This window comes from Grus americana, chromosome 37, assembly GCF_028858705.1.
Source record: "Grus americana isolate bGruAme1 chromosome 37, bGruAme1.mat, whole genome shotgun sequence".
Lineage (NCBI taxonomy): Eukaryota > Metazoa > Chordata > Aves > Gruiformes > Gruidae > Grus > Grus americana.
This window is the reverse complement of record NC_072888.1, coordinates 78,891-149,311: the sequence shown is the minus strand read 5'-3', so window position 1 is coordinate 149,311 and position 70,421 is coordinate 78,891. Positions and strand designations below refer to the sequence as shown.

At 59.0% G+C, this 70,421-nt stretch overlaps 1 protein-coding gene across 1 annotated transcript; it reads left to right on the top strand.

Annotated features, from left to right (window-relative positions):
• The first annotated feature begins 34,187 nt into the window (after nt 1-34,187).
• LOC129198874 (ubiquitin carboxyl-terminal hydrolase 42-like) lies at nt 34,188-48,133 on the top strand. The gene is made up of 11 exons (XM_054808512.1): nt 34,188-34,203; nt 35,168-35,368; nt 35,662-35,772; nt 35,848-35,950; nt 36,099-36,166; nt 36,314-36,384; nt 36,640-36,722; nt 36,981-37,092; nt 37,433-37,573; nt 37,766-37,866; nt 48,033-48,133. Exons 1-11 carry the CDS (start codon nt 34,188-34,190, stop codon nt 48,067-48,069), a joined length of 1,044 nt encoding a protein of 347 aa, XP_054664487.1. The 3' UTR covers nt 48,070-48,133.
• The last annotated feature ends 22,288 nt before the right edge of the window (nt 48,134-70,421 follow it).

The window sequence follows — 70,421 nt, the reverse complement described above, 5'->3', positions numbered from 1 at the left end:
GCCGTGCTGTGGTGCACCCCCCCTGTACTTCCACCGCCTCACAATGGAGGCAAGGGCCGTGGCGTTGCGCCGCACCACTTGGAACTTGTGACGCATCAGAATGGAGGCAAGACCTGCGGAGCTACACTGCGTCCCGCTGCACTTGCACCGCCTCACTATCCAGACTGGGGCCGCTGTGCTGCGCCGTGCCCCACTGCACTTGCACCGCCTTCCATTGGAGGTCAGGGCTGCCACCTTCTGCCCTTCCCAGATGTTTTTCCACAGCATTACAATGCAGGCTGGGGCTGCAGCGCTGCGCTGCTCACCACTCTACTTAACAACACCGCAGAAAGGAGGCCTGGCCTACTGCTCAGCGCTGCGCCCCGCTGCACTTGCACCGCCTCAAAATGTAGGACGTGGCATGCCGCACTGCGCCGCGCCTCTCTGGACTTGCAGCGCCTCGCAGTGGAGGCCAGGGCCGCTGTGCTGCACTGTGCCTCGGTGTACTTGCAGCGCCTCACAGTGGAGGCCCGGGATGCCGTGCTGCGGCACACAACCCTGTACCTGCACCGCCTCACAATGGAGGCCCGGGATGCCGTGCTGCGGCGCACCCCCCCTGTACTTCCACCACCTCACAAGGGAGGCAAGGGCCGTGGCATTGCACCGCACCCCTTGGAACTTGTGACGCATCAGAATGGAGGCAAGGCCAGCGGAGCTACACTGCATCCCGCTGCACTTGTACTGCCTCACTATCCTGGCTGGGGTCGCTGTGCTGCGCCGTGCCCCGCTGCACTTGCACCGCCTTCCATTGGTGGTCAGGGCTGCCAGGTTCTGCCCTTCCCAGATGTATTTCCACACCATCAGAAAGCGGGCTGGGGCTGCAGCGCTGCACTGCTCTCCACTCTACTTACACCACCGCAGAATGGAGGCCTGGCCTACCGCTCCACGCTGCGCCCCGCTGCACTTGCACGGCCTCACAATGGTGGCCGGAGCTGCCGCGCTGCGCTGCGCCCCGCTGCACTTGCACCGCCTCAAAATGTAGGACGTGGCATGCCGCACTGCGCCGCGCCTCTCTGGACTTGCAGCGCCTCGCAGTGGAGGCCAGGGCCGCTGTGCTGTGCTGTGTCCCACTGAAATTGCACCACCTCACAGTGGAGGCCCGGGATGCCGTGCTGTGGTGCACCCCCCCTGTACTTCCACCGCCTCACAATGGAGGCAAGGGCCGTGGCATTGCGCCGCACCACTTGGAACTTGTGACGCATCAGAATGGAGGCAAGGCCAGCGGAGCTACACTGCGTCCCGCTGCACTTGCACCGCCTCACTATCCAGGCTGGGGCCGCTGTGCTGCGCCGTGCCCCGCTGCACTTGCACCGCCTTCCAGTGGAGGTCAGGGCTGCCAACTTCTGCCCTTCCCAGACGTATTTCCACAGCATTACAATGCAGGCTGGGGCTGCAGCGCTGCGCTGCTCACCACTCTACTTACACCGCCTCAGAATGGAGGCCTGGCCTACCGCTCCGTGTTGCGCCCCGCTGCACTTGCACGGCCTCACAATGGTGGCGGAGCTGCCGCGCTGCGCTGCACGCCGCTGCACTTGCACCGCCTCAAAATGTAGGACGTGGCCTGCCGCACTGCGCCGCGCCTCTCTGGACTTGCAGCGCCTCGCAGTGGAGGCCAGGGCCGCTGTGCTGCACTGTGCCCCGGTGTACTTGCAGCGCCTCACAGTGGAGGCCCGGGATGCCGTGCTGCGGCACACAACCCTGTACTTGCACCGCCTCACAATGGAGGCCCGGGATTCCGTGCTGCAGCGCACCCCCCTGTACTTGCACCGCCTCACAATGGAGACAAGGGCCGTGGCGTTGCGCCGCACCCCTTGGAACTTGTGATGTATCAGAATGGAGGCAAGGCCTGCGGCGCTACACTGTGTCCTGCTGCACTTGCAGCGCCTCACTATCCAGGCTGGGGCCGCTGTGCTGCGCCGTGCCCCGCTGCACTTGCACCGCCTTCCATTGGAGGTCAGGGCTGCCAGGTTCTGCCCTTGCCAGACATATTTACACAGCTTTACAATGCAGGCTGGGGCTGCAGCGCTGCGCTGCTCACCACTCTACTTACACCGCTGCAGAATGGAGGCCTGGCCTACCGCTCCGCGCTGCGCCACGCTGCACTTGCAAGGCCTCACAATGGTGGCCGGAGCTGCTGCGCTGCGCCCCGCTGCACTTGCTCCGCCTCAAAATGGAGGCCCGGCATGCCGTGCTGCAGTGCACAACCCCTGTACTTGCACCGCCTCACAATGGAGACAAGGGCCGTGGCGTTGCGCCGCACCCCTTGGAACTTGTGATGCATCACAATGGAGGCAAGGCCTACGGCGCTACACTGCGTCCCGCTGCACTTGCACCGCCTTACTATCCTGGCTGGGGCCGCTCTGCTGCGCCGTGCCCCGCTGCACTTGCACCGCCTTCCATTGGAGGTCAGGGCTGCCACCTTCTGCCCTTCCCACTTGTATTTCCACAGCTTTACAATGCGGGCTGGGGCTGGAGCGCTGCGCTGCTCACCACTCTACTTACACCGCCTCAGAATGGAGGCCTGGCCTACCGTTCCGCGCTGCGCCCCGCTGCACTTGCACGGCCTCACAATGGTGGCCGGAGCTGCCGCGCTGCGCTGCGCCCCGCTGCACTTGCACCGCCTTCCATTGGAGGTCAGGGCTGCCACCTTCTGCCCTTCCGAGACGTATTTCCACAGCATTACAATGCAGGCTGGTGCTAGAGCGCTGCGCTGCTCACCACTCTACTTACACCACCTCAGAATGGAGGCCTGGCCTACCGCTCCGTGCTGCGCCCCACTGCACTTGCACGGTCTCACAATGGTGGCCGGAGCTGCTGCGCTGCGCCCCGCTGCACTTGCACCACCTCAAAATGGAGGCCCGGGATTCTGTGCTGTGGCGCACCCCCCTGTACTTGCACCGCCTCACAATGGAGGCCCGGCATGCCGTGCTGCAGTGCACACCCCCTGTACTTGCACCGCCTCACAATGGAGGCAAGGGCCGTGGCGTTGCGCCGCACCCCTTGGAACTTGTGATGCATCACAATGGAGGCAAGTCCTACGGCGCTACACTGCGTCCCGCTGCACTTGCACCGCCTCACTCTCCAGCCTGGGGCTGCTTTGCTGCGCCGTGCCCCGCTGCACTTGCACCGCCTTCCATTGGAGGTCAGGGCTGCCAGGTTCTGCCCTTCCCACATGTGTTTCCACAGCATTACAATGCGGTCTGGGGCTGCAGCGCTGCGCTGCTCACCACTCTACTTACACCGCCGCAGAATGGAGGCCTGGCCTACCGCTCCGCGCTGTGCCCCGCTGCACTTGCACGGCCTCAAAATGGTGGCCGGAGCTGCTGCGCTGCGCCCCGCTGCACTTGCACCGCCGCAAAATGGAGGCCCGGCATGCCGTGCTGCAGTGCACACCCCCTGTACTTGCACCGCCTCACAATGGAGGCAAGGGCCGTGGCGTTGCGCTGCACCCCTTGGAACTTGTGCCACATCACAATGGAGGTAAAGGCCGTGGCGCTACACTGTGTCCCGCTGCACTTGCACCGCCTCACTATCCAGGCTGGGGCCGCTGTGCTGCGCCTTGCCCGCTGCACTTGCACCGCCTTCCATTGGAGGTCAGGGCTGCCACCTTCTGCCCTTCCCACATGTATTTCCACAGCTTTACAATGCGGGCTGGTGCTGCAGCGCTGCGCTGCTCACCACTCTACTTACAGCGCCTCAGAATGGAGGCCTGGCCTACCGCTCCGCGCTGCGCCCCGCTGCACTTGCACAGCCTCACAATGGTGGCCGGAGCTGCTGCGCTGCGCCCCGCTGCACTTGCACCACCTCAAAATGGAGGCCCGGGATGCCGTGCTGCGGCGCACCCCCCTGTACTTGCACCGCCTCACAATGGAGGCAAGGGCCGTGGCGTTGCGCCGCACCCCTTGGAACTTGTGATGCATCACAATGGAGGCAAGGCCTACGGCGCTACACTGCGTCCCTCTGCACTTGCACCGCCTTACTATCCAGGCTGGGGCCGCTGTGCTGCGCCGTGCCCCGCTGCACTTGCACCGCCTTCCATTGGAGGTCAGGGCTGCCAGAAACTGCCCTTCCCAGACGTATTTCCACAGCATTACAATGCAGGCTGGGGCTGCAGCGCTGCGCTGCTCACCACTCTACTTACAGCGCCTCAGAATGGAGGCCTGGCCTACCGCTCCGCGCTGCGCCCTGCTGCACTTGCACAGCCTCAAAATGGAGGCCCGGGATGCCGTGCTGCACCGCACCACCCTGTACTTGCACCACCTCACAATGGAGGCCCGGCATGCCGTGCTGCAGCGCACCCCCCTGTACTTGCACCGCCTCACAATGGAGGCAAGGGCCGTGGCGTTGCGCCGCACCCCTTGGAACTTGTGATGCATCACAATGGAGGCAAGGCCTGTGGCCCTACACTGTGTCCCGCTGCACTTGCACCGCCTCACTATCCAGGCTGGGGCCGCTGTGCTGCGCCGTGCCCCGCTGCACTTGCACCGCCTTCCATTGGAGGTCAGGGCTGCCAGAAAGTGCCCTTCCCACATGTATTTCCACAGCATTACAATGCAGGCTGGGGCTGCAGCGCTGCGCTGCTCACCACTCTACTTACACCGCCTCAGAATGGAGGCCTGGCCTACCGCTCCGCGCTGCGCCCCGCTGCACTTGCACGGCCTCACAATGGTGGCCGGAGCTGCTGCGCTGCGCCCCGCTGCACTTGCACCGCCTCAAAATGGAGGCCCGGCATGCCGTGCTGCAGCGCACACCCCCTGTACTTGCACCGCCTCACAATGGAGGCAAGGGCCGTGGCGTTGCGCCGCACCCCTTGGAACTTGTGATGCATCACAATGGAGGCAAGGCCTGCGGCGCTACACTGCGTCCCACTGCACTTGCACTGCCTCACTATCCAGGCTGGGGCCGCTGTGCTGCGCCGTGCCCCGCTGCACTTGCACCGCCTTCCATTGGAGGTCAGGGCTGCCAGGTTCTGCCCTTCCCAGATGTAATTCCACAGCATTACAATGCAGGCTGGGGCTGCAGCGCTGCGCTGCTCACCACTCTACTTACACTGCCTCAGAATGGAGGCCTGGCCTACCGCTCCGCGCTGCGCCCCGCTGCACTTGCACGGCCTCACAATGGTGGCCGGAGCTGCTGCGCTGCGCCCCGCTGCACTTGCTCCGCCTCAAAATGGAGGCCCGGCATGCCGTGCTGCAGTGCACACCCCCTGTACTTGCACCGCCTCACAATGGAGGCAAGGGCCGTGGCGTTGCGCCGCACCCCTTGGAACTTGTGATGCATCACAATGGAGGCAAGGCCTGCGGCGCTACACTGCGTCCCGCTGCACTTGCACCGCCTCACTATCCTGGCTGGGGCCGCTGTGCTGCGCCGTGCCCCGCTGCACTTGCACCGCCTTCCATTGGAGGTCAGGGCTGCCAGGTTCTGCCCTTCCCACATGTATTTCCACAGCATTACAATGCAGGCTGGGGCTGCAGCGCTGCGCTGCTCACCACTCTACTTACACTGCCTCAGAATGGAGGCCTGGCCTACCGCTCCGCGCTGCGCCCTGCTGCACTTGCACGGCCTCACAATGGTGGCCGGAGCTGCTGTGCTGCGCCCCGCTGCACTTGCTCCGCCTCAAAATGGAGGCCCGGGATGCCGTGCTGCACCGCACCCCCCTGTACTTCCACCACCTCACAATGGAGGCCCGGCATGCCGTGCTGCGGCGCACCCCCCTGTACTTGCACCGCCTCACAATGGAGGCCCGGCATGCCGTGCTGCACCGCACCCCCCCTGTACTTGCACCGCCTCACAATGGAGGCAAGGGCCGTGGCGTTGCGCCGCGGCGTTGCGCCGCACCCCTTGGAACTTGTGATGCATCACAATGGAGGCAAGGCCTGCGGCACTACACTGCGTCCCACTGCACTTGCACTGCCTCACTATCCAGGCTGGGGCCGCTGTGCTGCGCCGTGCCCCGCTGCACTTGCACCGCCTTCCATTGGAGGTCAGGGCTGCCAGGTTCTGCCCTTCCCAGATGTAATTCCACAGCATTACAATGCAGGCTGGGGCTGCAGCGCTGCGCTGCTCACCACTCTACTTACACCGCCTCAGAATGGAGGCCTGGCCTACCGCTCCGCGCTGCGCCCCGCTGCACTTGCACGGCCTCACAATGGTGGCCGGAGCTGCTGCGCTGCGCCCCGCTGCACTTGCTCCGCCTCAAAATGGAGGCCCGGCATGCCGTGCTGCAGTGCACACCCCCTGTACTTGCACCGCCTCATAATGGAGGCAAGGGCCGTGGCGTTGCGCCGCACCCCTTGGAACTTGTGATGCATCACAATGGAGGCAAGGCCTGCGGCGCTACACTGCGTCCTGCTGCACTTGCACCGCCTCACTATCCTGGCTGGGGCCGCTGTGCTGCGCCGTGCCCCGCTGCACTTGCACCGCCTTCCATTGGAGGTCAGGGCTGCCAGGTTCTGCCCTTCCCAGATGTATTTCCACAGCATTACAATGCAGGCTGGGGCTGCAGCGCTGCGCTGCTCACCACTCTACTTACACCGCCTCAGAATGGAGGCCTGGCCTACCGCTCCGCGCTGCGCCCTGCTGCACTTGCACGGCCTCACAATGGTGGCCGGAGCTGCTGTGCTGCGCCCCGCTGCACTTGCACCGCCTCAAAATGGAGGCCCGGGATGCCGTGCTGCACCGCACCCCCCTGTACTTCCACCACCTCACAATGGAGGCCCGGGATGCCGTGCTGCGGCGCACCCCCCTGTACTTGCACCGCCTCACAATGGAGGCCCGGCATGCCGTGCTGCACCGCACCCCCCTGTACTTGCACCGCCTCACAATGGAGGCAAGGGCCGTGGCGTTGCGCCGCGGCGTTGCGCCGCACCCCTTGGAACTTGTGATGCATCACAATGGAGGCAAGGCCTGCGGCGCTACACTGCGTCCCGCTGCACTTGCACCGCCTCACTATCCAGGCTGGGGCCGCTGTGCTGCGCCGTGCCCCGCTGCACTTGCACCGCCTTCCATTGGAGGTCAGGGCTGCCAGGTTCTGCCCTTCCCAGATGTAATTCCACAGCATTACAATGCGGGCTGGGGCTGCAGCGCTGCGCTGCTCACCACTCTACTTACACCGCCTCAGAATGGAGGCCTGGCCTACCGCTCCGCGCTGCGCCCCGCTGCACTTGCACGGCCTCACAATGGTGGCCGGAGCTGCTGCGCTGCGCCCCGCTGCACTTGCTCCGCCTCAAAATGGAGGCCCGGGATGCCGTGCTGCAGTGCACACCCCCTGTACTTGCACCGCCTCATAATGGAGGCAAGGGCCGTGGCGTTGCGCCGCACCCCTTGGAACTTGTGATGCATCACAATGGAGGCAAGGCCTGCGGCGCTACACTGCGTCCCGCTGCACTTGCACCGCCTCACTATCCTGGCTGGGGCCGCTGTGCTGCGCCGTGCCCCGCTGCACTTGCACCGCCTTCCATTGGAGGTCAGGGCTGCCAGGTTCTGCCCTTCCCAGATGTAATTCCACAGCATTACAATGCAGGCTGGGGCTGCAGCGCTGCGCTGCTCACCACTCTACTTACACCGCCTCAGAATGGAGGCCTGGCCTACCGCTCCGCGCTGCGCCCCGCTGCACTTGCACAGCCTCACAATGGTGGCCGGAGCTGCTGCGCTGCGCCCCGCTGCACTTGCACCGCCTCAAAATGGAGGCCCGGCATGCCGTGCTGCGGCGCACCCCCCTGTACTTGCACCGCCTCACAATGGAGGCCCGGCATGCTGTGCTGCACCGCACCCCCCTGTACTTGCACCGCCTCACAATGGAGGCAAGGGCCGCGGCCTTGCGCCGCACCCCTTGGAACTTGTGATGCATCACAATGGAGGCAAGGCCTGCGGCGCTACACTGCGTCCCGCTGCACTTGCACTGCCTCACTATCCAGGCTGGGGCCGCTGTGCTGCGCCGTGCCCCGCTGCACTTGCACCGCCTTCCATTGGAGGTCAGGGCTGCCAGGTTCTGCCCTTCCCAGGTGTAATTCCACAGCATTACAATGCAGGCTGGGGCTGCAGCGCTGCGCTGCTCACCACTCTACTTACACCGCCTCAGAATGGAGGCCTGGCCTACCGCTCCGCGCTGCGCCCCGCTGCACTTGCACGGCCTCACAATGGTGGCCGGAGCTGCTGCGCTGCGCCCCGCTGCACTTGCTCCGCCTCAAAATGGAGGCCCGGGATGCCGTGCTGCGGCGCACCCCCCTGTACTTGCACCACCTCACAATGGAGGCCCGGCATGCCGTGCTGCACCGCACCCCCCTGTACTTGCACCGCCTCACAATGGAGGCAAGGGCCGTGGCGTTGCGCCGCGGCGTTGCGCCGCACCCCTTGGAACTTGTGATGCATCACAATGGAGGCAAGGCCTGCGGCGCTACACTGCGTCCCACTGCACTTGCACCGCCTCACTATCCTGGCTGGGGCCGCTGTGCTGCGCCGTGCCCCGCTGCACTTGCACCGCCTTCCATTGGAGGTCAGGGCTGCCAGGTTCTGCCCTTCCCAGATGTAATTCCACAGCATTACAATGCAGGCTGGGGCTGCAGCGCTGCGCTGCTCACCACTCTACTTACACCGCCTCAGAATGGAGGCCTGGCCTACCGCTCCGCGCTGCGCCCCGCTGCACTTGCACGGCCTCACAATGGTGGCCGGAGCTGCTGCGCTGCGCCCCGCTGCACTTGCACCGCCTCAAAATGGAGGCCCGGCATGCCGTGCTGCGGCGCACCCCCCTGTACTTGCACCGCCTCACAATGGAGGCCCGGCATGCCGTGCTGCACCGCACCCCCCTGTACTTGCACCGCCTCACAATGGAGGCAAGGGCCGCGGCCTTGCGCCGCACCCCTTGGAACTTGTGATGCATCACAATGGAGGCAAGGCCTGCGGCGCTACACTGCGTCCTGCTGCACTTGCACCGCCTCACTATCCTGGCTGGGGCCGCTGTGCTGCGCCGTGCCCCGCTGCACTTGCACCGCCTTCCATTGGAGGTCAGGGCTGCCAGGTTCTGCCCTTCCCACATGTATTTCCACAGCATTACAATGCAGGCTGGGGCTGCAGCGCTGCGCTGCTCACCACTCTACTTACACCGCCTCAGAATGGAGGCCTGGCCTACCGCTCCGCGCTGCGCCCCGCTGCACTTGCACGGCCTCAAAATGGTGGCCGGAGCTGCTGCGCTGCGCCCCGCTGCACTTGCACCGCCTCAAAATGGAGGCCCGGCATGCCGTGCTGCAGTGCACACCCCCTGTACTTGCACCGCCTCATAATGGAGGCAAGGGCCGTGGCGTTGCGCCGCACCCCTTGGAACTTGTGATGCATCACAATGGAGGCAAGGCCTGCGGCGCTACACTGCGTCCCACTGCACTTGCACTGCCTCACTATCCTGGCTGGGGCCGCTGTGCTGCGCCGTGCCCCGCTGCACTTGCACCGCCTTCCATTGGAGGTCAGGGCTGCCAGGTTCTGCCCTTGCCAGATGTATTTCCACAGCATTACAATGCAGGCTGGGGCTGCAGCGCTGCGCTGCTCACCACTCTACTTACACCGCCTCAGAATGGAGGCCTGGCCTACCGCTCCGCGCTGTGCCCTGCTGCACTTGCACGGCCTCACAATGGTGGCCGGAGCTGCTGCGCTGCGCCCCGCTGCACTTGCACCGCCTCAAAATGGAGGCCCGGGATGCCGTGCTGCAGTGCACACCCCCTGCACTTGCACCGCCTCAAAATGGAGGCCCGGCATGCCGTGCTGCGGCGCACCCCCTGTACTTCCACCACCTCACAATGGAGGCCCGGCATGCCGTGCTGCACCGCACCCCCCTGTACTTGCACCGCCTCACAATGGAGGCAAGGGCCGTGGCGTTGCACCGCACCCCTTGGAACTTGTGATGCATCACAATGGAGGCAAGGCCTGCGGCGCTACACTGCGTCCCGCTGCACTTGCACTGCCTCACTATCCAGGCTGGGGCCGCTGTGCTGCGCCGTGCCCCGCTGCACTTGCACCGCCTTCCATTGGAGGTCAGGGCTGCCAGGTTCTGCCCTTCCCAGATGTAATTCCACAGCATTACAATGCAGGCTGGGGCTGCAGCGCTGCGCTGCTCACCACTCTACTTACACCGCCTCAGAATGGAGGCCTGGCCTACCGCTCCGCGCTGCGCCCCGCTGCACTTGCACGGCCTCACAATGGTGGCCGGAGCTGCTGCGCTGCGCCCCGCTGCACTTGCTCCGCCTCAAAATGGAGGCCCGGGATGCCGTGCTGCAGTGCACACCCCCTGTACTTGCACCGCCTCATAATGGAGGCAAGGGCCGTGGCGTTGCGCCGCACCCCTTGGAACTTGTGATGCATCACAATGGAGGCAAGGCCTGCGGCGCTACACTGCGTCCCGCTGCACTTGCACCGCCTCACTATCCTGGCTGGGGCCGCTGTGCTGCGCCGTGCCCCGCTGCACTTGCACCGCCTTCCATTGGAGGTCAGGGCTGCCAGGTTCTGCCCTTCCCACATGTAATTCCACAGCATTACAATGCAGGCTGGGGCTGCAGCGCTGCGCTGCTCACCACTCTACTTACACCGCCTCAGAATGGAGGCCTGGCCTACCGCTCCGCGCTGCGCCCCGCTGCACTTGCACGGCCTCAAAATGGTGGCCGGAGCTGCTGCGCTGCGCCCCGCTGCACTTGCACCGCCTCAAAATGGAGGCCCGGCATGCCGTGCTGCAGCGCACCCCCCTGTACTTGCACCGCCTCACAATGGAGGCAAGGGCCGTGGCGTTGCGCCGCACCCCTTGGAACTTGTGATGCATCACAATGGAGGCAAGGCCTGCGGCGCTACACTGCGTCCCACTGCACTTGCACTGCCTCACTATCCTGGCTGGGGCCGCTGTGCTGCGCCGTGCCCCGCTGCACTTGCACCGCCTTCCATTGGAGGTCAGGGCTGCCAGGTTCTGCCCTTCCCAGATGTAATTCCACAGCATTACAATGCAGGCTGGGGCTGCAGCGCTGCGCTGCTCACCACTCTACTTACACTGCCTCAGAATGGAGGCCTGGCCTACCGCTCCGCGCTGCGCCCCGCTGCACTTGCACGGCCTCAAAATGGTGGCCGGAGCTGCTGCGCTGCGCCCCGCTGCACTTGCTCCGCCTCAAAATGGAGGCCCGGGATGCCGTGCTGCAGTGCACACCCCCTGTACTTGCACCGCCTCATAATGGAGGCCCGGGATGCCGTGCTGCATTGCACACCCCTGTACTTGCACCGCCTCATAATGGAGGCAAGGGCTGTGGCGTTGCGCCGCACCCCTTGGAACTTGTGATGCATCACAATGGAGGCAAGGCCTGCGGCGCTACACTGCGTCCCGCTGCACTTGCACCGCCTCACTATCCTGGCTGGGGCCGCTGTGCTGCGCCGTGCCCCGCTGCACTTGCACCGCCTTCCATTGGAGGTCAGGGCTGCCACCTTCTGCCCTTCCCAGATGTAATTCCACAGCATTACAATGCAGGCTGGGGCTGCAGCGCTGCGCTGCTCACCACTCTACTTACACCGCCTCAGAATGGAGGCCTGGCCTACCGCTCCGCGCTGCGCCCCGCTGCACTTCCACGGCCTCAAAATGGTGGCCGGAGCTGCTGCGCTGCGCCCCGCTGCACTTGCTCCGCCTCAAAATGGAGGCCCGGGATGCCGTGCTGCAGTGCACACCCCCTGTACTTGCACCGCCTCATAATGGAGGCAAGGGCCGTGGCGTTGCGCCGCACCCCTTGGAACTTGTGATGCATCACAATGGAGGCAAGGCCTGCGGCGCTACACTGCGTCCCGCTGCACTTGCACCGCCTCACTATCCTGGCTGGGGCCGCTGTGCTGCGCCGTGCCCCGCTGCACTTGCACCGCCTTCCATTGGAGGTCAGGGCTGCCAGGTTCTGCCCTTCCCAGATGTAATTCCACAGCATTACAATGCAGGCTGGGGCTGCAGCGCTGCGCTGCTCACCACTCTACTTACACCGCCTCAGAATGGAGGCCTGGCCTACCGCTCCGCGCTGCGCCCCGCTGCACTTGCACGGCCTCACAATGGTGGCCGGAGCTGCTGCGCTGCGCCCCGCTGCACTTGCACCGCCTCAAAATGGAGGCCCGGCATGCCGTGCTGCGGCGCACCCCCCTGTACTTGCACCACCTCACAATGGAGGCCCGGCATGCCGTGCTGCACCGCACCCCCCTGTACTTGCACCGCCTCACAATGGAGGCAAGGGCCGTGGCGTTGCGCCGCGGCGTTGCGCCGCACCCCTTGGAACTTGTGATGCATCACAATGGAGGCAAGGCCTGCGGCGCTACACTGCGTCCCGCTGCACTTGCACCGCCTCACTATCCTGGCTGGGGCCGCTGTGCTGCGCCGTGCCCCGCTGCACTTGCACCGCCTTCCATTGGAGGTCAGGGCTGCCAGGTTCTGCCCTTCCCAGATGTAATTCCACAGCATTACAATGCAGGCTGGGGCTGCAGCGCTGCGCTGCTCACCACTCTACTTACACCGCCTCAGAATGGAGGCCTGGCCTACCGCTCCGCGCTGCGCCCCGCTGCACTTCCACGGCCTCAAAATGGTGGCCGGAGCTGCTGCGCTGCGCCCCGCTGCACTTGCTCCGCCTCAAAATGGAGGCCCGGGATGCCGTGCTGCAGTGCACACCCCCTGTACTTGCACCGCCTCATAATGGAGGCAAGGGCCGTGGCGTTGCGCCGCACCCCTTGGAACTTGTGATGCATCACAATGGAGGCAAGGCCTGCGGCGCTACACTGCGTCCTGCTGCACTTGCACCGCCTCACTATCCTGGCTGGGGCCGCTGTGCTGCGCCGTGCCCCGCTGCACTTGCACCGCCTTCCATTGGAGGTCAGGGCTGCCAGGTTCTGCCCTTCCCACATGTATTTCCACAGCATTACAATGCAGGCTGGGGCTGCAGCGCTGCGCTGCTCACCACTCTACTTACACCGCCTCAGAATGGAGGCCTGGCCTACCGCTCCGCGCTGCGCCCCGCTGCACTTGCACGGCCTCACAATGGTGGCCGGAGCTGCTGCGCTGCGCCCCGCTGCACTTGCTCCGCCTCAAAATGGAGGCCCGGGATGCCGTGCTGCAGTGCACACCCCCTGTACTTGCACCGCCTCATAATGGAGGCAAGGGCCGTGGCGTTGCGCCGCGGCGTTGCGCCGCACCCCTTGGAACTTGTGATGCATCACAATGGAGGCAAGGCCTGCGGCGCTACACTGCGTCCCGCTGCACTTGCACCGCCTCACTATCCTGGCTGGGGCCGCTGTGCTGCGCCGTGCCCCGCTGCACTTGCACCGCCTTCCATTGGAGGTCAGGGCTGCCAGGTTCTGCCCTTCCCAGATGTAATTCCACAGCATTACAATGCAGGCTGGGGCTGCAGCGCTGCGCTGCTCACCACTCTACTTACACCGCCGCAGAATGGAGGCCTGGCCTACCGCTCCGCGCTGCGCCCCGCTGCACTTGCACGGCCTCACAATGGTGGCCGGAGCTGCCGTGCTGCGCTGCACCCCGCTGCGCTGCACCCTGCTGCACTTGCACCGCCTCACTATCCAGGCTGGGGCCGCTGTGCTGTGCCGTGCCCCGCCGCACTTGCACCGCCTTCCATTGGAGGTCAGGTCTGCCACGTTCTGCCCTTCCCACATGTATTTCCACAGCATTACAATGCATGATGTTGCTGCAGCGCTGCACTGCTCACCACTCTACTTACACCACCACAGAATGGAGGCCTGGCCTACTAATCCACTCTGCACACCGCTGCACTTGCACGTCCTCACAATGGTGGCCGGAGCTGCCGCGCTGTCCTGCGCCCCGCTGCACTTGCACCGCCTCAAAATGTAGGACGTGGCCTGCCGCACTGCGCCGCGCCTCTCTGGACTTGCAGCGCCTCGCAGTGGAGGCCAGGGCCGCTGTGCTGTGCTGTGCCCCATTGTACTTGCAGCATCTCAGAGTGGAGCCCGGGCCTGCCGCACTGCGCCGCGCCTCTCTGGACTTACAGTGCCTCGCAGTGGAGGCCAGGGCCGCTGTGCTGCGCCGTGCCCCGCTGCACTTGCACCGCCTTCCATTGGAGGTCAGGGCTGCCAGGTTCTGCACTTCCCAGACGTATTTCCACAGCATTACAATGCAGGCTGGTGCTAGAGCGCTGCGCTGCTCACCACTCTACTTACACCGCCTCAAAATGGAGGCCTGGCCTACCGCTCCGCGCTGCGCCCCGCTGCACTTGCACGGCCTCACAATGGTGGCCGGAGCTGCCGCACTGCGCTGCGCCGCGCCCCGCTGCACTTGCACCGCCTCAAAATGTAGGACGTGGCCTGCCGCACTGCGCCGCGCCTCTCTGGACTTACAGTGCCTTGCAGTGGAGGCCAGGGCCGCTGTGCTGCGCTGTGCCCCGTTGTACTTGCAGCGCCTCACAGTGGAGGCCCGGGATGCCGTGCTGCGGCACACCCCCCTGTACTTCCACTGCCTTACAAGGGAGGCAAGGGCCATGGCATTGCGCCGCACCCCTTGGAACTTGTGACGCATCACAATGGAGGCAAGGCCAGCGGAGCTACACTGCGTTCCGCTGCACTTGCACCGCCTCACTATCCAGGCTGGGGCCGCTGTGCTGCGCCGTGCCCCGCTGCACTTGCACCGCCTTCCATTGGAGGTCAGGGCTGCCACATTCTGCCCTTCCCAGGTGTAATTCCACAGCATTACAATGCAGGCTGGTGCTAGAGCGCTGCGCTGCTCACCACTCTACTTACACCGCCGCAGAATGGAGGCCTGGCCTACCGCTCCGCGCTGCGCACCACTGCACTTGCATGGCCTCACAATGGTGGCCGGAGCTGCTGTGCTGCGCTGCGCCCCGCTGCACTTGCACCGCCTCAAAATGTAGGACGTGGCCTGCCGCAGTGCGCCGTGCCTCTCTGGACTTGCAGCGCCTCGCAGTGGAGGCCAGGGCCGCTGTGCTGCGCTGTGCCCCGTTGTACTTGCAGCGCCTCACAGTGGAGGCCCGGGATGCCGTGCTGCGATACACCCCCCTGTACTTGCAGGGCATCACAATGGAGGCCCGGGATGCCGTGCTGCGGCGCACCCCCCTGTACTTGCACCGCCTCACAATGGAGGCAAGGGCCGTGGCGTTGCGCCGCACCCCTTGGAACTTGTGACGCATCACAATGGAGGCAAGGCCAGCGGAGCTAGACTGCGTCCCGCTGCACTTGCACCGCCTCACTATCCAGGCTGGGGCCGCTGTGCTGTGCCGTGCCCCGCTGCACTTGCACCGCCTTCCTTTGGAGGTCAGGGCTGCCACCTTCTGCCCTTCCCAGACGTATTTCCACAGCATTACAATGCAGGCTGTTGCTGCAGCGCTGCGCTGCTCACCACTCTACTTACACCGCCGCAGAATGTCGGCATGGCCTAGCGCTCTGTGCTGCGCCCCGCTGCACTTGCACGGCCTCACAACGGTGGCCGGAGCTGCCGCGCTGCGCTGCAGCCCACTGCACTTGCACCCCCTCACTATCCAGGCTGGGGCCTCTGTGCTGTGCCGTGCCCCGCTGCACTTGCACCGCCTTCCATTGGAGGTCAGGGCTGCCACCGTCTGCCCTTCCGAGATGCTTTTCCACAGCATTACAATGCAGGCTGGGGCTGCAGCGCTGCGCTGCTCACCACTCTACTTACACCGCCTCAGAATGGAGGCCTGGCTTACTGCTCCGCGCTGCGCCCCGTTGCACATGCACTGCCTCACTATCCAGGCTGGGGCCGCTGTGCTGTGCCGTGCCCCGCTGCACTTGCACCGCCTTCCATTGGACGTCAGGGCTGCCACCTTCTGCCCTTCCCACATGTATTTCCACACCATCACAAAGCGGGCTGGGGCTGCAGCGCTGCGCTGCTCACCACTCTACTTAAACCACCGCAGAATGGAGGCCTGGCCTACCGCTCCGCGCTGCGCCCCGCTGCACTTGCACAGCCTCACTATCCAGGCTGGGGCCGCTGTGCTGTGCCGTGCCCCGCTGCACTTGCACCGCCTTCCATTGGAGGTCAGGGCTGCCAGGTTCTGCCCTTCCCAGATGTAATTCCAAAGCTTTACAATACGGGCTGGGGCTGCAGCGCTGCGCTGCTCACCACTCTACTTGCACCGCCGCAGAATGTCGGCCTGTCCTACCGCTCCGCGCTGCGCCCCGCTGCACTTGCACGGCCTCACAATGGTGGCCGGAGCTGCCGCGCTGCCCTGCGCCCCGCTGCACTTGCACCGCCTCACTATCCAGGCTGGGGCCGCTGTGCTGCGCCGTGCCCCGCTGCACTTGCACCGCCTTCCATTGGAGGTCAGGGCTGCCAGGTTCTGCCCTTCCCAGATGTTTTTCCACAGCATTACAATGCAGGCTGTTGCTGCAGCGCTGCGCTGCTCACCACTCTACTTACACCACCGCAGAATGGGGGCCTGGCCTACCGCTCCGTGCTGTGCCCCGCTGCACTTGCACGGCCTCACAATGGTGGCCGGAGCTGCCGCGCTGCGCCCCGCTGCACTTGCACCGCCTCAAAATGTAGGACGTGGCCTGCCGCACTCTGCCGCACCTCTCTGGACTTGCAGCGCCTCGCAGTGGAGGCCAGGGCCCATGTGCTGCGCTGTGCACCGTTGTACTTGCAGCGCCTCACAGTGGAGGCCCGGGATGCCGTGCAGCGGCACACAACCTTGTACTTGCAGGGCCTCACAATGGAGGCCCGGGATGCCGTGCTGCGGCACACCCCCCTTTACTTGCACCGCCTCACAAGGGAGGCAAGGGCCGTGGCGTGCGCCGCACCCCTTGGAACTTGTGACGCATCACAATGGAGGCAAGGCCAGCGGAGCTACACTGCGTCGCGCTGCACTTGCACCGCCTCACTATCCAGGCTGGGGCCGCTGTGCTGCGCCGTGCCCCGCTGCACTTGCACCGCCTTCCATTGGAGGTCAGGGCTGCCACCTTCTGCCCTTCCCAGACGTATTTCCACAGCATTACAATGCAGGCTGGGGCTGCAGCGCTGCGCTGCTCACCTCTCTACTTACACCGCCGCAGAATGGAGGCCTGGCCTACCGCTCCGTGTTGCGCCCCTCTGCACTTGCACGGCCTCACAATGGTGGCCAGAGCTGCCGCGCTGCGCTGCGCTCCGCTGCACTTGCACCGCCTCAAAATGTAGGACGTGGCCTGCCGCACTGCGCCGCGCCTCTCTGGACTTGAGGCGCCTCGCAGTGGAGGCCAGGGCCGCTGTGCTGCGCTGTGCCCCGTTGTACTTGCAGCGCCTCACAGTGGAGGCCCGGGATGCCATTCTGCGATACAAACCCCTGTACTTGCAGGGCCTCACAATGGAGGCCCGGGATGCCGTGCTGCGGCGCACCCCCCTGTACTTGCACTGCCTCACAATGGAGGCAAGGGCCGTGGCGTTGCGCCGCAACCCTTGGAACTTGTGACGCATCACAATGGAGGCAAGACCTGCAGCGCTACACTGCGTCTCGCTGCACTTGCACCGCCTCACTATCCAGGCTGGGGCCGCTGTGCTGCGCCGTGCCCCGCTGCACTTGCACCGCCTTCCATTGGAGGTCAGGGCTGCCACCTTCTGCCCTTCCCAGACGTATTTCCACAGCATTACAATGCAGGCTGGGGCTGCAGCGCTGCGCTGCTCACCACTCTACTTACACTGCCTCAGAATGGAGGCCTGGCCTACCACTCCGCGCTGCGCCGTGCAGCACTTGCACGGCCTCACAATGGTGGCCGGAGCTGCTGCGCTGCGCCCCGCTGCACTTGCACCGCCACAAAATGGAGGCCCGGCATGCCGTGCTGCGGCGCACCCCCCTGTACTTCCACCACCTCACAATGGAGGCCTGGCATGCCGTGCTGCGGCGCACCCCCCTGTACTTGCACCGCCTCACAATGGAGGCCCGGCATGCCGTGCTGCACCGCACCCCCCTGTACTTGCACCGCCTCACAATGGAGGCAAGGGCCGTGGCATTGCGCCGCACCACTTGGAACTTGTGACGCATCACAATGGAGGCAAGGCCTGCGGAGCTACACTGCGTCCCGCTGCACTTGCACCGCCTCACTATCCAGGCTGGGGCCGCTGTGCTGTGCCGTGCCCCGCTGCACTTGCACCGCCTTCCTTTGGAGGTCAGGGCTGCCATGTTCTGCCCTTCCCACATGTATTTCCACAGCATTACAATGCAGGCTGGGGCTGCAGCGCTGCGCTGCTCACCACTCTACTTACACTGCCTCAGAATGGAGGCCTGGCCTACCGCTCCGCTCTGCGCACCGCTGCATGTGCATCGCCTCAAAATGTAGGACGTGGCCTTCCGCAGTGCGCCGCACCTCTCTGGACTTGCAGCGCCTCGCAGTGGAGGCCAGGTCCGCTATGCTGCACTGTGTGGCATTGTACTTGCACCAACTCACAGTGGAGGCCCGGGATGCCCTGCTGCACCGCACCCCCCTGTACTTGCACCGCCTCACAATGGAGGCCCGGCATGCCGTGCTGCAGTGTACAGGCCCTGTACTTGCCCCGCCTCACAATGGAGGCAAGGGCCGTGGCGTTGCGCCGCACCCCTTGGAACTTGTGACGCATCACAATGGAGGCAAGGCCAGCGGAGCTACACTGTGTCCCGCTGCACTTGCACCGCCTTACTATCCAGGCTGGGGCCGCTGTGCTGCGCCGTGCCCCGCTGCACTTGCACCGCCTTCCATTGGAGGTCAAGGCTGCCACCTTCTGCCCTTCCCAGACGTATTTCCACAGCATTACAATGCACGCTGGTGCTAGAGCGCTGCGCTGCTCACCACTCTTCTTACACTGCCGCAGAATGTCGGCCTGGCCTACCGCTCCGCGCTGTGCCTCGCCACAATGGTGGCCGGAGCTGCTGCGCTGCGCCCCACTGCACTTGCACCGCCTCAAAATGGAGGCCCGGCATGCCGTGCTGCAGCGCACACCCCCTGTACTTGCACCGCCTCAAAATGTAGGCCCGGCATGCTGTGCTGCGGCGCACCCCCCTGTACTTGCACTGCCTCAAAATGGAGGCCCGGGATGCCATGCTGCGGCGCACCCCCCTGTACTTGCACCACCTCACAATGGAGGCCCGGCATGCCGTGGTGCAGTGCACACCCCCTGTACTTGCACCGCCTCACAATGGAGGCAAGGGCCGTGGCGTTGCGCCGCACCCCTTGGAACTTGTGACGCATCACAATGGAGGCAAAGACCTGTGGCACTACACTGTGTCCTGCTGCACTTGCACTGCCTCACCCTGCGGGCTGGGGCCGCTGTGCTGCGCCGTGCCCCGCTGCACTTGCACCGCCTTCCATTGGAGGTCAGGGCTGCCAGGTTCTGCCCTTCCCAGGTGTAATTCCACAGCATTACAATGCAGGCTGGGGCTGCAGCGCTGCGCTGCTCACCACTCTACTTACACTGCCTCAGAATGGAGGCCTGACCTACCGCTCCGTGCTGCGCCCCGCTGCACTTGCACAGCCTCACAATGGTGGCCGGAGCTGCTGCGCTGCGCCCCGCTGCACTTGCACCGCCTCAAAATGAAGGCCGGAGCCGCTGCGCTGCGCACCGCTGCACTTGCACCGCCTTACTATCCAGACTGGGGCCGCTGTGCTGCGCTGTGCCCCGCTGCACTTGCACCGCCTTCCTTTGGAGGTCAGGGCTGCCATGTTCTGCCCTTCCCAGATGTTTTTCCACAGCATTACAATGCAGGCTGGGTCTGCAGCGCTGCGATGCTCTCCACTCTACTTACACCACCGCAGAATGTCGGCATGGCCTACCGCTCCACACTGCGCACTGCTGCACTTGCACGGCCTCACAATGGTGGACGGAGCTACTGCGCTGCGCTGCACGCCGCTGCACTTGCCCCCCCTCACTATACAGGCTGGGGGCGCTGTGCTTCGCCGAGACCTGCTGCACTTGCACCGCCTTCCATTGGAGGTCAGGGCTGCCAGGTTCTGCCCTTCCCACATGTATTTCCACATCATCAGAAAGCGGGCTGGGGCTGCAGCGCTGCGCTGCTCACTACTCTACTTACACCGCCGCAGAATGGAGGCCTGGCCTACCGCTCCGCGCTGCGCCCCGCTGCACTTGCACCGCCTCAAAATGTAGGACGTGGCCTGCCGCACTGTGCCGCGCCTCTCTGGACTTGCAGCGCCTCGCAGTGGAGGCCAGGGCCGCTGTGCTGCGCTGTGCCCCGTTGTTCTTGCAGCGCCTCACAGTGGAGGCCCGGGATGCCGTGCTGCGGCACACAACCCTGTACTTGCAGCGCCTCACAATGAAGGCAAAGGCCGTGGCATTGCGCCCCGCCCCTTGGACCTTGTGACGCATCAGAATGGAGGCAAGGCCAGCGGATCTACACTGCGTCCCGCTGCACTTGCACCGCCTTCCATTGGAGGTCAGGGCTGCCACCTTCTGCCCTTCCCAGATGTTTTTCCACAGCATTACAATGCAGACTGGGGCTGCAGCGCTGCGCTGCTCACCACTCTACTTACACCACCGCAGAATGGAGGCCTGGCCTACTGCTCCGCGCTGCGCCCCGCTGCACTTGCACCGCCTCACTATCCAGGCTCCGGCCGCTGTGCTGCGCCGTGCCCCGCTGCAGTTGCACCGCCTTCCACTGGAGGTCAGGGCTGCCAGGTTCTGCCCTTCCCAGGTGTAATTCCACAGCATTACAATGCAGGCTGGGGCTGCAGCGCTGCGCTGCTCACCACTCTACTTACACCGCCGCAGAATGTCGGCATGGCCTAGCGCTCCGCGCTGCGCTCCGCTGCACTTGCACGGCCTCACAATGGTGGCCGGAGCTGCCGCGCTGCGCTGCGCCCCGCTGCACTTGCACCGCCTCAAAATGTAGGACGTGGCCTGCCGCACTGCGCCGCGCCTCTCTGGACTTACAGCGCCTCGCAGTGGAGGCCAGGGCCGCTGTGCTGCGCTGTGCCCCGTTGTTCTTGCAGCGCCTCACAGTGGAGGCCCGGGATGCCGTGCTGCAGTGCACACCCTCTGTACTTGCACCGCCTCATAATGGAGGCAAGGGCCGTGGCGTTGCGCCGCACCCCTTGGAACTTGTGATGCATCACAATGGAGGCAAGGCCTGCGGCGCTACACTGCGTCCCGCTGCACTTGCACCGCCTCACTATCCAGGCTAGGGCCACTGTGCTGCGCCGTGGCCCGCTGCACTTGCACCGCCTTCCATTGGAGGTCAGGGCTGCCAGGTTCTGCCCTTCCCAGGTGTAATTCCACAGCATTACAATGCAGGCTGGGGCTGCAGCGCTGCGCTGCTCACCACTCTACTTACACCGCCTCAGAATGGAGGCCTGGCCTACCGCTCCGCGCTGCACCCCGCAGCACTTGCACAGCCTCACAATGGTGGCCAGAGCTGCTGCGCTGCGCCCCGCTGCACTTGCACCGCCTCAAAATGGAGGCCCGGCATGCCCTGCTGTGGCGCACCCCCCTGTACTTCCACTACCTCACAATGGAGGCCCGGGATGCCGTGCTGCGGCGCACCCCCCCTGTACTTGCACCGCCTCACAATGGAGGCAAGGGCCGTGGCGTTGCGCCGCACCCCTTGGAACTTGTGACACATCACAATGGAGGTAAAGGCCGTGGCGCTACACTGTGTCCCGCTGCACTTGCACCGCCTCACTATCCCGGCTGGGGCCGCAGTGCTGCGCCTTGCCCGCTGCACTTGCACCGCCTTCTATTGGATGTCAGGGCTGCCACCTTCTGCCCTTCCCACATGTATTTCCACAGCTTTACAATGCGGGCTGGTGCTGCAGCGCTGCGCTGCTCACCACTCTACTTACAGCGCCTCAGAATGGAGGCCTGGCCTACCGCTCCGCGCTGCGCCCCGCTGCACTTGCACGGCCTCACAATGGCGGCCGGAGCTGCTGCGCTGCGCCCCGCTGCACTTGCACCGCCTCAAAATGGAGGCCCGGGATGCCTTGCTGCACCGCACCCCCCTGAACTTGCACCGCCTCACAATGGAGGCCCGGGATGCTGTGCTCCAGCGCACCCCCCTGTACTTGCACCACCTCACAATGGAGACAAGGGCCGTGGCGTTGCGCCGCACCCCTTGGAACTTGTGATGCATCACAATGGAGGCAAGGCCTGCGGCGCTACACTGCGTCCCTCTGCACTAGCACCGCCTTACTATCCTGGCTGGGGCCGCTGTGCTGCGCCGTGCCCCGCTGTACTTGCACCGCCTTCCATTGGAGGTCAGGGCTGCCAGAAACTGCCCTTCCCACATGTATTTCCACAACATTACAATGCGGGCTGGGGCTGCAGCGCTGCGCTGCTCACCACTCTACTTACACCGCCTCAGAATGGAGGCCTGGCCTACCGCTCCGTGCTGCGCCCCGCTGCACTTGCACTGCCTCACAATTGTGGCTGGAGCTGCTGCGCTGTGCCCCGCTGCACTTCCACCACCTCAAAATGGACGCCCGGCATGCCGTGCTGCGGCGCACCCCCCTGAACTTGCACCACCTCACAATGGAGGCCCGGGATGCTGTGCTGCAGTGCACCCCCCCTGTACTTGCACCGCCTCACAATGGAGGCAAGGGCCGTGGCGTTGCGCCGCGGGGTTGCGCCGCACCCCTTGGAACTTGTGATGCATCACAATGGAGGCAAGGCCTGCGGCGCTACACTGCGTCCCGCTGCACTTGCACCGCCTCACTATCCTGGCTGGGGCCGCTGTGCTGCGCCGTGCCCCGCTGCACTTGCACCGCCTTCCATTGGAGGTCAGGGCTGCCAGGTTCTGCCCTTCCCAGGTGTAATTCCACAGCATTACAATGCAGGCTGGGGCTGCAGCGCTGCGCTGCTCACCACTCTACTTACACCGCCTCAGAATGGAGGCCTGGCCTACCGCTCCGCGATGCGCCCCGCTGCACTTGCACGGCCTCACAATGGTGGCCGGAGCTGCTGCGCTGCACCCCGCTGCACTTGCACCGCCTCAAAATGGAGGCCCGGCATGCCCTGCTGCGGCGCACCCCCCTGTACTTCCACCACCTCACAATGGAGGCCCGGCATGCCGTGCTGCGGCGCACCCCCCTGTACTTGCAGCGCCTCACAATGGAGGCCCGGCATGCCGTGCTGCACCGCACCCCCCTGTACTTGCACCGCCTCACAATGGAGGCAAGGGCCATGGCGTTGCACCGCACCCCTTGGACCTTGTGATGCATCACAATGGAGGCAAGGCCTGCGGCGCTACACTGCGTCCCGCTGCACTTGCACCGCCTCACTATCCAGGCTGGGGCCGCTGTGCTGCGCCGTGCCCTGCTGCACTTGCACCGCCTTCCATTGGAGGTCAGGGCTGCCAGGTTCTGCCCTTCCCACATGTATTTCTACAGCATTACAATGCGGGCTGGGGCTGCAGCGCTGCGCTGCTCACCACTCTACTTACACCGCCTCAGAATGGAGGCCTGGCCTACCGCTCCGCGCTGCGCCCCGCTGCACTTGCAGAGCCTCACAATGGTGGCCGGAGCTGCCGCGCTGTGCCCCGCTGCACTTGCACCGCCTCATAATGGAGGCCCGGCATGCCGTGCTGCGGCGCACCCCCCTGTACTTGCACCGCCTCACAATGGAGGCAAGGGCCGTGGTGTTGCACCGCACCCCTTGGACCTTGTAACGCATTGCAATGGAGGCAAGGCCTGCGGCGCTACACTGCATACCGCTGCACTTGCACCGCCTCACTTTTCTGGCTGGGGCCGCTGTGCTGCGCCGTGCCCCGCTGCACTTGCACCGCCTTCCATTGGAGGTCAGGGCTGCCAGGTTCTGCCCTTCCCAGATGTAATTCCACAGCATTACAATGCAGGCTGGGGCTGCAGCGCTGCGCTGCTCACCACTCTACTTACACCGCCTCAGAATGGAGGCCTGGCCTACCGCTCCGCGCTGCGCCCGAGTGCACTTGCACGGCCTCACAATGGTGGCCGGAGCTGCTGCGCTGCGCCCCGCTGCACTTGCACCGCCTCAAAATGGAGGCCCAGGATGCCGTGCTGCAGCGCACACCCCCTGTACTTGCACCGCCTCACAATGGAGGCAAGGGCCATGGCATTGCGCCGCACCCCTTGCAACTTGTGACGCATCACAATGGAGGCAAGGCCTGCGGCGCTACACTGCGTCCTGCTGCACTTGCACTGCCTCACTATCCAGGCTGGGTCCGCTGTGCTGCGCCGTGCCCCGCTGCACTTGCACCGCCTTCCATTGGAGGTCAGGGCTGCCAGGTTCTGCCCTTCCCACATGTATTTCCACAGCATTACAATGCGGGCTGGGGCTGCAGCACTGCGCTGCTCACCACTCTACTTACACCGCCTCAGAATGGAGGCCTGGCCTACCGCTCCGCGCTGCGCCCCGCTGCACTTGCACGGCCTCACAATGGTGGCCGGAGCTGCTGCGCTACGCCCCGCTGCACTTGCACCGCCTCAAAATGGAGGCCCGGCATGCCCTGCTGTGGCGCACCCCCCTGTACTTCCACCACCTCACAATGGAGGCCCTGGATGTCGTGCTGCACCGCACCCCCCTGTACTTGCACCGCCTCACAATGGAGGCAAGGGCCGTGGCATTGCGCCGCGGCCTTGCGCCGCACCCCTTGGAACTTGTGATGCATCACAATGGAGGCAAGGCCTGCGGCGCTACACTGCGTCCCGCTGCACTTGCACTGCCTCACTATCCTGGCTGGGGCCGCTGTGCTGTTCCGTGCCCCGCTGCACTTGCACCGCCTTCCATTGGAGGTCAGGGCTGCCAGGTTCTGCCCTTCCCAGATGTAATTCCACAGCATTACAATGCAGGCTGGGGCTGCAGAGCTGCGCTGCTCATCACTCTACTTACACCGCCTCAGAATGGAGGCCTGGCCTACCGCTCCGCGCTGCGCCCCGCTGCACTTGCACGGCCTCACAATGGTGGCCGGAGCTGCTGCGCTACGCCCCGCTGCACTTGCACCGCCACAAAATGGAGGCCCGGCATGCCCTGCTGTGGTGCACCCCCCTGTACTTGCACCGCCTCACAATGGAGGCAAGGGCCGTGGCGTTGCACCGCACCCCTTGGACCTTGTAACGCATCACAATGGAGGCAAGGCCTGCGGCGCTACACTGCGTCCCGCTGCACTTGCACCGCCTCACTATCCCTGGCTGGCAACGGGGAGCTGAGGTTCCTCCAGCACAGGAACGTCGGGGATTTCCGCCTTCAAAACACTCCTCTGTTGTGGTGAGGTCACTAGAAGAAAACTAAGGAACCCAAAGCCCCAGAGCTCTGTCCTGCAGCCGGGTGAAATGGGAGCGAAAAAGGGATCGAAAGGGACCTGCCAAAAGTCTTCCTGAACAGGGAGACGTCTTGCACGAGAACTGGAATAGGTTTTGCTCAGAGAGCTCTGCCCTAACTTCTCACTGCCTTTTCCTCCATGGACAGGTCCCCATGCCCAGAGGCAGCAGATGTCCAACGGCAGCTCCATCACCCAGTTCCTCCTCCTGGCCTTTGCAGACACACGGCAGCTGCAGCTCTTGCACTTCGGGCTCTTCCTGGGCATCCACCTGGCTGCTCTCCTGGGAAACGGCCTCATCATCACCGCCATAGCCTGCGACCACCACCTCCACACCCCCATGCACTTCTTCCTCCTCAACCTCTCCCTCCTCGACCTGGGCTCCATCTCCACCGCTCTTCCCAAAGCCGTGACCAATTCCTTGTGGGACACCAGGGCCATCTCCTATGCCGGATGTTCTGCCCAACTCTTTCTGTTTGTCTTCTTCATTGTGGCAGAGTTTTCTCTTCTCACCATCACGGCCTACGACCGCTACGGTGCCATCTGCCAACCCCTGCACTACGGGACCCTCCTGGGCAGCAGAGCTTGTGCCCACATGGCAGCAGCTGCCTGGGGCACTGGGTTTCTCACTGCTCTGCTGCACACGGCCAATACATTTTCCCTACCCCTCTGCCACGGCAATGCTGTGGACCAGTTCTTCTGTGAAGTTCCCCAGATCCTCAAGCTCTCCTGCTCAGACACCTACCTCAGGGAAGTTGGGCTTCTTGAGTTTAGCCTTTCTTTAATATTTGGGTGCTTTGTGTTCATCGTGGTGTCCTACGTGGAGATCTTCAGGGCCGTGCTGAGGATCCCCTCTGAGCAGGGACGGCACAAAGCCTTTTCCACGTGCCTCCCTCACCTGGCCGTGGTCTCCCTGTTCGTCAGCACTTCCATGGTTGCCTACCTGAAGCCCCCTTCCATCTCCTCCCCATCCCTGGATCTGGCGGTGGCGGTTCTGGACTCGGTGGTGCCTCCAGCAGTGAACCCCCTCATCTATAGCGTCAGGAACCAAGAGCTCAAGGATGCAGTGAAGAAAACTCTTCATTCAGTAGTCTTTCATCAGCAATAAGCTGTCCATGTCTCTTCATTAAATTCATTTTAAACTCTTTTTGAGAACTTCTCGTTCTTTGGATGTGTGAGGGATGGGACTGGCCTGAGCTTTCACTGGAGGCCTCCCTCATGGGCCACTTCCCGCACTGGCTGCTCAGCACAGGTTTATGGGTGAGTTGTGCTGCACGGCCGTTTCCGTCCTCCTGCTGGGCTCAGTGCCTGCACGGAGGGAATGGCCAGCCCTGCTCCACCTCTCTCCTTCGCCGGACCCTGCAATGCCTGTGAACCCCACGTGGGATGATTACATGGCTGGGCAGGTTCCAGGACCTGGGGGAGGCTGTCTCAGGTAGGAGGAACAGAAGGGGGACAGGGCACAAAGGGATGTCCTGGGGATCATGCGGCACAGTCTGTTCCTCACACCCATTCCACCCTTTCCCATGCTGTGCCTGCACAGTGGGTCCATGGGACCGTGCGTGGGGCAGTGGGGCTGGGCTGGCACAGGACGGGGCACTGACAGGGGCCATGAAGCATCTTCCGGGGGTGGAGGGTGACCAGCAGGAGTGGGTGGCTGCAAGAAGGGCTTTAGCTTTCCTAACCTGATCCCTGGCTGCTCGAACTGTTTCTCTGTATTCCTCCCAGGCTACTCGCCCTTGCTTCCTCTCTCTGTAGGCTTGTGACCCTTGAATACTAACCATCAGTCCTGGGCCCCTCATCCCTCCAGGGCTTTGTCCCATGGTACTTTACCAAGCAAGTCCCTGAAGAGGCTTTCCTGAAGTCCAGGATAGGAAGTTTGCCTTGTGTCCTCCTCGCTGCTCTGAGGATATTCAACTCCACCATTTCATGGTCACTGCAGCCAAGGCTGCCCTTGAAATTCACATTTCCCACCAGCGCCTCCTTGTTGCTGAGAACAAGATCCAGCATGGCACCTCTCCTCGTCGGCTCCTCTATCACTTGGAGAAGGACGTTATCAGCGACACATGCCAGGAACATCCTGGATTGCTTATGCCCTGCTATCTTGTCCCTCCAACAGATATCTGGGTGGCTGAAGTCCCCCATGAGGACCAGAGCTTGTGAGCGTGAGGCTGCCCCTCTCTGTCCATAGAGGGCCTCATCTGCTCAGTCTCCCTGGTCAGATGGCCTGCAGCAGACCACCACTATAGTGTCCTCTTTCCCTGCCCTCCCTTACCCATAAGCTCTTGGTTGGCTCCTCGTCCATCCCCAGGTGGAGCTCCATGCACTCCAGCTGGTCATTGACATAGAGGGCAACACCCCCCTCCTCGTCTCCCTGCCTGGCCTTCCTAACGAGCCTGTATCCTTCCATCCAACCACTCCAGTCACAGGAGCCATCCCACCACGTCTCCACGATGCCAATGAGATCACAGCCCTGCTGGCGTGCGCACGTCTCTAACTCCTCTTGTTTGTTCCCCGTGCTACGTGCGTTTGCACAGAGGCATTTCAGTTGGGTCCCGATGAAGCTGACGGACTGGCTGGAGTGGCTGGAGGTCCTTTCAGGTATTTCACCGGGGTTTCCCCATTGGCTCCTACTACCTCAGGAGCCCCTGGCTCCTCTCCGTAAGACCTCAAGTGTGCCGCAGCGTGTCCAGCACATCTCTGAGCAACAGGTTAGGGATTCTCACTAGAACCACATCCCACCAACCTTGGTGTGTCTTCCCACAGCTTGTCACAAGCCTGATATTATCCCCTCCCCCTTCAAGCCGAGTTTAAAGCTCAGTCAATGAGCCCCGCAAGCTCCTGGGCAAAGACCCTCTTCCCCTTCTGAGAAAGGTGAATCCCATCTGACACCAGCAAGCCTGGTGCCACGTAGACCATCCCACTACCAAAAACCCAAGAAGTGTGGCAGTGACACCAGCCATGGAGCCATGTATTGATAGACTGGGTCCATCTGTTTCTCCCAAAACTGCTGCCTACAACTAGCAGGAGAGAGGAAAAGATAAACCTGCGCACCAGATTCCCTCACCAACTGTCCCAAGGCCCTGAAGTTTCTTTTCATCACTCTTGAACTATGCATTGTCGCTTCATCACCGCCCACATGGAGGAAGAGTAATGGTTAATAGTCCGAGGGCCGTACCAGGTTGGGACGTTTCCCAGTGATGTCCTTAACCTGAGCCCCAGGGAGGCAGCAGACTTCCGTAAGAGGAGTTTCTCTCTGGCACATCTGACCCTCTGTACCCCTCAGAAGGGAGTCGCCTACAACTCCAACCCTCCCTTTCTTCCTCGTGGAGGGGCTTGTGATACAGGGGGGGGGTGAGCCTTTCTGACCTTGGCAACAGCTCTGGTGTAGATGGACCATCATCCATGTCATCCATTGAGTGGCCTTCCGCATCCAGAGCCTCAGACCTGAGGCACCTGGGAGGGCGAGGTGGCCAAGGAGGAGGCTCGCCTGCTGCCCGGAGCGTGGACTTGTCTCCGTTCACTCCTTTCCTTTAAGCCACTGCCTCCGTCCTGGCAGGGGGAGGATACAGGGTCCCCTTGGTCTTGGTTTTTATCCCCGTGGCTGTCCCTGTTTCTGTCCCAGGGAGGGCAGAGCTTGGCTCCACTCGTCCATCTCTTTCTCAGATTCCCTGATGCCCCTTAACTTTTCTGCTTCCTCTCATGGCTCTGCCACCAGGCTGGGCAGATTGGCCACCTGGTCACACCTCTCCCTGCCACCCGTTCCCTGTGACAGGCTCTGGCACTCCCCGCAGCCTGAGACCAGGCGGCTGCGAGTTTTCATGGGAGCGCTGTCTGGGCTGCCACAACCATTCTGCGAGCGCAGAGGACAGAGCTTTCTGCTGGGGGGATACCATAGCTAAGCTCCTTCTGAGAGGGAGATGAACACAAACTCAACTCATCTCTTGAGCTGGTAGGGTGACCGCGCCTTTCCTGTGCACCATTCCGCGCAATCTGCCGCGCAATCTGCCGTACCGCGCTCTGGCTGATGCACCACGCATTGCATTCGTACATCACTTTATTATTATTATTATTGTTCTAGTTCTTGCTCTTGTTGGTTTTACTACTATTCTTCTTCTTCTTCTCTTCCTTTGTTGTCCTATTCAACTGTCTTGATCTCAACCCACGAGGTTTTTTTTTCCATTCTCCTCCCAATCCTTTTATGAGAAGGAGGGGTGAAGGAGTGGCCGCACGGTGTTCAGTTACCGGCTGGGGTTAATCCAGGCCCGCCCTTTTTGGTGCCCAAGATGGGGCACAAAGGTTTGAGATAACGACAGATCTGACCAGAGTGTGTTAAAACAAATTTGTTCTAAACATTAATTCTATGAGTTTAATCGTCACTGGTCTGCTGCTCACAATGTCGTTTGATTCGTTCTCAGAGTTGTTCTCAAAGTTGTGTCATATAGCACCTGTCTTGCCGTAAGCTCCGCAGCACCTGCAGTACACTGACAACGTCATCGTATGGGGCAGCACAGCAGATGAAGTTTCTGAGAAAGGGAAGAAAATCGTCCAAATCCTTCTAAAAGCCGGTTTTGCTGTAAAACAGCGTAAGGGCAAGGGACGTGCACAGGAGATCCAGGTATTAGGAATAAAACGGCCAGATAGACGACATCTGATCCCAATGGATGTGATTAACAAAATCGCAGCCATGTCTCCAGCAACCAGCAAAAAGGAGACACAGGCTTTCTTAGGCGTTGTGGGTTTCTGGAGGATGCACATTCCAAATTACAGCCTGATCGTAAGCCCTATCAGGTGACCTGGAAGAAGAACGATTTCAAATGGGGCCCTGAGCAATGTCAAGCCTTTGAACAAATTAAACAGGAAATTGTCCGTACGGTGGCCCTTGGGCCAGTCTGGGCAGGACCAGATGTAAAAAATGCGCTGTACACCGCAGCCGGGGAGAATGGCCCTACCTGGAGTCTCTGGCAGAAAGCACCAGGGGAGACTCGAGGTCGACCCCTGGGGTTTTGGAGTCGGGGATACAGAGGATCCGAGGCCCGCTACACTCCAACGGAAAAGGAGATATTGGCAGCCTATGAAGGGGTTGGAGCTGCTTCAGAGGTGATTGGCACTGAAGCACAGCTCCTCCTGGCACCCCGACTGCCAGTGCTGGGCTGGATGGTCAAAGAGAGGGCTCCTTCTACACATCATGCAACCGATGCTACGTGGAGCAAGTGGGTTGCATTGATCACACAGCGGGCTCGAATAGGAAACCCCAGTCGTCCAGGAATTCTGGAAGTGATCATGGACTGGCCAGAAGGGAAAGATTTTGGAATGTCGCCAGAGGAGGAGGTGACACGTGCTGAAGAAGCCCCACCATATAATTAACAGAAGATGAGAAGCCATATGCCCTCTTCACTGATGGGTCCTGTCGCATAGTGGGAAAGCATCGAAGGTGGAAGGCCGCTGTATGGAGTCCTACATGGGGAGTTGCAGGAGCTGCTGAAGGACCTCTCTACTGACTCATGGATGGTGGCCAATGCCCTGTGGGGGTGGTTACAGCAGTGGAAGCGGAGCAACTGGCAACGCAGAGGCAAACCCATCTGGGCTGCCCCGTTGTGGCAAGAAATTGCTGCCCGGCTAGAGAAGCTAGTTGTAAAGGTACGACATGTAGATGCCCACGTACCCAAGAGTCGGGCCACAGAGGAACATCAGAACAACCAGCAGCTGGATCAGGCTGCCAAGGTTGAAGTGGCTCAGGTGGATTTGGACTGGCAGCGTAAGGGTGAATTGTTCATAGCTCGGTGGGCCCATGACACCTCAGGCCATCAAGGAAGAGATGCGACATATAGATGGGCCCGTGATCGAGGGGTGGACTTGAGCATGGACGCCATCTCACAGGTCATCCATCAATGTGAAACATGCGCCACCATCAAGCAAGCCAAGCGGGTGAAGCCTCTGTGGTATGGAGGACGATGGTTGAAATATAAATATGGGGAAGCATGGCAGATCGACTACGTCACTCTCCCACAAAGCCGCCAAGGCAAGCGTTATGTTCTTACAATGGTGGAAGCAACCACTGGATGGCTGGAAACATATCCTGTGCCCCATGCCACTGCCCGGAACACCATCCTGGGTCTTGAAAAGCAAGTCCTGTGGCGACATGGCACCCCAGAGAGAATTGAGTCAGACAACGGGACTCATTTTCGGAACAACCTCATAGACACCTGGGCCAAAGAGCATGGTATTGAGTGGGTGTATCACATCCCCTACCATGCACCAGCCTCTGGGAAAACTGAAAGGTACAATGGACTGCTAAAAACTACCCTGAGAGCAATGGGTGGTGGGACCCTCAAACACTGGGACACCCATTTAGCAAAGGCCACCCAGTTAGTTAACACCAGGGGATCTGCCAATCGAGCTGGCCCTGCCCAATCAAAACTTCCACGCCCAGTAGAAGGAGATAAAGTTCCTGTAGTGCGCATGAAAAATATGTTGGGTAAAACAGTTTGGGTTATCCTTGCTTCGGGCAAAGGCAAGCCCATCTGCAGGATTGCTTTTGCTCAGGGACCAGGGTGCACTTGGTGGATGATGGGAAAAGATGGGGAAGTTCGGTGTGTACCCCAAGGGGATTTGATTTTAGGTGAAAATAGCCAATAAATCAAATTGTATGATATTAATAGCTATATACTGTATCAATGGTACGACCATAAGAATCACCCAAAACTAATGAAGGATGGACTTTGGAACTGAACAAAGTGCCATGATGATGGAACTAGAACTGACTTCAACTGGTGCCCAGGAACTTCATTAAAAATCACATCTTTGACATCCAGACTGTGATCATGGACCACACCAGATACACCGGCCGTGAAAACTCCGGATGTAGCGTGCAACAATCCAGTAGCACGCACCATTGCTCCTGCTCTGAGAGACTGTAATGGCAGATGGAACCCAAAAGCCATGGACTAAATGAACTTGACAGGCGATAGCCTGTAGAATTAAGGGAATGAGATCTGTGAAATAATCTGGGTGTGACGTAGATGGTATGGAATAAGGGGTGGATAATGTCCTGGTTCTGGCAAGGATAGAGTTGATTTCACAAGGAGCCAGGACAGGTGAGCCAAGCTGGCCGGGGGGCTATTCCATACCATGGGACATCATGCTCACCATAAAAGGGGGCCGGTCGGGCAGGGGCGGGTTCGGTGTGGCTCCGGGACAGGCTGAGCGTCAGGTCGGTCGGTCGTGGGATCGGTAAATTGTTCTTTGTTATCACCCACTGTGAATATCTGTTATCAGCACTGTTGTTGATTGTTTCCCTCTCCCTTGCTGTCCCAGTAAACTGCCCTTATCCCAACCCTCGAGGCTTTGCCGTTGTTTTTCCATTCTCCTCCCCAGCCCACCAGGGGAGGGGTGAGTGAGCGGCGCGTGGCACACAGCTACTGGCTGGGGCTAAACCACGTCAACTGCGCTGCTCACCACTCTACTTACACCGCCGCAGAATGGAGGCCTGGCCTACCGCTCCGCGGTGCGCCCTGCCCCACTTGCATGGCCTCACAATGGTGGCCGGAGCTGCTGCGCTGCGCCCCGCTGCACTTGCACCGCCTCAAAATGTAGGACGTGGCCTGCCACACTGCGATGCTCTTCTCTGGACTTGCAGCGCCTCGCAGTGGAGGCCCGGGATGCCATGCTGCGCTGTGCCCCGTTGTACTTGCACCACCTCACAATGGAGGCCCGGGATGCCGTGCTGCGGCGCACCCCCTGTGCTTTCACCACCTCAAAATGGAGGCCCAGGATGTCATGCTGCTTCGCACACCCCTGTACTTAAACTAACTCAAAATGTAGGACGTGGCCTGCCGCACTGCGCCGCGCCTCTCTGGACTTGCAGCGCCTCGCAGTGGAGGCCAGGGCTGCTGTGCTGCGCTGTGCCCCCCTGTACTTGCAGCGCCTCACAGTGGAGGCCCGGGATGCCATGCTGCGGCACACACCCCTGTACTTGCACCACCTCACAGTGGAGGCCCGGGATGCCGTGCTGCCTCGCACCCCCCTGTACTTGCACCACCTCACAATGGAGGCAAGGGCCGTGGCGTTGCACTGCACCCCTTGGAAATTGTGACGCATCACAATGGAGGCAAGGCCTGCGGCGCTACACTGCGTCCCGCTGCACTTGCACTGTCTGCACACAGCTGTGTGGCCTTGAGGGGACACGTCCCCGTGCGGACCCCGTGTCACAAAGGGGCAGTGATGCGGCACCCGCCCGGCGATTGTGACCTCACCGGACCGGGGCTTTATAAGCTGAAAAGCGGGCCAGCGAAAGCCAGTTGGGCCGAGCTGCCCTTTGGGATAACTCGGCTCCTTCCCTCGCTACGTGCACGCCGACTCTTTTCAACCATTTCTCCATTACTGCCCACTTCTCCTCAACTTCCATCCTCTTTCAAAGGTAACTGTGATTGGACTTTCAGGACAGATCATAGAGTAGGTAGATACGGGATCAAAGTATAGTCTGCTCCATACCTTCTGTTAAAGCCGATAGGTAGCTCCTGCATACACGGCGGGAAAGTGTGGGCTGCAGAGCCAGAGGGCTCTGCTGCTAACAGTAGCCACAGGTCAGCAGCAGGTCCTCCTCAGAGAAGGTGGCACGCAATGGGGCTTTCAAGGGGGCCGTGGCAATTGCTGTCAGTTGGAGTCCTGCGACAGGGACAGTGGGGCCATCGGCCTGCTGCTCTCTAGGAGTTACAAGTACCACTGAAGCACCTTTGATGGCAGACGCTGATCTGTGGGTTGCGTTTGCCAGGTTTTGGAATCATTTTGTGGAGCTACGGTTCTTTCTTTCCTATCAGGTGACGGGATTGGCGCTGATCTGCTCTTTCTGGAGCACGTCCTGACAGCCTCTGTCATCCCAAGCTTTCGCCTCTGTTCCTGAGAGGAGCGATGGCCGCAATGGGGAACGACTCCTGTGAGTAACGGCTTCACCAGCAGGCTTGGACTTTGTGAATCCCCAAGGGTAACGGACGTGGCTGCTGCTCCATCCCTGCATGTTGACGTGCTGACATCCGAGGGTGACTTCGGGGGCGTTTCCTGGGAGCAGCCAGACTTATCCAGGCATTTTGACTAGACACAGGAAAATGCGTTTTATCACTCCTCCGCCACTAGTACAAGACTTTGAAAGATGGCATTGCTCATAGAACGCCCTGACATCAGTAGGGTTACCTTTTGTGAAAGAGACTTGCTTGTCTTCCTCCATTACAATCAGGAAGAGGGAAGACTTCCTAACTGCGGCCTTCCAGTACCTGAAGGGGCCTCCAGGAAAGCTGGAGAGGGACTGTTTATCAGGGAGCGTAGTGGCAGGACAAGGGGGAATGGGGTGAAACTAAAAGAGGGTTGATTGAGATTAGACGTTAGGAAGAAATCCTTCCGTGTGAGGGTGGTGAGGCATGGGTTGCCCAGAGAGCTTGTGGAGGCCCCATCCCTGGAAGTGTTTAAGGCCAGGCTGGATGAGGCTTTGGGACAACCTGGTCTAGTGGAGGGTGTCCCTGCCCATGGCAGGGGGGGTTGCAACTAGGTGACCTTTGAGGTCCCTTCCGACCCAAACCATTCTATGATTCTACGATTCTACGATTCTATGACTTGACCTGCTAATCCAGTTCTAGACTCTAGAGGGAAAGGAAGGTAGCCCAAGGCACGGAAATCAGTGTGGGTTTGTTGGACTGTGCGCAAAGTAAGCAGGGGAGGAGACTGTTTTCCAAAACTCTATCTTGACCAGACAATTTCAATGGCACTGTAAGGCTTCCCCCAATGTTGCTCTCTTGGAGGTTAGAGCTGCTTGTCTCCTGGGTGCTCCTGTACAGAACTTGCCTTTTCAAGTATGCTTTCGCGCAACAAAATCGTGTCATCTCTTTTCATATGTCATTTCCCTGCAGTCACTGCCGAGGGAATGCCTTCGCCACAAAGGATCCTCTTTCCTCCGGAGATGGTTTGCATGGAGTGGCGGCAACGACAGAGAGCTGGAGCGGGACTCCACAACCTGGACAATACGTGCTTCCTCAACTCCGTCCTGCAGTGCCTGACGTACACACCCCCTCTGGCCAACTACCTGCTCTCTGGGGAGCACAGCCAGGCGTGTGAGTACTTTTACGAACATCTCCTTCTAAGTCTGCTGGGCACTTCCCACTTTCTGGCTTATTGCACGGAAAACTCTGCTCAGTTAAGCGTCCCTCCAAAGAAAGTTTTCTAGGCACCAAAATGCCCCGGGCTTGTTGCGACATTGGCACCTTGGGAGAAGAGCAGTGGAGACTGTTCTTAGAACTTCAAGATCTCCATTAGGTTTCCCATCGCTATGGGTATTTTGCTAACCTGAGAAGCTTCCCTCCCTCCCGCCCGCCCTCCCTCCCTCCCTCTCTCCCTCTCTCTTCAGGTCGTGAGCGAGGCTTCTGCATGATGTGCATAATGGAAGCACACGTTAACAAGGTCCTGCGTTCCTCAGGCAGTGCCATCAAGCCTTTGGCTGTCATCAGTGTCCTCCCACGTAAGTCATTTCAGGTGCTTGTGCAGGTTTTCTTCTGTTCTTGTAGGACAGAACTACTGACTTCTTCTTTCTTAGTAATAGGAGAACATTTTGAGCTTGGCATGCAGGAGGATGCCCACGAGTTCTTACGCTATACTGTCGATGCCATGCAGAGAGCTTGTCTGAGTGGTAGCAGCGAGTAAGCACAAGCAAATTCCCTTTTCAATGTTCCCAAGCCCTTTGGACTCCTTGATGTGCTCTCGTCAAGGGAAAACCCATGCCCAGAGTTTTCAGACAAAGTACACCTCTTGGAGGACATAACTCTCTGCCTCACCATTTCTTTCCAGCTTGGACATCTATTCTCAATCAACTACCATCATCCATCAAATATTTGCGGGCTTTCTGAGATCCAGAGGTACTTTTTGCTCTCCTTGGACTTGTCTGTGCCCCTCTGCCTGCCTGTGATAAACAGCTGCCCGTGTGACTGGCGGAGTAGGTATGACGAGCGTAAAGCGGCACAGTCGACTTCCCCCATCGCTGAGCATTTTGATTTGCCTTCCAGTCACATGCTTGAGCTGCAAAGCGGTTTCCGACTCCTACGAGGCCTTCCTGGATGTTCCTTTGGATATAAAAGTAAGGGGGGTTTGTAATTGTGCTCCAGGATGTCCCGAGGCACAGCGAGGAAGCTCCTGATAGCCCCGGGAATCCCTTGGAAAAGAGGGAAACGGTCAGCATAACGCCCTCTTGCTGCCTCCTCCTGGGCACTGCTTGCGGGTTCACGGTGGGTCTCCTCAGCGTCGGCTACCTGGGTCGTCTTGTTGACTCCTAGTGCGTGTTTGGGCGAGGGCGTTTCCCGCAGCTCAGCGCTCTCCTTTCTCACTCCTCCAGGCAGCCTCCTCTGTCAGCGCAGCTCTCAAGGACTTTGTGAAACCCGAGCAGCTGGATGGCGAAAACTGCTTTAAATGTAGCAAGTAAGATGATTGCTAATGACGTGTGAATACCAGACCCTGCCTGAAGGTGCTGCATGCCCTTGAGTATCAGTCATCGTTTCACGTAGCGTAGGTGCACAATAACGAGACACAGGTGTTTTTCCGTCGGGCCTTGTGGCACTGAATAGCCTTACAATAGCGTAAGGATGTGTGAGACGTGAAAGCTTGGCTGGCCTTCTGGGGGAACAAGGGTGCACTTAAGGGTGCATTTCAGCACTTGGCTCTGGGCTTGCTTTCCAGGTGTGACAAGAGGGTTGCCGCCTCCAAGAGGTTTACAGTCCATCGCCCGCCCAAGGTTCTCACGCTGTGTCTCAAACGGTTTGACCATTTCATCGGCGAGAAGATCAACAAGGTGTGTACGCAACTGGAGTGCAACTTTCTCTTCCTGGAGCAGGAGATTTCCCCAAGCAGTACGCTCTCTCCCAAGCTGTTCATGCTGAGTGTTTTGTGTTCCCTTCTGGGGAGGGGAGAGAAGAGTTCCCGTGGGAGGACGAGCACGTAGTCTGCTGCGGCAGAGCTGCTTTGGCCGAGAACAGTTTCCTGCCACCCAAACCATTACCTGTTGCTTTAGGGAAAACCCAAGTGTTGGTGAGCACCAACGGTGTATTTAGACCCCGCTGGCCTTTAGTCCTGGAAGGCTGAGGCATGTCGTATCGGGGGATCGTTTCTGAGCCCTCTTGGTCTCTCCGTAGCTTGTGAAGTATCCCGAGTACTTGGATCTTCGCCCGTACATGTCTGAGGCAGCTGGAGAACCGCTGCTCTACTCCTTGTACGCCGTGGTGGTGCATAGCGGTGTCAGCTGTGGTTCAGGACACTATTTCTGCTACGCAAAGGTAAAGAGCAACTCCCTTCCTAACAAGGGAAACACGGCAGTGTTACTGGCAGCCGAGGTTTTGGGCTAGAAGGTCTCCTGACCGGCTGGATTGGATTGGCTTGGGCGTACCCTTGGTTCTGTAGTTATCTGCCTGTGTTTTTGTGGAGAAACCATGCAGTTCATCTCCAGATATCGTTGTCTTTTTTTACAGGCCAGCAATGGACTGTGGTATGAGATGGACGATATGCGTGTGGATCCATGTGGCATCGAGAGAGTTCTCAGGCAGCAAGCCTATTTACTGTTTTATGTCAGGTAACAACCAGTACTCAAATCATTTGCAGAATATGCTTCCTTTTCCTGGATTTGCTGTTTTTCTTCTCATCCTCCTGAGCGTTTCTGTCACAGGAGACAATTACTGCCTGCATCATTCAATGCTGTCAAATGGAACTACTCCGCGTCAGTCCTTTTCTTTCCTTGCTGGGCTTTGGGCTGCTGCCCTGGTGGGAAGTGCTACTTGTCTGCTGTCAGAGGCTGGCTAATGTAGACAGGAGGACTTTAAGGGGGCCTACAGGAAAGATGGGGAGGGACTTTATCTCAGGGAGTGTAGTAATAAGACGAGGGGTAATGGGTTTAACCTGAACGACCTTGATTTCTATTAGCTACGGGGAAGAAATTCTTAATGGTGGGCATGGTGAGACCCTGGAAGAGGTTGCCCAGAGAAGTTGTGGATGCCCCATCCCTGGAAGTGTTCAAGGCCGGGCTGGATGGGGCGTTGAGCAACCAGATCTAGTGGAAGGTGTCCCTGCCCATGGCAGGGGACTTGGAACCAGACGGTTTTGAAGGTCCCTTCCAACCCAAAGCATTCTGTCAATCTATGATTCGATGAAATGGAGGCCGTAGGGGGTATAAAGACGAGCTCTTGCTCCGACAGGGGCAGACGTGTTGGGAAGAGCCCAATCCAGTTTCCCATTGGTAGTCTTGGTTACGTCTTCCCTCTGTCGTAGAGTCTGCTCCAAGTAAATGCCTGAACCCTAGAGGAGGCTGAGGAGCAGCCCTAAACGGAAATCACTCTTTTTCTCTCCAGGCGCTCTGATTTGAAAAGTGGAGAAAGGGCTTCTTCCGCACAGGTGCCATCATATGCCCCTTCCTTCTTCAAGCAGTGGGCGGCTGGCAGCAAGCAGGTGGGTCCTGTGAGACCACGGGATCCGCCCCGTTTGACTAAGGTAACTCTGGGGAGGTGGGTCAGGGCACCAGATGGACAGGGGATTTCTTTCTGGCATCTTGGCATTGCTCTCTGTTCCCTCCCACGCTGCAGCGATCTTCACAGCCACAAGGCTGCTCCCTCCCAAAGCCTCCCACCTAGACCCATCCTAGTTGTCCGCCTTTGGCCCTTCTGCCTTTGCAGCCCGCCAGGAGAGCCTTTGGGAGGCCCTTAGCTGTCCCCTCCCACAGCTTCCGGGGGTTCCCCACTGTTCTGGTCTTGTCAGGAGGAAAGGGCAGGACCTTTTCACAGCTCTCTTTGCAGGACGTGGCGGTGGGCACGGAGGACTCTCCAGAGCACAGCAGCTCCTCCGCAACAGCCAGCACCAGCCAGCTCACCGCGGCAGGTGCACGGGAGGCCTCTGCAGGCTGGCCGTGCCCCACCTGGCCAGGCAGGCTCAGCATTGTCTCCTTCGTGGGCTTCTGCTTGAATCGCTTCTTCTGCGGCTGTAGAAGGCTGGTGTCCAGAAGAAAAGCTGTGTGCCAAGTCCGCTGTCAACCACTTCAGCCTGTGCTGCACCCCGTGCAAGAAGACAGCAAGAAAGAGAAGCACGGACTCGGCCCTTCCTCCCGCTGCGAGAGGAACGGTGCCAGGGATAGGGCCCGGAGCAGATCCCCACAGTGGGGCAATGATCTCCGCAGCTGGCCTGTGGACACCACGGACTATGACTGCTCAGCTGCCAGGAGGAGGAGAACAAGTCCTCCACGTTGTTACCAGGCCCCAGCGGTTGGCGCAGCTTCAGGGCACTCCAGTGCCAGCTCCAGGCAGGCTCCCACACCCAAGGCTGCTCGGGAGCAATCCGTTCCCATGCAGAGGGAGCGGAGCAGATCCCCGCTGCGGGGCGATGAACTCCAAAGCTGGTTCGCGGACACCACGAACTATGAGCCCTCAGCAGGGAGGAGGAGGAGGAGACCTAGTCCTCCGAGCCGCGACCGCACGCCCAGGGATGCCACAGCTCCCAGGCCCTCCAGCGCCAGATCCCAGTTGGCTCCCGCACCCAGGGCTGCTCAGCAGAAGACCGTGCTGAGGAAGAGAGAGCGGAGCGGATCCCTGAGACGGGGCTATGCGCTCCGCAGCCGGTTTGTGGACACCACGCAGGATGAGCCCTCAGCAGGGAGGAGGAGGGTTTCAGCGCCCTGGAGATGCGTGTCAGACACACACTCAGGGCACTGCTGTGGTGACGGGGGCACACTGTGATCCTGGGGGAAGAAGGAGCACAGCATCTTTCTTCTGCTGTGCCAGAGAAGAGGAGCGGGAGAAGAAAAAGGAGGAGGAGGAAGTCAGGAAGCACCAGAACTGCCGCCAGCAGGGACCAAGCTGCACAAAGGGCACCAGCGGCCCAGCCTGCCCCTCCTCCCAGTGCTGCTTCTGGCCACGAAGAGCTCGGAGAGACCTTCCAGAGACTCGGACAGCTCTGCCGCCTGGCCCGCCTGCCCACGGGTCCCTTGAGGAAGAGCTTTAATCCCTGCTCAGCTGTTGGGATCGCCTTGCCAAAGTCCAAATTAAAAACACTTGTTGGCCTTGCATACGTAATTCATGGGGTGTTTTCTTCTCTGGAGGTTTTGGGACAATTGGTGGCAATAGCCAGTGTGGGAGGTTTATGTGACGGGATTTTGAAAGCAGTGTGCTTGCACATGTCCATGCTGCCATCTCTTGGTTTTCAAGGTGGAGTTCAAGGCACTTGAACAGAAAGGGGCTGGATGAGCCGACAGCAAGGGGGCCTGAAAGAAGCTGAACGGCCGGGCCAATACTGGGGTCTGATCTTGTTAACATCTTCCTTAATTAATGGTCTGGGTGACAGGGCAGAGGGCACCCTCAGCAAGCTGGCCAATGACACCAGACTGGGAGGAGTGGCGCTTAGGCCAGGGGGTCCCGCTCACCAGCCTAAACCAGTTCCCAGCAGTGTAGCACTGGTTCGGGACCCCCCTGGTAAGGGCAGCACAAAGCCATGTCTCTTTCCCCACCCAGAGGCCGGGCAGGGGAGGGCTCATCCTGCCAGCGCTGCTCATGGCGGCTGAGGAGAGAGCGGCCTGATCCTGCTGAGCGCGCGCAGGGTGGCTCCCCCGCCTCGGCGGCCCCTCGGCCCGGCGCTGCTCGACAGGCCGCTGCAGCACACAGGCCGGGCAGGTTGCCTGTTGAGCGCTGGGGACGGCTGCCCCAGGGGAATGGGGAAATGTCTCCGCTCCACCCTGCTGCGGGAGCTGGGCTCAGCCTTGGTGTGGAGGGCCGAGAGCGGGTGCTCTCCAGACAGCTAAAGACACGACTGGCTGCGTGTTTTCCTTGCGGAGAAGGACCTGGGAGTCCTGGTGGACACCAAGTTAAGGGCGAGCCAGCAATGTTCCTTCGTGGCCAAGGCGGCCAATGGTGTGCTGTGGTGCATTAAGAAGAGCGTGGCCAGCAGGTCCAGGGAGGTTCTCCTCCCTCTCTGCTCTGCCCTGGTGACACCACATCTGGAGTTGTGTGTCCAGTTCTGGGCTCCCCAGTTCAAGAAGACAGGGAACTACTGGAGAGAGTCCAGCCAAGGGTTACCGGGATGATTAGGGGTTTCCTTTCGTATGAGGAAAGGCTGAGGGAGCTGGGTCTGTGTAGCCTGGAGAAGAGAAGACTGAGAGGGGGCCTTAACAAGGCTTATAAATATCCAACGGGTGGATGTCAAGAGGATGGGGCAAGACTCTTTTCAGTGGTGCCCCCTTGACAGGATAAGGGCCAAGGGGCACCAACTGGAACGCAGGAAGTTCCATCTCAAGATGAGGAGAAACTTTTTCACTTGGAAGAAGTTTTGTACAAAGTTGCCAGGACAAACTTGATCCCTTTAACCCCTCCCTGTAAAGAATGAGCCCTGTCCCACTACACCCTGGATCCCTTGAACCTCTCCCTGCACAGAGTTGGCCCTGTCGTAGGACAAACTGAATCCCCTAGCCACCGCCCGGGACAGACAGGCACCACGAACAGCAAAAACTGGATCCCCTGGCCCCCTCCCAGTACATGACCAGTACAAACTGCGTCCCTTTAACCGCTCCCTGTACAGACTCAGCTTTCTCCCAGTGCAAACGTGTTCCATGTAACCTTTCGAACTACACACTGGGCCACCTCCCAGTACAAACTGGATCCCCTTAAGCCCCTCAGCACAGATTTGGCAGTGTCCCATTACAAACCGGATCCCTTTAAGCCCTCCCAGCACAGACTTGCCCTGTGCCAGTTCAAACTGGATCCTTGAGCGGTTTGGCAGGGGCCAAACCAGCCAGCTCAAGTGAGGCAGCAATAATAACCAGCTGCCTCATCAGGACAGGAGCAATACTCACTGCCCGCCAAGCAGGAACAAGGGCTTGGACCAGATGTCATAAATGGGGACAGCCCAAAAATACATTAGCCAAGCGGGGCAGGAGAAAAAACTGCCAATCCAGGCACCCCAAGGGGGAATTTGGCAAAGTTGTGGGTGACAGAAAGCTTACAGAACCCGGAGGAGAAAAGGTGAAGACGCAAAAAAGCTGCTCATAAACGTTTTTTGGAGCTCCAGGGTGGCAGAGCAGTTGAGTGGGGACGTAGCAGCCAGCCAAGGTCAAGGCAGTGCCTTAGCTGAAGGTGCTTCTTTGGTAGCACTAGTTCTGACTACGCATGTGGCTGTCTCTTCATCTTGGCAGATCAAATTCATTGGAAACGAACCTCTAAGCGACCAGGTGTTTTGCTCCATGAGTCTCACGGACATGGTCGCGTACCTGGGAAGAGTGGCACAGAACCCTCAGCATACAGAATGTTCCGGCCAAAGCAGCGAACAGGCACGCTTACAGCCCTGGGCAGGTTTTTATTGATCTGGCTGGTGTAGCTCGGGGAAGAGGTGGGAGCTCTGCTAGTGGATGAACAGCCCTTCGACAGCAGCGCGTGGGGAATCCCAGGGGCCGCCAGCTACTGGCTACAGGGAAGGCGCCTGGATTGTGACAGCGCCGTGGCCTTGAGGGGACACGTCCCCGTGCGGACCCCGTGTCACAAAGGGGCAGTGATGCGGCACCCGCCCGGCGATTGTGACCTCACCGGACCGGGGCTTTATAAGCTGAAAAGCGGGCCAGCGAAAGCCAGTTGGGCCGAGCTGCCCTTTGGGATAACTCGGCTCCTTCCCTCGCTACGTGCACGCCGACTCTTTTCAACCATTTCTCCATTACTGCCCACTTCTCCTCAACTTCCATCCTCTTTCAAAGGTAACTGTGATTGGACTTTCAGGACAGATCATAGAGTAGGTAGATACGGGATCAAAGGATAGGCTGGCCTAGACCTTCAGAGCTCTAGGCTGAGCTCTTACTCCTTTAGAGGCTGGCCAGGGCTATGGGTAGAGTTCCTAGCTGCTAATTCTTCTTAGTGACCATATCCTAGGATAGGTGAGTAGGGGGGGTGACAGTGTAGCCCGGGGCGTTGGGCTCAGCCTAGAATGACAGGAAGCTCAGCCTGCCTGATGGGGTAGGAAGGGAGACAGAGAAGGAGCAGGGCACAGGCAGCCGTTCAAGTAGCGGCCGAAAGCCGATAGGTAACTCCTGCGTACAAGGCGGGAAAGTGTGGGCTGGAGAGGCAGAGGGCTCTGCTGCTGACGGTAGCCACAGGTCAGCAGCAGGTCCTTGTCTCTCTTCCTGTAGAGACTCAAAGCAGCTTGCCCCCAGAACACACCTTCCTGAAAGCCCTGAAAATCTGGAGCGAGTGCTTGCTCAGCTCCCCTCTCGCACCTTGAGAATCAATTCTCGGGCTTCTCTGTGAACCTCATGCTGCCAACATGTCTGACCTTACCACTCTGTGAATACTGAAGGGTTGTTTGTCCTGCCTAGAGAAACAAGGTGATTTAAAACTGCTCTGGGACCCTAAAGCGAACAAGTAGAATCAGTTGACTGTCCTTGGCTTTTTTTTTTTTTTTTTTGCCTTTTTTTTCCTTCAGGTAGGTAGGTGAGTGTGCGCGTTCTTGATTCTTGTCCTCATCTCCCTGATCTTTATCAGGAGTTTTCCATAAATGAAGTCAGGATGCAGATTTGGAGAGCTGACTGTCCCCTACTCTCCCCTTGGTGTCTTAATCCCATCCGGACCTACCGTGGAGAATATCTAGCAAGTTGGAAAAGTCTCTTGTCCTAGCTGCAGCTCTAGGGCAGTGCCTTGGTAGAAGGTGTGACATTTAGACCAGATTCCTGACATGCCAGAAGGAAGTGGAAGTGACTGGTGGTGCGGGGGGGGAGCGCATACAGTGTGTGAGCTCCGCACAGGCTCAGCTCGATTTTTGGTGCGGGACTGCGCAGAGCCCTGCCTGTTGGGAAAGGACTGTCGTGCCAGGCTCCCTCCAGTTTGGCAGTGTTTAAGGTCATGGGATTTGACATGTTGCTATTTTCTGTTCTGCTGCTGCCAGGAAAATCCCAGGCTTACTTCCCGCCATGTACTGAAATGATCCCATTGCCCCTGCAGTCCTGAACTGGCTGTCAAATTGGCAATGGAGAGAGGGTTTTGTGGCGCTTAAACGTGTTGGAAAACAAACGTGGGCTTTAGGAGCAATCCCATGGAGGAAATGAGAGAGAAGGATGTGCTGCATCTTCCAACCATGTGGTGTAGCAGGTTAAAAAAAGTCTGTCGTGTGTAAGCATCGTCAGACACGAGGCGTTTTCCTTTAATTTCTGCTCCGTGAAAACTGTAAGCGCTCTGTAGCAAGGCTGTTTTGGGGATGTGGGTAACTGTGGAGCTTTGTGTTCCAGCTGTAGGCTTTCCTTAAGGAAAAGGAAAGGCACGTCAGCCCTGCCTCCTGTAACCCAGGTGAAGCTTGTAAATGGAGGAGCATGAGCGGGACACGAGTCTCAGCAGTGTCCAGGCAGGGAAGGGTTCACACTCTTTCTCTCTAGAGTAAGAGGCAGCTTTCAGCTCTAGAAGTCGGAGGAGTAGCAGCGGTTAACGTAGTCAGTTGAGATGTAGAACAAACTTTGGAGCTGGGTTCCGAAGTAGTGGTGTCTCTACCCAGGCTGCTTTCAAAGCTGGACAAATACCACTCCTCTAAGGGTGTTAGAGCATATTTCCCATCTTCAGGACGGCAACATCTTTCTGAGGGACTCGTGGCTCTTGGGAGACACTTGCTTCATCAGGCTGTAGGTGCTCTTTGTTTTGGAATTCCTGCACTGTGTGGGTCAAAGTCAAGGCAGTAGCTGCGTGTTGCTGTTTAGCTCCTGCTCAACTCCAGCCTTCTGTCGTGTGCCCACGCACCGGTGTCTTGCCATGCTGTGGATGAGAACGTTTGCAAAGCATTTCACCTTCCGTGAGTTCTGTTTTAGAGCTGGAAGCGTGTGTTGTCACCCTATGAAAGTCTCAGGAAAGTGATGCTGCCTTTCAAGCAGAGAACTGGGGAGACCTGCAGTGTCTCAAGTCTGTGTCCTGGAAGGCTCGTGGTCCAGCTGTGTTGTGAACCCAGCCTGGCGCTGGAGAAACTCACAGTGCTGGATGCTGTCCTGCGTGTAGTCCTGACCTGCAAGGGTGAGGCAGGAGAAAGGTGGTGAAATGGCTGGAAGTGTAAAGGTGAGCTCATGTGAAATCGATGAGTCTAACGGTGACAAATGTCGAGAGATCCCTAGTCTTAGGTAAGGATCTTGTTCTGTGCTCTGCTGGTAGAGCAGAGATGTGAATGTAAAGAGCGGCTGGAAGAGAAGCCTGTTCATGCTAATGGAAATACCTCAAGACCTTGATGAAACTTCAGCCTTCCTCTTACCTTGCCTGTGACTCTCTTCACATGCTTTCTGCTGCTCCTTCTAGAGAGAATTGCTGAGGCTCTGGAAAATGCCTTCATACTTCCGCAAAATCATCCCATACGCCATACCCGGCGCGCTGGCACTTCTTGGCTGCTGGTGGATCTATTCCCACAGAAAAAAGCAGGCGAGCTCTTCTGACAAACAAGAAAGCGTAGCTGCTGAAGAAGAGCAGCAGCAAGAAGCGCCAGAGGAGGATTCACCACCAAAGGAAGAAGCGGGCGTTCCCATGAGAGAGGCAGTCTTCGAGGAAGAGGAACACCCCGAGAATGAAACCTCGACCTCCCTGCCATCAGCAGAGTCGACGACACCCTCTCTTCCCTGTCAAACTCATGAGAGGCCAAATCTCTCAGAGGACCATCCAGACCTGTCCGTGACCACACTGCAGCCCAGCACCGTTGCAGAGGACACTGCAAAGCCGGAAGCAACAGGACCTCCGGATGAAAGCAGTGGCCCTGCTTGTGTTTCTCTCCCCCTGACCTCGGAGTGTCAGGGCAGTGCTGCGGTGAGCCTGGCAGAGGATTCAAGCTCTGGTGCCAACCCAGATCAGTGTGCAGCAGGTGGGTATGCGTTTGCTCTCAGAATTCCCATCTCCGTAGGATCCCGTGTTAGCTGGGTGATCTTCAGGGTCTGTTGCCAAGGGGCGAACAGGCTGGTCCCCTTTCGGCACAAAGTTAATTCTTGTCTAAAGCTAAGCATGTGCTTGAGTAGCCCAGTGCAGTGGGCCGTGTCTGGATGTAGGCCAGGCTGTTGAAGACCTTGCTGGTTTGAGACGTGCTCATACAAATGGTTTCTGCTTCAGTTCAGGCAGCCTCTAGGAAGCACTGGGTTCCTCTCTGTGCTTACGGGCTGCTGCCGAATGGAAGCTGGAAGGCAGCAGGTTTCTGAGGGGCTGCTGGATGAAGCAGGGAAGTGCTCTGAGGAACTGTGATCAAATGAGTTGGTTGCAGACCACTTCCCCTGAAGCCTTGTGGTTTGGAAGGGTAGGTGCACGCCAAGAAATCCCTAGAGGGAGCAACGTCCGAGGAGTTCCTCCATCTGTCTCTGTGTTGCTTTTGCCTTCTACATCCTGGATGGTGTGCGCCTGGCAGAATACAACGCTGCCTGAGCAACTGTTAGTTAACCCGTCTGACCTTGGAGATGGATGTGAAAATCCTTTAGAAGAGCCTGTGGTGCCAAGAGCCCCTAATGAGGGGATGTCTTTGGTAGTTGCTACAAGCAGTTGGAACCAAGCTGCTTGCTGCAAGACATGGGGATTGAGTCTGCCGACAATGAAGGACGAAACCCAGCGAGCATTTTCACTTGTGAGAGCAACCCTAGGAAGAAGAGGGTTTTGCCTTGTTGTGAATGCTGGCGTGCCAGGAAGGTACGAGCGTGTGTTGTGGAGCCTGGGGATGGGAAGGGCTGAGAGCTCTGCACTCAGCTGAAGGGTAGGGAGAGGGGCTACAGCGGGTCAAGCTGATCATGGGGCCATGCTGGATAAGAGGTCCTAGAGCTGACCTTCGCCCCCAGGCTGTGAGACTTCAATCCTCATCCTTGTCCGGGAAGTCTATGGCAAACAGCTGCCCTCTTTGCCTTTGCCTTTCTAGGCCTCTGTGCTGTGTACCTAGGGAAGATGTGGCAAATGGGAAGCGGCTGTTGGGTTTCTTTTTCTCTTTGGTCTTGCACTGGATGGTCTGAGTACTTGCAAGCAAGTGAGGCTCTTCCTGCTTCTGCTGGTTCATCTGGAGGGAGGAAGGATCAGCCTTGTGTTACACTGACTGCACTGTATCTGGGCTCTGACCAGGAGGAAGGTGTTTGAGTTTGCCCCCTTGCCAAGTGGGAGGATTCCTGGTATCAGCTGATGGTTTGGAAACAAAACACGGCTCAGCTCTGGCACCTTCTTTCTTCAAGCATCGGAGAAATTTGGGCAAGAGGCAAGCCCCTACCCCAGCTAGTAGTGTGCACAGCTGGCATTCAGGTCACTGGGCAACCCCTCTTGGGGCAGGAACGTAATGTCAGTACAAAGAGCAGAGGAAGAGCTTGCATGTCCCGGGCCCCCCTCCCCGCATGCTGAACTCCCTGTGAAAAGCCCTCCTGAAGCCATGGGGAAAATGCAATATACCTCGCTGCAGCAGCAGCAGCAGCAGCAGCAGCAGCGCAGGGCTGATGTCAGCATAGCTCTCCTTCAGCTGGTAACTTTGACTTAGTGTCCTGTCTCTGCTGCTGTGTAAGGTGTTGCTATTTTGAAGGACTCCTGCTGAACTCAGGCCTCTGTTGCGTTCCTAGACCTACTTTTGGTAGGTCACGTGGGACAGGACTTGACCCCTTCTGAAACAGTGGAGAACTTGATACAGGAACATCCCAACGGAATGCATAGGAAGAGCTCACTGTAAGCTCTCTAGGAAATGCTGCACTTTCCTGGCCTTGTGTCTGGTAGCTGGACTGGGTGGGCTGTCTGAATGCTAACACGTGTGCATGTCCTGTAGGTTTGGCTGTCAAAGGCATGGCTTTTGTGGACAATGACTGTGCCACGAGGAAGGCAGTGACGCATCAGCACGCTCATCCAGAAGGAGGCTCCTGCAAGTCCGACTTCACTATCTGGGAAATAGAGGTCCCAAAGGTAACCACCGCTGGCCTGCTCACACCTCCTGCCCTGCCCTACAGAGCCATCTTCTGGTTCTTCCAGTCTGGTACCGGCTCCGTGCCATCCCAGGGAGATCAACAACCACTAAACGGAGAGGATTTAAGCATTTAGCTCCCAAGATGTGAAGATGAATCTATGAAGATGAGCTGTGCTTACGGATCTCTATCTACCTGACCTTATCCCAGACCAGCTGAACTCTGCCCTGGTCCAGCATTGCCTTTATTATCCCGCCTGGCCCGACACTCCAGGAACTGGGAATGTGGCTGAAATAAGGCACAAAGAGTGTTGTTTGATCTCTGTTCCTCTTCCTAACTGTTGGTTTCTTGACTCTTTCACAAAGGCTTTAGTTGGCCGCTTGATTGGCAGAAAAGGAAGATTTATGAACTACCTGAAGGAAGCGTCTGGTGCCAAAGTTTACGTCACAACACTCCCTTATTTCCGTGACTCCCGAGTCTGTCACATCGAAGGTAAGTGGAATGCCTCTCGATTTGTGCTCTACTATGTAGCTTGGGGGCATCGATGGGCAAGGAAATGAAACAGATGTTGTGGATTTCTGAGTCTAGTGCTTTAGAAAACTCTTCTGCTCAGTGCTGTTACAGCAGAGGTATCTGCCAAGTCACCTGTGCCTTGGCACGTGAACCCTCTATTCTCGAGGTGCGAATGCTTTTTAACATCTTCGGCTGCTGTAGTTTAACCAATGGCTTTTGCAGGATCACTTCGGGCTTGAAGAAGGAGCTAGGGCATGCATCAGCCAATACAGCAGTCTTGCCTGTGAAGGATGTTAGATTAGATCAGTGGTGGGAGTGTCCTCAGCATATCTGTGCTAGAGACTGACTTTGGGCTTTTTGTCTTCCAGGCTCTGCACAACAAGTAGAAAAAGTACTGAGCCTGATTGGCCAGAAGTTCACAGAGCTGTGTCTCACCAACATCCACGCTCTACCTCCACCAACACCGTTGACACTTCATTCGCTCCTTATGACTGCCTGGGTAAGTCCAAGCTCGCTGGCTACGCTGATGTCCAGGTGGAAGGCTGTTGGTGTTGGTCACTGCTCGCGGAGCGGGCTAGATCCATGTGGCTGGTTCAGAGATGCCCTGTAAACCAGCTGGGTTTTGTGTGGCTCTCCGTTCTCCAGCTTGCGTAACTGTTACGGATCAGATTGATCTCCCTGGTCTTCCACTCCTGCTTCCATTCTGCCTGAGCTGAGAAATGTAGACTTATAGAATCATGTAGGTTGGAAAAGACCTTTCAGATCATTGAATCCACATGCCAACCTAAGACTGCCAAGTGCACAACTAAACCATGGCCCCGCGTGCCACATTTACACACAGCCTTTAAAATACCTGCAGGGACGGTGATTCCACCACTTCCCTTGGCAGCCTGTTCCAGTACCTGACAACCCTTTTGGGGAAGACATTTTTCCTAATATTCAATTTAAACCTCCCCTGGTGCAACTGGAGGCCATTTCCTCTTGTCCTATCGCTTGTTGTTTGGCAGAAGAGAGAAACCCCCACCTCACTACAACCTTCTTTCAGGTCCTGGGAGAGAGTGATCAGGTCTCCCCTCAGCCTCCTTTTCTCCAGGCTAAACAACCCCAGTTCCCTCAGCCGCTCCTCCTCAGACTTGTTCTCTAGACCCTTCGCCGGCTTCATTGCCCTGCTCTGGACATGCTCCAGCACCTCCATGTCGTTCTTGTAGCAAGGGGCCCAAATCTGAACACAGTTCTCGAGGTGCGGCCTCACCAGTGCTGAGTACAGGGGGACGATCACTGCCCTAGTCCTGCTGGCCACACTATTTCTGACACAAGCCAGGGTGCTGTTGGCCACCTGGGCACACTGCTGGCTCACGCTCAGCCGGCGCTCGACCAACAGCCCCAGGTCCTTTTCCGCCAGGCAGCTTTCCAGCCGCTCTTCTTTCTCAAGCCTCTAGCGTTGCCTGGGGTTGTTGTGAGCCAAGTGCAGGACCCGGCCGAGAGTCTCTTCCTGTACAAGATGGGCCCCGTCCCTGGTCTGATTTCCTTGAGAACAGCACGGAGTGTCAGGGAATAGCTTTCTGCTCCTGATCCCAAGCAGCCTTTGCAAGTGAAATACCAGAGTGCAAGGGCCTTTCCACCCATGGCTGTAAGCCTCAGGAGTTGGTGGCGGAACATGGAGTTGCTGTGAAGGAAGCTTGTGTTGCAATGAACGCTAATGAGACTTTCTTTCCTCCACATGGCAGCTCTTCCTCCCAGATGGAGTTCCTGTAGAAGTGGTCGTGGCAAACCAAGTCGATGCTGGACACATGTTTCTACAGCAGTATACACACCCCACTTTCCACGCCCTGCGTAGCCTTGACCAGCAGATGTACGCCTGCTACTCTCAACCTGCAATTCCAACCCTGCCAACTCCAGTAGAAGGCAAGTAACTTGGTTGCTCACAAACGGTTCACTTGAGAAACTTCTAGGGTCATGCGAAAGCCTGATGCCCCCGAGTTCGGGTCGGGAAGTTTCCCAGTGGATGAGAATGTGCCAGTTCAGAGAGTTGCTTGCCTAGCTGCTGCCAGAGTAGAGATGTTGCTCTGCTCTTCCTTATCCCCCTCGTGCCTGCAGTGCCCCCCTCCCCAGCCACTTAGCTGCATGTTGAACTTCAGAATGAGATCAAGTCCGCCTCAGGGCATTTCCAACCAACTTGGCCCCTGGAGGATTTTTGCTGACAAAGCGTGGGACTCCTCCCAAGTGTCCATCGTGTCACTGTCTGCACATGGTGTAAAGTGGAGGGTGCATCACAAGGAAGGGGGAGGGGTTCTTAGTGCTTCCTTTCCTTCTTGGAGACAGAGCTCACTGTTAGTGGCCAAAGGCTGGAAGGGAACTGGATGCCTGGCTAGAAGAGCATGGTAGTGGCAGACAGAGACTTGAGAGTACAAGCCAGCTCTCCGGCGTGCCAGCGGCAGGCTTGTCTGATGGAGGGCTGGGGGGGGTGTGGAAGGAAGATGGCAGCAGCGTGAGAAGAAATGCTGTTGCTTCTCAGTAGAGAACTGTGCAGCACTAGGAATCAGCCTGAAGCGCTGATTTCTGGGAAGCCACTTCAACGGAGCTCTTCTGTTCTGCAGTTGGTATTATCTGCGCGGCTCCAGGCCTGGGTGGGGCGTGGTTACGGGCTCAAGTCATCAGCTACTTCGAAGAGACCGGTGAAGTGGAGCTCAGATACGTGGACTACAGAGGATACGACAAAGTGAAGGTCGACACGCTCAGACAAATCAGGTCTCGAACTGCTCTTATCTGGCTTGAATCTTCATCAGAGGCATCCGTATCATTTGAATTGCTTATAGGATTTTCCAGAGCTGAAGTGGGAACTGGTAGAAAGGTTTGTCTCAGCAGCGGGTGTGGAGCCCTTGGGAGCACAGCAAGCTCTTGCAAGGCTTTTTTGAAGGGGAGGGAGAGGCAATTGCAAATTCTCCCACCTCAGCGTGGAAGCTGAGCAAAAGGAGGCCTTCAGGAGGCCCCAGAGTGTAGTTAATTGATGAGGTAGGAATAAGATGCAGATTCTCTATGCCCCAGCTCCATGGGCTGGGAGAGCCATACTGGATGAGGGTTTTCTTACACAAGCCCAGGAAATACTTGATTGTGCCCCAGAGGTGGGAGAAAAGCAGTACAGCCTCCATGAGGGAGGTGGTTTTTGCTTGGAGCCCAGTCCAACTTGGCATGCTAATCAGACAATTTATTGCTGTTGCTGCTGCTGCTGCTGCTGCTTAGATTGCTGGGAGAATAGTCTCGTTTTTGGGGGTTTTTTTTTGACTGTCATTAATTTTCAACTGAATATCTGTTAGAGCAATTAATTAATCAGTGTCACCTTCAAGAATACAGGAGTAACTTAAAGGCATGTTCTTACGATGTGATCGATTCTCTTTTCTTTAAGGTCTGATTTCTTATCACTGCCTTTCCAAGGAGCGGAAGTTTTCCTGGACAACGTGGTACCGCTTCCAGGTAATGAGACTCTCGTGACGTACCGTCGGTGGTGCTCCTGCAGGTTTCCATGGATGCCAGCTGTGTACAAGCAATGACTCTGTCTCAACCTTCTCCCTCCCCTCTTGCAAGCTCAGCCTCTGATGGGACTAGAGCGAGGACTGGAAAAATTGTATTTTCTTCTTGTAAATGTGCTAGCATGGCATAACCCGTCCGACGCCAGGGGAAATGGAGAAACGGCCAGGCTTTTTTGTGCATGGAGAAGGAATGACTCTCCTAAGCAGCAAGTTGGCAGGACTGGCAGGGTAGAGGTGAAGTAGCTGTACCTCCGCTGCCACCTTCTGTCACAGAGTAGCTGTACATGCCAACTTAGGTTTTGATCTGCTAGACAAATATCTGGCATTTCCCTATGAAAATGACGGAGGTGTCTAGTTCTGTGTTCAAAAGACCAGCCTCCAAGCCCTGGAAGAATGTCAGTCAGTCACTGCCTAGAGATGCTTTCTGGTTTGCTTTTTTCATTCCCCCTGCCCCCACTCCCCCCCATTCTTTCTGGTGAGGTTAGAGATGCAGGCTGTGATGGTGTCTCAAAAGCTGCCCTTCTGGGTGCGGGAGGGGTGGCTGTAGGGGCTCAGGGTCAGGCCAGGTTTCAGCCCTGGGTTTGTGGCTGGCAGCACTGCAGGAGGTACAGGCCCTGCCAAGACTAGAGGGATGGCAGGGTTTAAGCTGCTTCTAGCAGAAGTCAGTGTTTTGCATGTTGCCCGAGGAGATCGACCTCCTTCAGGATTTGTGGGCTTGTCAGGAGTCGTTCACTTGCTGCTGGAGATGGTCTCGGGGTGGGGAGCACGAGGGAGAAGCTGTATTTTGCAGCAGTTTGGTAGGAAATAAGCAACTGTCCTCCAGAATGAACACACTTCTGCCCAGTCGATTGTAACTGTATTGCCCGGGACAGAAGGGTTCCCTGCTGCATTTACAGGTGTGGAGTTAGCAACAGTACCCACCTAAGCTGTGCGGGCTGAGAGACTGGAGCTGCCGGTGCTTGCAAAGAGGGCATTTGGCACTGTTCAGGTGCCAGCCAGCCTGCGGTACAAATGCTTTTGAGCTCCCCGTGACAGTCCTGCGCTCTGTGCAGGGTCCGTAAAGTCCTGAAGCCCCTGAGCTGAGTTTATTCAGGATCAAAGTACTCCTGGCAGCTCAAAGGTACTGCAGAAGTATACTTTTCTGTCTTGCAAGCCTGCTAATTCATCAGCCACTGATGTTCACGTTCACTTAGCTGGTGGCTTTTGAAAGCGCTTTGCCCTTTCCCTTTGGCAACACAGCAGGCATACTACTTGTGTGACCTCCAGCTTAATAGACGGGGTCCAGCAAGTGCCCACAGCAAGGGCAGGTGAGGATTCTCTGGCCTAACTGATGTAGGAGGTGCGACAAGATGAGCTGAATAGTCCCTTCTGGCCTTTAAAGCCCGTGACTCTCTCTCTCAGTTGTTTTCTCCTGCTCTCTTCTTTCCACAGGCCAGGATCACTTTTCCTCCGAGGCTGACGCCGCTGCTGTTGAGATGACCGAAGGCGCAGTCCTAGTGGCGCAGGTACCTGAGAGCTGTCTGGAAAAGCCTTGTTGCTGATTTGACGGCTGCTGTTATCCTCTGTGCCCCCTAGCCCACCGTGTGTGTGTGTGTGTGTGTGTGTGTGTTCAAATCCAAAACAAAGGCCGAGCTTGTAAGGCCGGCTGCTGTAAGGGTTCTTGTGGAGCCATCTGGGTGCTGAGAACTTCCTTGTGTAGCATCGGCACCGCTCCGGACGCTGTGGCTGGGAAGGGTTGAGTATTCCCTCTTGTTGCTGATGCGGCCGAGTGGGAAGCTGATGGCATTCGTGATGCTCAGTCTCAGAGCTTCCTTTGCTTTAATGCCGTGCTCAAAGGCGTCACTAGTTCTAGCAAGGGCACGGATTTGAGTGACTCGAGACAACTTGCCAGCAGGCTGTCCCAGCTGCCTGGCAGCAGTAGCTACCTTTCCTCCAGCCTCCACCCAAGTTGGTGTTTTGAGGACCTGAGATGCAGTCACTGATGCTAGCCTTGCATCCTCCATGGCTCGGACCCGAGAATTGCTGAGAATTGCTCACACTCATGACCTGAATTAATTGCTGCAGGCTGATGCCTGCAAACTAATGTTTTTCTGTCTTTCCAGGTCACAAATTATGACAACGCAACAGGTCTGCCACTGATCCAGCTGTGGAACTTGGTGGGAGACGAGGTGCATATGTTGACATACCTATTTTTTCAACGCTGTGAGAGTTTCTGATTATGCAGACTTGTGATCAGGAACTCGCTGATAGTTCTTTCTAGTGGCTTGTTCACCTTTCTCCTTTTTTTTTTTTTCCCCTCCCTTTAGGCAGTGTCAGTTCTCATTGACCTATTGACACCTGTGTGCGGAGTTTTGGTGGTCCATTCCAAGGCGTCTTGCTGAACTGCAAACACATGCCTCATCTCAGTGAAATGACAACGGGACGTACTGGGATGACGATAACCTGTTAGAGAGGGATGGGATCCACCTGTCTAGAAGAAGCGAGGGAATCTTTGGCAGCAGGCTGGCCAACTTGGTGAAGCGGGCTTTAAACTGAAGGACTCAGGTGTAGATAGCTAGGGCCTGGCAGCCGGAAGATGTCGCGCTGTACGGAAAGATAAGACTCCTCTCCTAATAGCCAATAGTGTTTAATTTACGACGTAAGCAGACGGATGTGATGTTGTAAACCCAAGCTATATAATGCTATGTCGCCCACCAATAAACGCCATTTGCCGTCCACCACATTGGTGTCTGTGAGCTGATGGACCGAACGACCTGGGGTTGGTCGTCGTGCCGTTCCTGAACCAGGTCGTCACGCCAACGATAGGCAACAAGTGGTGCCGAAACCCGGGAAACAAGGAGGATGGAAGCCCTTGTGAAGGTCGTATCTCAATTACATAAACAGTGGGGGATTGATTGTAAACCTAAAGATTTTACTCTCGCAGTTGCGAGACTTTTACAAATTGGGGTCATTGACCGGCCGGTGGATATTCTCCACCCTGAAGTGTGGGAGAAGTGCACTAAAGCGTTAGCCGAGGAGACGATGTCCTCGGGTCGTGGGAAAAACCTTAAATCATGGGGAAAAGTGGTACACGCCCTGCAGAAAGCTATACAAGAACAGGAGACCTGGAGGGCGGCAAAGAGCTGTTTGCTGGCCACTCCGAAATTGGGAGTCGGGGCAGCCACACAGACTTTGCTCCCCCCAGACGCTGGTGATTCTGCTGAGCCTAAAGATCTGCAAGAGGGCGACGCGTCCCCTCAATCCCCAAACCCCGACCCGCTTACGGAAGGACAAAAACGAGCTAAATCCTTCTGGGGGTGCGCTAGCCGAGGAGGCCAGAAGCACCCCAGAAAAATCAGAACCTAAAGAAATCTGGACTACGCCACCGCCCTACGCGCCCCAAGATGGCGCCGAGCACAAAAAAGAAGGGCAGGGCGAGAATGCCTCCGGCGGGAACAGGGAGGAAGCGCTAAAATCAACAAGCGCACACAAACAAGAAGGGGAGGAGAACAAGGAGGAGAAAAGCGGCGGGGACGAACGGGGAGAGAAGGGGGGCGTGAATGAGGGGCGGAAACCCAATCAGAGCGGCTATCGGAAAAAATGCCCTCATAGGGCAAACACCCTGTCGGTCAGAAGGCGAGGCGGGTCAAGATGGAGGGAACGACCCACCCACAAGGGAAGAGGGCGGGGCCGGAGCCCGACAAAAAGGTACCGGAACCCGGAAGTAACCAGTCAGTCGAGTTCCGACTCTGGATCAGACACTTCCTGGGACGAGTGGCTTACAACTGATTCGAACTTAGAGGAGAAGGAAACGAAGATAAACAGAGTCAAGGGCCAAAATATTCCCATCCAAATTAAAGAGGAACCAGGAGGGGGAGAGATCCCTCTCACGAACTGGAGGAAAATAAAGACCGCATGCGCCGACTGGGCCCCATCGGCCGCGCTAGCATTCCCAGTCCGGGTGACGGATGGGGGTCAAAGGGTCCACTCGCCAATAAATCCTAAGGATATACAAACGATTGTTAAAGCAATCGCAGACAAAGGGCTCAATTCTGCCTTGGTTTCCACCCTGATAGACGGGATTTTCGGAGGAGACGATATGCTCCCATTCAATATAAAACAGACTTGCAGACTGATCTTTGACGGGGCAGGGATGATTGTTTTTAAACAAGAATGGGAGGACAACTGTACGAGGCAACTAGCCCGGGTAACTGGGGCGGACCATCCACTACACGGCTCCAGCCTGCAGCGGCTAATGGGTACAGACCCAACAATGATTACCCCCCATGCGCAAGCCCAGGGCCTGCGGGCCCATGAAGTTATGACAACTACTCGTGCGGCCAGAGAAGCTATCCGTGTAGCCTCCAGAGTTGTCGCCAAGCCATCGCCATGGTCCACAATAAAACAAAATGAAAGTGAGAGTTTTACACAATTTGTAGATCGCCTCCAGGCAGCGATCGACTCCTCGACCCTGCCTGTGGAAGCAAAAGGCCCGGTCCTTGCAGACTGCTTGCGCCAACAGTGTAATTCGAAAGCCAAAGAAATCTTACGGTCGCTGCCAGCGGGATCAACTATCGCGGACATGATTAAACGTGTCGCGAATGAAGAACATCTAGCCCCGATTCAAGTTGCCGTTCGCACCGCAATAGCTAATATGATGGTATGTTCTAAGTGTGGCCAGGCAGGCCACGTCGTAGCAAACTGCCCTCGGTTGAGGGACCCGTCAACATTGCCCGCCCCGCGTCAAATCGACCCAGAGGACCGTGTTGGGCTTGTGGAAAGAAAGGGCATTTCGCCAGGGAATGCAGATCTAAAAACCAGGGAAACGCAAAGGGGAGGGGGCACCCGGGCCGCACACAGCCCTCTCCCACTTGGGACATAAGGCGGCCCAACTATGCCAACCCCGAATGGGGCGAAGCGCTCCCGAATCCGCTGCCCCCTCGACGGGCGACCGACTTTATGGTTCAACCGACGATCCAGCCGAACCCGTCCCTGCCTCAGGGACAGCAAGTACCACCCCTCGGGGGCGAGACCCCAGGGTGGCCCTGACAGTAAGGTGTGATAACCCGCCAGTGGTGTGGGGAATCTGTTCCCTCTACAATACCCTAGATGGCACCACCATTAGCGTCCCCTTTCTGATCGATACCGGAGCAGATGTTACCGTTATCCCCGAAATGAACTGGCCCCCACATTGGAAATTGGAAGATGCCCCCTTGGTGGGTGGAGTCGGAGGATTAACTCGAGCTCGGAGAAGCGCCCAATTAATAGCAATTACGCTTCACACAGAAAAAGGACCAGAGAAAACCATCAACCTTTTCCCATATGTCATGTCAGGAGTCCCACCCCTGTTGGGAAGGGACGCTCTGGCTCTATTAGAAGCCAGGGTGACAAATTTACCATAAGGGCCACTGCTACACACCCACTTCGACCAATTAGACTGACGTGGAAATCGTCCGACCCAGTGTGGGTCGAGCAGTGGCCCCTGTCGAAGCCTCGAATGGATGCTCTTCTTGAGCTAATCGACCACGAACTACAACGAGGCCATATAGAGCCTTCTACTAGCCCGTGGAACACCCCAGTCTTTGTAATACCCAAACGATCGGGTGAGGGGTTTCGCCTCCTCCATGACCTACGTAAGGTAAACGAGAGAATCCAACCAATGGGTCCTGTCCAAACGCTGTTACCTATGAACTCTATGATACCGGAAGGACAACCTTGCGCTGTTCTCGTCATTAAAGACTGTTTCTTTTCGATACCCCTGCATGAGGAGGATAGAGAACGATTTGCCTTTTCCGTCGTGTTCCCAAATAGCCAACGCCCCAATTTACGCTTCCAGTGGAAAGTACTACCCCAAGGAATGATTAACTCGCCTACTATCTGCCAAATAACGGTAGATCGGGCACTGGCACCGGTTCGACGCAGCGACCCGACTGCAACTATCATTCAATATATGGATGATATTTTGATCGCCGCACCGTCAGGGAGTCAGGTGGACCAGCTGGTGTCGACAGTTTCAGACACTCTAAAAGCAAACGGGTTCGAAATCGCGAGCGCAAAAATTAAAAGAGGACCATGTGTAAGTTTTTTAGGAGTAAACATCACGAGCTCCTACATAACCCCTCCCCAGATGAAAATCCGTCGGAACATCAAGACGCTCCACGACATGCAACAGTTAGTAGGATCCTTGCAATGGCTCCGCAATATCGTCCTGGTCCCTCCAGAAACCATGTCGCCCCATACGATCTTTTGAAAGGTAAGAACCCATGGGAACAAAAAACTCTAACGACAGAAGCAATGAGCTCTCTTGACTTTATCGAGCAGCAGATATCGTCAAGCTCACTCACCAGATGGAAGCCAAATGTATCACTCGATCTGTATGTGCATTTTATGACAGGAGGGGGAGTAGGGGCACTGGCCCAGGGCCCCCCTGAAAAAGCTCAACCAATACAATGGGTAGTCCTGGGAAAACCATCACGTGCATTCTCCCCAGGAATCGAGTGCCTTGGTAACCTCATCATGAAAGGCAGAAAACTCGCCCTAAGACATCTAGGCATTGAACCCGCCGGAATATACCTACCCTTCCGCAAACAGCTCCCAACGCAATCAGTGGCAATGTCAGAACATCTAGCTGTAGCCCTCGTCGGATTTGGTGGAGAAGTCCGGCATGCCAGAAAGCCCCCCTGGACTCAAATGCTGAATATCGTCGACATCGACCTTCCACAGAAGATCGTAGACCGGCCCCAGCCGGGACCAACGGTCTTCACAGACGCATCCTCGGTGACCTCAACCGCAGCAGCAGTATGGCAATCGGAAGGAGAATGGCACCGTATCAAAATGACCGATCGTGCGTTTTCAGTTCAACAGCTGGAAGCGGCGGCAGTGGTATTGGCATGCGGACTGTTCCCAATGGAACATCTCAATATAGTAACCGATTCAATGTTCGTGGCCAAGCTTTGCTTAGCCATGTCGGGGCCCGGTGTGTCAACGTCTACAATAGCTCTAATGCTAGAAGAAGCGCTTTTTTCCCGAAAAGGTACCATATCGGTCATCCACGTCAACAGCCACGACCCAATTAAAGGTTTTTTCCAAACCGGTAACGACAAAGCAGATGCCGCTGCTAAAGGATTGTGGACGCTAAGAGATGCCCGCCAGCTACACGAATCCCTCCACATTGGAGCTAAAGCACTAACAGAGAGATGTGGAATTTCAGCCACTGACGCGAAACACATAGTAGCCACGTGCCCCCATTGTCAAAAAGCACCTCTATGGTCTAGTGGAGTCAACCCCAGAGGTCTCAAAGCCTCCGAGGTGTGGCAGACGGATTTTACGTTCTGTCAATTACTGAAACCTCAAGCGTGGCTAGCAGTAACTGTAGACACGTATAGCGGGATGATCGTAGCTACACAACACCTCAAGACCGACTCCAAAGCAACCATCCAACACTGGCTGACAGCCATGGCTTGGCGTCCCTAATCAGATCAAAACAGACAACGGTCCGAATTTTGTATCCAAATCAGTCCAAACATTCGCTCTGAAATGGGGCATTACCTTAATACACGGCATCCCATATAATAGCACGGGACAAGCCATAGTCGAACGAGCAAACCAAACTTTAAAATCTAAATTAGAGGTATTAGCAAAAGCAGAAGGTTTTACTGACACTGTTCCCCCAGGAGATCAGGCGCGCTTACTAGCGACTGCTTTATTAGCACTAAACCAATTCCCCAGGGGAGAAGAGGTGAATAGTCCCACCCAAAAACATTGGGCCACTCGGGCATTAGAGGAAGGCCCGTTAGTCATAATTAGAAATGAGCTGGGAGAATGGGAACAAGGATGGAGATTAGTCCTTACAGGGCGAGGATATGCCGCTGTCAAAAAAGATGGAATAGTTAAGTGGTGTCCGCTTAAGTCTATTAAACCGGACCTCCAGAATAAAGCTAATGAAAACTGTGAGTTTTTGTTCACAGGACCGGATTATTGGACGCCCCCGTAACCCGTACACCCCGGTGACAAAAGAAGATGACAAGCTGACAAGCACCCCGTCCAAGCCTGGAAATTCCGCACTGGCAGAAACCAAACAACGACGAAATAGCCCCCGCGGGGGGGGGGGGCCGCGATGTCTTTGTGTGATTTTGATCCTAGAGCTTGTCACCATAGAACAGGTAAAATCAGGCCACCCTCATCAGCCATTTAAATGGTCCCTCTTCCGATTTGAGGATCACCAGATTATCGCAACTCAAATAACATCAGGTGCGCCAAGCCTTACTGCCTCTCTGTGTCAGCTTGTCCCGAGAGACCGGTGTTGGGAATACCTAGGATTTTATATGTGTCCTAGCTCTAATCCTGGGAAGGGATATTGCAACTCTCCTAACCAATATTACTGTAGCTATTGGGGGTGTGAGACCATAGCCCCTGCTTGGATACCGGGTAGTGGTAGAGACAAATACCTAAAAGTCCAATGGGGGTCCATATGGGTGCATTCCACCGCAAGCATGGCGAGGACGCGGAAATTGCCAATACCTCTTCTTAAATGTTACCAAGTCCCGAGAGAACAGTTGGTTACTTGGAAAAATGTGGGGAATAAGATACACAGAACCAGGGACAGACAGAGGTGGCTTAATCATCATAAAAAAAGAGGTTGTCCCAAATGATCCATGGCCAGTGGGCCCCAACCAAGCAATTGCTAAGAGAGTGGTCCGGGCTATTCGCAGCCAGGACTACGTGATTAGAAAGACCAACAACCAGAAAATATCCACCACGCCACCCACCGCCGAAATCCCTTATGGAAATCCTCTCTGGAAAATGATGCAAGCTAGCTACCAGGTATTGAACAAAACTAATCCAAACCTTACAGAGCATTGCTGGTTATGCTACGGAAGAAAACCACCTTTTTATGAGGCTGTAGGAATAACGGACATGCCTTTACAGTCAAATGGTACAAATCCGGCCCAGTGTATATGAGACACAGAAAAACAAACCATAACATTGACACAGGTGGTGGGAAGTGGCATGTGTGTAGGCAAAGTCCCAGAGCACAATAAACAACTATGTATTGGTAAGGCACGGTACAAAACCCCTGCAAAGTGGTTAGTACCGGTCGAAAATGCCAAGTGGATTCGTTCCACTGCTCACCACTCTACTTACACCGCCTCAGAATGGAGGCCTGGCCTATCGCTCCGCGCTGCGCCCCGCTGCACTTGCACGGCCTCAAAATGGTGGCCGGAGCTGCCGCGCTGCGCTGCGCCCCGCTGCACTTGCACCGCCTCACAATGGAGGCCCGGGATGCCGTGCTGCGGCGCACCCCCCTGTACTTGCACCGCCTCACAATGGAGGCAAGGGCCGTGGCGTTGCGCCGCACCCCTTGGAACTTGTGACGCATCACAATGGAGGCAAGGCCTGCGGCACTACACTGCGTCCCGCTGCACTTGCACCGCCTCACTATCCAGGCTGGGGCCGCTGTGCTGCGCCGTGCCCCGCTGCACTTGCACCGCCTTCCATTGGAGGTCAGGGCTGCCAGGTTCTGCCCTTCCCAGGTGTAATTCCACAGCATTACAATGCAGGCTGGGGCTGCAGCGCTGCGCTGCTCACCACTCTACTTACACCGCCTGAGAATGGCGGCCTGGCCTACCGCTCCGCGCTGCGCCCCGCTGCACTTGCACGGCCTCACAATGGTGGCCGGAGCTGCCGCGCTGCGCTGCGCTCCGCTGCACTTGCACCGCCTCAAAATGTAGGACATGGCCTGCCGCACTGCGCCGCCCCTCTCTGGACTTGCAGCGCCTCGCAGTGGAGGCCAGGGCCGCTGTGTTGTGCTGTGCCCCCTTGTACTTGCAGCGCCTCACAATGGAGGCCCGGGATGCTGTGCTGCAGTGCACACCCCCTGTACTTGCACCGCCTCACAATGGAGGCAAGGGCCGTGGCGTTGCACCGCACCCCTTGGAACTTGTGATGCATCACAATGGAGGCAAGGCCTGCGGCGCTACACTGCGTCCTGCTGCACTTGCACCGCCTCAATATCCAGGTTGGGGCCGCTGTGCTGCGCCGTGCCCCGCTGCACTTGCACCGCCTTCCATTGGAGGTCAGGGCTGCCACCTTCTGCCCTTCCCAGACGTATTTCCACAGCATTACAATGCAGGCTGGGGCTGCAGCGCTGCGCTGCTCACCACTCTACTTACACTGCCGCAGAATGGAGGCCTGGCCTACCGCTCCGCTCTGTGCCCTGCTGCACTTGCACGGCCTCACAATGGTGGCCGGAGCTGCTGCGCTGCGCCCCGCTGCACTTGCACCGCCTCAAAATGTAGGACGTGGCCTGCCGCACTGCGCCGCGCCTCTCTGGACTTGCAGCGACTCGCAGTGGAGGCCAGGGCCGCTGTGCTGTGCTGTGTCCCACTGAAATTGCACCACCTCACAGTGGAGGCCCGGGATGCCGTGCTGCGGCACACCCCCCTGTACTTGCACCGCCTCACAATGGAGGCCCGGGATGCCGTGCTGCGGCGCAGCCCCCTGTACTTGCACCGCCTCACAATGGAGGCAAGGGCCGTGGCGTTGCGCCGCACCCCTTGGAACTTGTGACGCATCAAAATGGAGGCAAGGCCTGCGGCGCTACACTGCGTCCCGCTGCACTTGCACCGCCTTCCATTGGAGGTCAGGGCTGCCACCTTCTGCCCTTCCCAGACCTATTTCCACAGCATTACAATGCAGGCTGGGGCTGCAGCGCTGCGCTGCTCACCACTCTACTTACACCGCCGCAGAATGGAGGCCTGGCCTACCGCTCCGCGCTGCGCCCTGCTGCACTTGCACGGCCTCACAATGGTGGCCGGAGCTGCTGCGCTGCGCCCCGCTGCACTTGCACCGCCTCAAAATGTAGGACGTGGCCTGCCGCACTGCGCCGCGCCTCTCTGGACTTGTACCGCCTCGCAGTGGAGGCCCGGGATGCCGTGCTGTGCTGTGTCCTGTTGTACTTGCAGCGCCTCACAGTGGAGGCCCGGGATGCCGTGCTGCGGCACACCCCCCTGTACTTGCACCACCTTAGAATGGAGGCCCAGGATGCTGTGCTGCGCCGCACCCCCCTGTACTTGCAGCGCCTCACAGTGGAGGCCCGGGATGCCGTGCTGCGGCACACCCCCTTGTAGTTGCACCGCCTCACAATGGAGGCAAGTGCCGTGGCGTTGCTCCGCACCCCTTGGAACTTGTGACGCATCAAAATGGAGGCAAGGCCTGCGGCGCTACACTGCGTCCCGCTGCACTTGCACCACCTCACTATCCAGGCTGGGGCTGCTGTGCTGCGCCGTGCCCCTCTGCACTTGCACCGCCTTCCAGTGGAGGTCTGGGCTGCCACCTTCTGCCCTTCCCAGACCTATTTCCACAGCATTACAATGCAGGCTGGGGCTGCAGCGCTGCGCTGCTCACCACTCTACTTACACCGCCGCAGAATGGAGGCCTGGCCTAATGCTCCGCGCTGCGCCCCGCTGCACTTGCACGGCCTCACAATGGTGGCCGGAGCTGCTGCGCTGCGCCCCGCTGCACTTGCACCGCCTCCAAATGTAGGACGTGGCCTGCCGCAATGCGCCGCGCCTCTCTGGACTTCACCGCCTCACAGTGGAGGGCAGGGCCGCTGTGCTGCTCTGTGCCCCCTTGTACTTGCAGCGCCTCACAGTGGAGGCCCGGGATGCCGTGCTGCGGCACACCCCCCTGTACTTGCAGCGCCTCACAATGGAGGCAAGGGCCGTGGCATTGCACCGCAGCCCGTGGAACTTGTGACGCATCAAAAAGGAGGCAAGGCCTGCGGCGCTACACTGTGTCCCGCTGCATTTGCACCGCCACAGTATCCAGGCTGGGGCCGCTGTGCTGCGCCGTGCCCCGCTGCATTTGCACCGCCTTCCATTGGAGGTCAGGGCTGCCACCTTCTGCCCTTCCCAGATGTATTTCCACAGCATTACAATGCAGGCTGGGGCTGCAGCGCTGCGCTGCTCACCACTCTACTTACAACGCCGCAGAATGGAGGCCTGGCCTAACGCTCCGCGCTGCGCCCCGCTGCACTTGCACGGCCTCACAATGGTGGCCAGAGCTGCCGCGCTGCGCTGCGCCCCACTGCACTTGCACCGCCTCAAAATGTAGGACGTGGCCTGCCGCACTGCGCCGCGCCTCTCTGGACTTGCAGCGCCTTGCAGTGGAGGCCAGGGCCGCTGTGCTGCGCTGTGCCCCCTTGTACTTGCAGCGCCTCACAGTGGAGGCCCGGGATGCCGTGCTGCGGCACACCCCCCTGTACTTGCACCGCCTTACAATGGAGGCCCAGGATGCTGTGCTGCGGCGCACCCCCCTGTACTTGCAGCGCCTCACAGTGGAGGCCCGGGATGCCGTGCTGCGGCACACCCCCCTGTACTTGCATCGCCTCACAATGGAGGCAAGGGCCGTGGCGTTGCGCCGCACCCCTTGGAACTTGTGACGCATCACAATGGAGGCAAGGCCTGCAGCGCTACACTGCGTCCCGCTGCACTTGCACCGCCTCACTGTCCAGGCTGGGGCCGCTGTGCTGCGCCGTGCCCCGCTGCACTTGCACCGCCTTCCATTGGAGGTCAGGGCTGCCACCTTCTGCCCTTCCCAGATGTATTTCCACAGCATTACAATGCAGGCTGGGGCTGCAGCGCTGCGCTGCTCACCACTCTACTTACACCGCCGCAGAATGGAGGCCTGGCCTACTGCTCCGCGCTGCGCCCCGCTGCACTTGCACGGCCTTAAAATGTAGGACGTGGCCTGCCGCACTGCGCCGCACCTCTCTGGACTTGCAGCGCCTCACAGTGGAGGCCCGGGATGCCGTGCTGCGGCACACCCCCCTGTACTTGCAGCGCCTCACAATGGAGGCAAGGGCCGTGGCGTTGCGCCGCACCCCTTGGAACTTGTGATGCATCACAATGGAGGCAAGGCCTGCGGCGCTACACTGCGTCCCGCTGCACTTGCACCGCCTCACTATCCAGGCTGGGGCCGCTGTGCTGCGCCGTGCCCCGCTGCACTTGCACCGCCTTCCAGTGGAGGTCAGGGCTGCCACCTTCTGCCCTTCCCAGACCTATTTCCACAGCATTACAATGCAGGCTGGGGCTGCAGCGCTGCGCTGCTCACCACTCTACTTACACCGCCGCAGAATGGAGGCCTGGCCTACCGCTCCGCGCTGCGCCCCGCTGCACTTGCACGGCCTCACAATGGTGGCCGGAGCTGCTGCGCTGCGCCCCGCTGCACTTGCACCGCCTCCAAATGTAGGACGTGGTCTGCCGCACTGCGCCGCGCCTCTCTGGACTTGCAGCGCCTCGCAGTGGAGGCCCGGGATGCCGTGATGCGCTGTGCCCTGTTGTACTTGCAGCGCCTCACAGTGGAGGCCCGGGATGCCGTGCTGCGGCACACCCCCCTGTACTTGCAGCGCCTCACAATGGAGGCAAGGGCCGTGGCGTTGCGCCGCACCCCTTGGAACTTGTGACGCATCACAATGGAGGCAAGGCCTGCGGCGCTACACTGCATCCCGCTGCACTTGCACCGCCTTCCATTGGAGGTCAGGGCTGCCACCTTCTGTCCTTCCCAGACCTATTTCCACAGCATTACAATGCAGGCTGGGGCTGCAGCGCTGCGCTGCTCACCACTCTACTTACACCGCCGCAGAATGGAGGCCTGGCCTACCGCTCTGCGCTGCGCCCCGCTGCACTTGCACGGCCTCACAATGGTGGCCGGAGCTGCTGCGCTGCGCCCCGCTGCACTTGCACTGCCTCCAAATGTAGGACGTGGCCTGCCGCACTGTGCCGCGCCTCTCTGGACTTGCAGCGCCTCACACTGGAGGCCCGGGATGCCGTGCTGCGCTGTGCCCTGTTGTACTTGCAGCGCCTCACAGTGGAGGCCCGGGATGCCGTGCTGCGGCACACCCCCCTGTACTTGCAGCGCCTCACAATGGAGGCAAGGGCCGTGGCGTTGCGCCGCACCCCTTGGAACTTGTGACGCATCAAAATGGAGGCAAGGCCTGCGGCGCTACACTGCGTCCCGCTGCACTTGCACCGCCTCACTATCCAGGCTGGGGCCGATGTGCTGCGCCGTGCCCGCTGCACTTGCACCGCCTTCTAGTGGAGGTCAGGGCTGCCAGGTTCTGCCCTTCCCAGACCTATTTCCACAGCATTACAATGCAGGCTGGGGCTGCAGCGCTGCGCTGCTCACCACTCTACTTACACCGCCGCAGATTGGAGGCCTGGCCTACAACTCCGCGCTGCGCCCCGCTGCACTTGCACGGCCTCACAATGGTGGCCGGAGCTGCTGCGCTGCGCCCCGCTGCACTTGCACCGCCTCAAAATGTAGGACGTGGCCTGCCGCACTGCGCCGCGCCTCTCTGGACTTGCAGCGCCTCACAGTGGATGCCCGGGATGCCGTGATGCGCTGTGCCCTGTTGTACTTGCAGCGCCTCAAAATGGAGGCCCGGGATGCCGTGCTGCGGCACACCCCCCTGTACTTGCACCGCCTCACAATGGAGGCAAGGGCCGTGGCGTTGCGCCGCACCCCTTGGAACTTGTGACGCATCACAATGGAGGCAAGGCCTGCGGCGCTACACTGCGTCCCGCTGCACTTGCACCGCCTTCCATTGGAGGTCAGGGCTGCCACCTTCTGCCCTTCCCAGACCTATTTCCACAGCATTACAATGCAGGCTGGGGCTGCAGCGCTGCGCTGCTCACCACTCTACTTACACCGCCGCAGAATGGAGGCCTGGCCTACCGCTCCGCGCTGCGCCCCGCTGCACTTGCACGGCCTCACAATGGTGGCCGGAGCTGCTGCGCTGCGCCCCGCTGCACTTGCACCGCCTCAAAATGTAGGACGTGGTCTGCCGCAATGCGCCGCGCCTCTCTGGACTTGCAGCGCCTCACAGTGGAGGCCCGGGATGCCGTGATGCGCTGTGCCCCGTTGCACTTGCAGCGCCTCACAATGGAGGCCTGGGATGCCGTGCTGCGGTGCACCCCCCTGTACTTGCAGCGCCTCACAATGGAGGCAAGGGCCGTGGCGTTGCGCCGCACCCCTTGGAACTTGTGACGCATCACAATGGAGGCAAGATCTGCGGCGCTACACTGCGTCCCGCTGCACTTGCACCGCCTCACTATCCAGGCTGGGGCTGCTGTGCTGCGCCATGCCCCGCTGCACTTGCACCGCCTTCCATTGGAGGTCAGGGCTGCCACCTTCTGCCCTTCCCAGACGTATTTCCACAGCATTACAATGCAGGCTGGGGCTGCAGCGCTGCGCTGCTCACCACTCTACTTACACCGCCGCAGAATGGAGGCCTGGCCTACCGCTCCGCGCTGCACCCCGCTGCACTTGCACGGCCTCACAATGGTGGCCGGAGCTGCTGCGCTGCGCCCCGCTGCACTTGCACCGCCTCAAAATGTAGGACGTGGCCTGCCGCACTGCGCCGCACCTCTCTGGACTTGCAGCGCCTCGCAGTGGAGGGTAGGGCCGCTGTGCTGCGCTGTGCCCCGTTGTACTTGCAGCGCCTCACAGTGGAGGCCCGGGATGCCGTGCTGCGGCACACCCCCCTGTACTTGCAGCGCCTCACAATGGAGGCAAGGGCCGTGGCGTTGCGCTGCACCCCTTGGAACTTGTGACGCATCACAATGGAGGCAAGGCCTGCGGCGCTACACTGCGTCCCGCTGCACTTGCACCGCCTTCCATTGGAGGTCAGGGCTGCCACCTTCTGTCCTTCCCAGACCTATTTCCACAGCATTACAATGCAGGCTGGGGCTGCAGCGCTGCGCTGCTCACCACTCTACTTACACCGCCGCAGAATGGAGGCCTGGCCTAATGCTCTGCGCTGCGCCCCGCAGCACTTGCATGGCCTCACAATGGTGGCCGGAGCTGCTGCGCTGCGCCCCGCTGCACTTGCACCGCCTCCAAATGTAGGACGTGGCCTGCCGCACTGCGCCACACCTCTCTGGACTTGCAGCGCCTCACAGTGGAGGCCCGGGATGCCGTGCTGCGGCGCACCCCCCTGTACTTGCACCGCCTCACAATGGAGGCAAGGGCCGTGGCGTTGCGCCGCACCCCTTGGAACTTGTGACGCATCAAAAAGGAGGCAAAGCCTGCAGCGCTACACTGCGTCCCGCTGCACTTGCACCGCCTCACTATCCAGGCTGGGGCCGCTGTGCTGCGCCGTGCCCCGCTGCACTTGCACCGCCTTCCATTGGAGGTCAGGGCTGCCACCTTCTGTCCTTCCCAGACCTATTTCCACAGCATTACAATGCAGGCTGGGGCTGCAGCGCTGCACTGCTCACCACTCTACTTACACCGCCGCAGAATGGAGGCCTGGCCTAATGCTCCGCGCTGCGCCCCGATGCACTTGCACGGCCTCACAATGGTGGCCAGAGATGCTGCGCTGCGCCCCGCTGCACTTGCACCGCCTCAAAATGTAGGACGTGGCCTGCCACACTGCGCCGCGCCTCTCTGGACTTGCAGCGCCACGCAGTGGAGGCCAGGGCCGCTGTGCTGCGCTGTGCCCCGTTGTACTTGCAGCGCCTCACAGTGGAAGCCTGGGATGCCGTGCTGCGGCGCACCCCCCTGTACTTGCACCGCCTCACAATGGAGGCCCGGGATGCCGTGCTGCGGCGCAGCCCCCTGTACTTGCACCGCCTCACAATGGAGGCAAGGGCCGTGGCGTTGCGCCGCACCCCTTGGAACTTGTGACGCATCACAATGGAGGCAAGATCTGCGGCGCTACACTGCGTCCCGCTGCACTTGCACCGCCTCACTATCCAGGCTGGGGCTGCTGTGCTGCGCCGTGCCCCGCTGCACTTGCACCGCCTTCCATTGGAGGTCAGGGCTGCCAGGTTCTGCCCTTCCCAGACCTATTTCCACAGCATTACAATGCAGGCTGGGGCTGCAGCGCTGTGCTGCTCACCACTCTACTTACACCGCCGCAGAATGGAGGCCTGGCCTACCGCTCCGCTCTGTGCCCCGCTGCACTTGCACGGCCTCACAATGGTGGCCGGAGCTGCTGCGCTGCGCCCCGCTGCACTTGCACCGCCTCCAAATGTAGGACGTGGCCTGCCGCACTGCGCCGCAACTCTCTGGACTTGCAGCGCCTCGCAGTGGAGGCCCAGGATGCCGTGCTGCGCTGTGTCCTGTTGTACTTGCAGCGCCTCACAGTGGAGGCCCGGGATGCCGTGCTGCGGCACACCCCCCTGTACTTGCACCACCTCACAATGGAGGCAAGGGCCGTGGCGTTGCGCTGCACCCCTTGGAACTTGTGACGCATCACAATGGAGGCAAGGCCTGCGGCGCTACACTGCGTCCCGCTGCACTGGCACCGCCTTCCAGTGGAGGTCAGGGCTGCCACCTTCTGCCCTTCCCAGATGTATTTCCACAGCATTACAATGCAGGCTGGGGCTGCAGCGCTGCGCTGCTCACCACCCTACTTACACCGCCGCAGAATGGAGGCCTGGCCTACCGCTCTGCGCTGCCCCCCGCTGCACTTGCACGGCCTCTCAATGGTGGCCGGAGCTGCTGCTCTGCGCCCCGCTGCACTTGCACCGCCTCAAAATGTAGGACGTGGTCTGCCGCACTGCGCGGCGCCTCTCTGGACTTGCAGCGCCTCGCAGTGGAGGGTAGGGCCGCTGTGCTGCGCTGTGCCCCGTTGTACTTGCAGCGCCTCACAGTGGAGGCCCGGGATGCCGTGCTGCGGCACACCCCCCTGTACTTGCACCGCCTTACAATGGAGGCCCAGGATGCTGTGCTGCGGCGCACCCCCCTGTACTTGCAGCGCCTCACAGTGGAGGCCCGGGATGCCGTGCTGCGGCGCACCCCCCTGTACTTGCACCGCCTCACAATGGAGGCAAGGGCCGTGGCGTTGCGCCGCACCCCTTGGAACTTGTGACGCATCACAATGGAGGCAAGGCCTGCGGCGCTACACTGTGTCCCGCTGCATTTGCACCGCCACAGTATCCAGGCTGGGGCCGCTGTGCTGCGCCGTGCCCCGCTGCATTTGCACCGCCTTCCATTGGAGGTCAGGGCTGCCACCTTCTGCCCTTCCCAGATGTATTTCCACAGCATTACAATGCAGGCTGGGGCTGCAGCGCTGCGCTGCTCACCACTCTACTTACAACGCCGCAGAATGGAGGCCTGGCCTAACGCTCCGCGCTGCGCCCCGCTGCACTTGCACGGCCTCACAATGGTGGCCGGAGCTGCCGCGCTGCGCTGCGCCCCACTGCACTTGCACCGCCTCAAAATGTAGGA

Excerpts from the sequence above, each read along its gene's own strand:
- LOC129198874 (XM_054808512.1), top strand. Across the intron at positions 36,385-36,639 it reads ATGTTCCTTTGGATATAAAA|GCAGCCTCCTCTGTCAGCGC; the intron begins GTAAGGGGGGTT and ends TCACTCCTCCAG. Across the intron at positions 37,574-37,765 it reads ACTATTTCTGCTACGCAAAG|GCCAGCAATGGACTGTGGTA; the intron begins GTAAAGAGCAAC and ends CTTTTTTTACAG.